This window comes from Nerophis lumbriciformis, linkage group LG17 (genome assembly GCF_033978685.3).
Source record: "Nerophis lumbriciformis linkage group LG17, RoL_Nlum_v2.1, whole genome shotgun sequence".
Classification (NCBI taxonomy): domain Eukaryota; kingdom Metazoa; phylum Chordata; class Actinopteri; order Syngnathiformes; family Syngnathidae; genus Nerophis; species Nerophis lumbriciformis.
In genome coordinates this window covers 23,932,995-24,005,083 of record NC_084564.2, presented here as the reverse complement: position 1 = coordinate 24,005,083, position 72,089 = coordinate 23,932,995, and the positions used below count along the sequence as shown (strand labels likewise).

Sequence of the window (72,089 nt, the reverse complement as noted above, 5' to 3'; positions counted from 1 at the left end):
AGTTGAGTTATGATAACTTAATGTTGGGTTATTCCCAACCAAACTATTAAATTGAATGATTTAACCCAAAAGTTGAGTTATGCTAACTCAATGTTGGTTAATTCATAAACCCAACTATTGAGTTTAATTGTCTAACACAAAAGCTGAGTGATACTCACTGTAATGTTCCCAACCCAACTATTGGGTTGCGCAATTTAGCGCTCCTTGCCCCAATAGTTGGTTAATAATGATAAAATTTACTGCTGGTTTGTCCTACTCCTTCCCAACTACTGATCAAAATTATTTTTATTCCATTAAAATATACTCAAAAGCAAGATATGAGTGACATTTCTTACAAGAATTGGCGTGTATGGTCATAGTAGTTCTATACAGCATGCTCAAATATGTTCATGTACATAAGATGTGTGATTGTAAATAATGTTAATGAGATTAATCCATGATCAAATTACCTTCAAGAAAAAAGTAATTTTTTATTAAAAAAAAAGCCTTTTACCCAAAAATGCGTTAATCATTGAAAAACAACCCAAAAATGGTTCATAATTTTGAAAACCCAGAAATTGAGTTAAAATAATACCCTTGTAACCTAAAAAATGGATTGCTCTTCATAAAAATAACTCCAACATTTAACCCAACACTAGCAATTCATAAATTGGGTTATCAAAATAACCCAGCATTTTTTACTGTGTAAAGTACAGTATATCCAAATCTCACTTTAGTACGCTGTTTAATTGTGATGAAGCAAACTTCTTGTGGGTCAGGTTGGTCATGTGACCACCAACATTTTATGAAAAAGCATGGGGACAACAAAGCTTTGACGTCGCATGTGTCCTACAGCAGTGTTTTTCAACCACTGTGCCGTGGCACAGAGATACAGTCTGGTGTGCCGTGGGAAATGATGTAATTTCACCTAATTGGGTTAAATATATTTTTTGCAAACCAGTAATCATAATCCGCAAATGTGCTGTTGTTGAGTGTCTGTGCTGTTTAGAGCTCGGCAGAGTAACCGTGTAATACTATTCCATATCAGTAGGTGGCAGCTGGTAGCTAATTGCTTTGTAGATATCGGGAACATGGTTTGTCGTGATCACAATATGCGGGAGGCAGCGTGTAAGTAAAAAGGTATCTAACACTTAAACCAAAAATAAACAAAAGGCGAGTGCCGCTAAGTGCCGCTAAGAAAAGGCCTTGAAGCTTAGAGATGGCTATGCAAAACAAAACCACAACTGAACTGGCTGCAAAGTAAACAAAAACAGAATGCTGGACGACAGCAAAGACTTACAGCGTGTGGAGCACACGGCGTCCACAAAGTACATCCGTACATGACATGACAATCAACAATGTCCCCACAAAGAAGGATAGCGTCCGCACAACTTAAATAGTCTTGATTGCGAAAACAAAGCAGGTGCGGGGAATAGCGTTCAAGGAAGACATGAAACTGCTACAGGAAAATACCAACAAAAGAAGAAATGCCACCAAAATAGGAGCACAAGACAAGAACTAAAACACTACACACAGGAAAACAGCAAAAAACTCCAAATAAGTCACGGCGTAATGTGACAGTACACCTACTTTGAGACATGGTAGGTTATGTTTTGAATTCATATCCAACAACTGCTAGAGCAACTTTTTACTGTCAATGTCGGCTACTGAGTTTCATTTTTTTTATGTTTTCTGCTGGTGGTGTGCCTCAGAATTTTTTCAATGAAAAAAATGTGCCTTGGCTGAGAAAAGGTTGAAAAACACTGTCCTACAGACTAGAAAGCAACAACTTTGCCCCAAGGTGCGGAAATAAAGGATCCCCTTGTGAGCTTCAATGCCGCTTATTGTCAATGTATTGCAAATTATAGCAAGAGCATGCTGACGGAAAACAATTACAGGCTGGAGAAAAAAAAGCCTGCTTGCTGGAGGGGAAGAATGTGCTTGGTCATGATGAAATGGCATGAGAGGAATCACTTAATTTTTTTTGTGCAAAATAGACTCACGTTGTGTCAATTGCTCACAAGCGAATCTGTTGTTATGATACACGTACCACATGGCAACTGCTTCTGTGGGCTTATGAGGACGTGAGAAATCGTCAAAATAAAGCAACTTTTTAGGCAATCTGCAGTTGTGCCTCTTCAGCCACCAGCCAAAACATATTTAAAACCCAACCATGTGTCGGACAGCTGCTTTTTTTCACAGCCCCGCTCAGTTTGTTTTGCTGGAGGAGTTGTACTGAGTGTTCTGCATTTATTGGTAACATATTTGAACTGTGCGTGACAGTTTTAACTAACACTTCAAGTCTGTTTCCTGTTTATTTTCGCAGGAAAACAAAGAGAATATGGCATCTAGATAGTCCCCCAACCCTCGTTAACAATCACCTTGCTATCTGAGAGGGACATATTTGCTTGTTTGTACAGCAATGCAATCACCTGTCGGAGGTCATGTTTAGTCTGGGCTGGTCAAAACACACCTGCACACGGAAACAGGTCGCCTAGCAACATTCCGTTAAAGCCGCTGACAGAAGAAACAAAGACACAATATTACTGCGGGTACAAACCCAGAAACAAGAGATGTGTGGACTATTATGGAGGAAAGGATTATAATGCTCAATTTTGATTGATACTGTGTAGTATGCACAAACAACACCACTTTTAATAAACATAATACAGGCTAATTAATGATTAAGAAATAATAAGGCACAAGGAGCAGCCCGAGCGGCCTTATCAGTCTTTTCAAACACAAGCAACACAATCAATATCGCTTATATTGTGCATTTATTCTTATGATTCACTCCCACGTGCCCCACTGTGTACCAACTCGCTTCCTCTAATGCATGCTGGGACTGTGGGAGTCATAAGGAACATTATTAATAGGGGCAGTGACTCCGGGTCACGAGGAGTCACCTGCATTGTAAACAGCAGGTGATAGGGTTGTCTTGATACCAAAATTCTGGTACCAAAATGTTTTTTTTGTTTGTTTTTTTTTAAATCAATCCAACAAAACAATACACAACAATACCATAATGATGCAATTCCAATTCCAAAACCAAACCCGACCCAGCAACATTCAGAATAGCAATAAACAGAGCAATTGAGAGGACAAACATGACACAAAACAATCCAAAAGCAGTCAGACAAAAATGTATATTATATTACCAGTATCAATATTAATAACAATTTCAACATAGCAGTGATTTAAAAATCCCTCATTGACATTATCATTACAGACATTTATAACAAATAAAAACATTAAAACAAGTTAAAAAAATGTATTTTGATACTTTTTAATACTTCTCTAAATAAAGGGGACCACAAAAAATTCCATTACTCGCCTTATTTTAACAAAAAAAATCTCACAAAGATACGTATCTTATTGCAATCGAAGAACAATTTGTCCTTAAATAAAATAGTGAACAAACTAGACAACTTGTCTTTTAGTAGTAGTGAAGTGAATTATATTTATATAGCGCTTTTTCTCTAGTGACTCAAAGTGCTTTACATAGTGAAACCCAATATCTAAGTTACATTTAAACCAGTGTGGGTGACACTGGGAGCAGGTGGGTAAAGTGTCTTGCCCAAGGACGCAACGGCAGTGACGAGGATGGCGGAAGCGGGGATCGAACCTGGAACCCTCAAGTGGCTGGCACGGCCACTCTACCAACCGAGCTATAACGCCCCCCTTACCTACTTATCTAGTAGTAAGTAAAAAAAGGCTCCTAATTTGTTTGCTGACGTATGCAGTAACATATTGTGTCATTCATCATTCTATTATTTTGTCAAAATTACAAGGGACAAGTGATAGAAAATGGATTATTAATCTACTTGTTAATTTACTGTTAATATCTGCTTAGTTTCTCTTTTAACATGCTCTATCTACACATCTGTTAAAATGTAATAATCACTTATTCTTCTGTTGTTTGGATACTTTACATAAGTTTAGGATGATACCACAAATCTGAATACAAAGTAGTTACATGGTCATAAATTGGTCATATTCAAAGTCCTCATGTGTCCAGGGACATATTTCCTGAGTTTATAAACAATATGTAAATTTAAAAAAAGGAAAAAAGATTTTGTGACGATAAAAAATATCAAAGTAATCATTGTAATATCGACTAAATACGCTCTTTTACTTGGTATCATTATAGTGGATGTCAGGTGTAGATCCACCCATGGCATTTTTTTACATTCAGGAGCACGAGCTTGTTAGCGGTTAGCTATTGTATCCTTTATGGTGTGTAGTGAAGCATGTTTAGCTATTCCTCGTCCTGCATAGATGTAAGAAACTTACTTTATTTGTTGCCATGGCGGCAAGGATTAGTCATTTAGAAGTAGCTAAAACACTGCCGACTGCGGATGGACATTAGTTGCTAGCTAGCTAGCCATGTTTTAAAGCTCCTCTTGATGATCGGCCTTTCAGTGTTATAATTTCACCTTTATCTTTAGTTTTTAAGCCAAAATGCGTTCATTCTCCCTTTTCTGTCCACACACTGTGTCTGCTTGTAAGTACTCTGTGCGTGTGCGTTGCCGAACATGCTCCTCTGCTCGTAAAACCAGCAATGTCACGACGTGACGATGGCGCGCCGTCATGCCCGTTAAAAAAAAAAAGGGGTATATTTCAGAGACAGTATAGTACCTTTTTTAATGAATTAGTACCACGGTTTACCGTACAACCCTAGTAGGTGGGAAGGATCAATAAGAGGTTAGACAATGTGAGAGCGTCAATTCAAATACATACAGAGCATCTTATAAGGTCTAACACAGTCTGTTAGTCTGGTCCAGGGTCAAACTGTCTGCGTCGTAAAATCTTTTTTAACTTTACAAGCATTTTTAACATTATACTAATAACATTGTAACATTAATAGCACATTTTACAAATGTAAAAAACTACATCAGTGTTGATTTTGTTGACCAAAAATGTCTTAGTTATTGTCAACAACCTATTTTCCCTCTGACTAAAACAGGTCTTGTTGTGAATTACATTTGTGAGATGCTCTGCAATAACCTTAATTAAAAGTGTTTTTAAGACAACTTCAAAGATACGTTATCCTTTATACTTTATATTTTAGTCGACAAAATTTACTGTAATTTTAGTCAAAAGTTGAGGAATTTAGTTGACTAAAATTTGACTAAAACTAAGTCAATTTAGATGACTAAAATATGAATAAAACTAAAATACATTTTCGTCAAAAGACTGACTAAAATTAAATTAAAAACTGCTGTCAAAATTTACACTATTGACATTAATTAAGATGAACATTTTTAGTCAACAAAATCAACGCTGTTTTGAGTAGCACAATTAGTTTTTTTTTAAATAGCACAACAAGGGGTTCTTAACCCAACTTTTCCACTGCAGAGGGCCCTGGGTCCCACTCAAATATTACTATTGAACTGATAATCTTAATCCATCCATCCATCCATTTTCTACCGCTTCTCAGATACAATCGGGCGGAAGGCGGGGTACACCCTGGACAAGTCTCCACCTCGTCGCAGGGCCAACACAGATAGACAGACAACATTCACACTCACATTCACACACTAGGGCCAATTAATATTGATTTTAATAGTTTCAATAATTATAGCTTACCTACTTTCAGGTTTACAAATTTGTCAAATAATATGAAACTATGTGCTAATCACAAATATCATTATTTATCTAACACATAAAACCTGGGCTTAAGTCAGGCTGATTAGAAAGATAAATGATAAATGATAAATGGGTTGAACTTGTATAGCACTTTTCTACCTTCAAGGTACTCAAAGCGCTTTGACACTACTTCCACATTTACCCATTCACACACACATTCACACACTGATGGAGGGAGCTGCCATGCAAGGCGCTAACCAGCACCCATCAGGAGCAAGGGTGAAGTGTCTTGCTCAGGACACAACGGACATGACGAGGTTGGTACTAGGTGGGGATTGAACCAGGGACCCTCGGGTCGCGCACGGCCATTCTTCCACTGCGCCACGCCATCCCAACTTAAGTACTAAACAAACATACTGCACAAGAAGGGACTTATAAAGTTAAAGTTAAAGTACCAATGATTGTCACACACACAATAGGTGTGGCGAAATTATTCTCTGCATTTGACCAATCACCCTTGATCACCCCTTGGGAGGTGAGGGGAGCAGTGGGCAGCAATGGTGGCCGCGCCCGGGAATAATTTTTGATGATTTAACCCCCAATTCCAACCCTTGATGCTGAGTGCCAAGCAGGGAGGTAATGAGTCCTATTTTTATAGTCTTTGGTATGACTCGGCCGGGGTTTGAACTCACAACCTACCGTTCTCAGGGCGGACACTCTAACCACAAGGCCTGACGAACAATTTATTTAATTACATTATGTTTTGCTAAATAAGTAACTAATGATGAATATGCTTCTTAACTAAAGTGTCAATAAAATCAAAGTGCAAATGTAAAAACAGCCTCACCACTCTAGTCATTATTTTTGCGCTTAAAAACTTCTCTACAACTTTAGCTCCAGACTTCTTCTGTTTGTTTGACATTGTTATTACTGCCACAAGTGGGGGGAAAGTGTATTACAACAGAGACCACGCAGCTGTGAAACAGATCCACTCGCAGTCCAACGACGAGCCTCGGCCATATGGTTAAGATTAGAAACGCTGCCTTAAGGCAGAGGAGTCAAACGTTTTCCCAGCATCCAGCCCATTGTACCATATAAATATGATCACGTATCCGTCCTGCATGTCGAATTCCAGCAAATAAGAACCATAACTCCCTCTAGCAATATCGCCCCATACGCATCTTACTGTATGCAATACAAACAACAACAGGCCATAGTGGTATTAATAGGATGTCTTGCACTAGGGTTGCGCGATATAGACGATATCAATTTGACCGACGATAGAGTTTTTAATATTATTGTGACAATAATGAATTGATTAACGTGCACCCTGACTTAAACAAGTTGAAAAACTTATTCGGGTGTTACATTTAGTGGTCAATTGTACGGAATATGTACTGTACTGTGCAATCTACTAATAAAAGTTTCAATCAATCAAATAATGCATGTTGATCACACATTCGAGCTGAATCTTGCAAATTTGACAGCGACAAGCAAACAGACTCTAAACGCACTGTAACGTTCTTGCCAGCGGCTAATGTGCCTCCACAATGCAAAGCCACTTCTAAATTAGCAATCCTCGCCTCCATGGCGGAAAATAAACTGTGTTTCTAACAAGTAAGTCACTGGAGGATGAGGACGAGCTGAACAGGCTACACGACCCACTGTAAGAGGATATGCTAAATTAAAGTTCTGGAATGCAGGCATGTGAGTACACTTAGAGGAAAAAAGAGCAAAAAGGGCTGCCACACAATTTTTAACATTTTGAAAATAAAGACAATATTTCCTGCAATTAGGTGCATTTGTACACTTAATTTACCTTGAGGATTATTCTAATCTACCAACCTCTTTTGGCTGTCTTTTTGACACTTACATGTCACATGTAATGTGACACAGAATATTTTGTTTTTTCTGGTAATTACTGACATTATTATTAGAGATGTCCGATAATATCGGCCGGCCGATAAATGCTTTAAAATATAAGATCGGAAATTATCGGTATCGGTTTCAAAAAGTAAAATTAATGACTTTTTAAAACGCCACTGTACGGAGCAGTACACGGACGTAGGGAGAAGTACAGAGCGCCAATAAACCTTAAAGGCACTGCCTTTGCGTGCTGGTCCAATAACATAATATCTACGGCTTTTCACACATGAGTGAATGCAAATGCATACTTGGTCAAGAGCCATACAGGTCACACTGAGGGTGGCCGTATTAACAACTTTAACACTGTTACAAATATGCGCCACACTGTGAACCCACACCAAACAAGAAGGACAAACACATTTCGGGAGAACATCCGCACCGTATCACAACATAAACACAACAGAACAAATACTCAGAACCCCTTGTAGCACTAACTCTTCCGGGACGCTACAATATACACCACCCCCCCTCCCAACTTAACCTCCTCATGCTCTCTCAGGGAGAGCATGTCCCAAATTCCAAGCTGCTGTTTTGAGGCATGTTAAAAAAAATATGCATTTTGTGACTTCAATAATAAATATGGCAGTGCCATGTTGGCATTTTTTTCAATAACTTGAGTTGATTTATTTTGGAAAAACTTGTTACATTGTTTAATCCATCCAGCGGGGCATCACAACAAAATTAGGCATAATAATGTGTTAATTCCACGACTGTATATATCGGTATCGGTTGATATCGGAATCGGTAATTAAAAGTTGGACAATATCGGAATGTCGAATATCGGCAAAAAAGCCATTATCGGACATCTTTAATTATTATCATTGAAAATGTAATGTACAATCATATGACATGCATGCAAAGAAATCAAAACACATTTCCCATTTGACAACTCTAACATATAGCCACGGCTCCTCGGGTAATAAACCGGTGTTGTGACCTCTGTTTACATCCGTCACGTCAAAAATATCAGGATGTGTCAGAAAATATGTCCCTGGACACATGAGGACTTTGAATATGACCAATGTATGATCCTGTAACTACTTGGTATCGGATCAATACCTAAATGTGTGGTATCATCCAAAACTAATGTAAAGTATCAAACAACAGAAGAATAAGTGATTATTACATTTCAACAGAAGTGTAGATAGAACATGTTGAAACAGAAAGTAAGCAGATATTAACAGTAAATTAACAAATAGATTAATAATTAATTTTTACAGCTTGTCCCTCATAATGTTGACAAAATAATAGAATGATAAATGACACAATATGTTACTGCATATGTCAGCAGACTAAATTAGGAGCCTTTGTTTGTTTACTTACTACTAAAAGACAAGTTGTCTTGTATGTTCACTATTTTATTTAAGGACAAAATTGTTCTTCGAATGCAGTAAAACACATATGTTTAATGTACCTTAAAATTTTTTGTTAAAATAAAGCCAATAATGCCATTTTTTGTGGTCCCCTTTATATAGGTACCGGTACCAAAATATTGATATCGGGACAACCCTAGTCTAAACTACATTTAAATCTCTATTTTGAAAAATAATAGATATCAATTATTTAATCGGTTATTGGTATCGTTCTTGAGAAGCAGGAAGTTATCTGTATCGGTATAAACTTGAAATAAAAAATACATCGTGCATGCCTAGTTTTTAGTGTCAAAATGTTTACTTTTTCCTGCTACTTTCTATTACTTACTATTCTATTTTCGTTTTTAGTGGGGGGGTTTTATAGTATTTTTAGAATGTGCGGTGGGCCAGTACAAAAATTGCTGCAGGCCACAAATGGCCGTACTTTGGACATCCCAGATTTCACATCTAGGCCTCCAGTTATGTCCTATTTAGTCCGACTTTAACAGATCCATCTCCGAGGTACTTGAACTCCTCCACTTGGGGCAGGGTCACCCTTTTCCGGGCGAGAACCATGGACTCGGACTTGGAGGTGCTGATTCTCATCCCAGTCGCTTCACACTCGGCTGCGAACCGATCCAGTGAGAGCTGAAGATCCTGGCCAGATGAAGCCATCGGGACCACATCATCTGCAAAAAGCAGAGACCTAATCCTGCAGCCACCCAACCGGATCCCCTCAACGCCTTGACTGCGCCGAGAACTTCTGTCCATAAAAGTTATGAACGGAATCGGTGACAAAGGCAGCCTTGGCGGAGTCCAACCCTCACTGGAAACGTGTCCGACTTACTGCGGGTAATGCGGACCAAGCTCTGACACTGATCATACAGTTGTAGCGGAACTTTAACAGATACCACTCAAAATACCAATAATTATGTTACCACATGACCACAGTTGGAGAAATATTATACAAAAACACACTTGCACACTACTATGCATTCAATCACCTCAATAGTGAACAAAACGGGCTATTTTCCAGCGCATTTAAAAATCAATAAACCTGCATCAGCCATTAAAACATATCTCTTTGTGGTACCCTCAAAATTAGAATAATTGTAAAAATATATTAAATAAAGTAAAATAAAGAAATTAAATACTTGAACTCAGAATTTGCAGAGCTCATGGAAAGCCGTGAGCCTGTGGTACCGCTCATAGTTGCTTGATTCGATTGGAAGTGGCGGACAAACCATTTCACCGGCTGAGACAGGTTAGCTAGCTCGGGGGTCTGCCGTCCTCCTCTCACGAGATCTAGTTTCTTTTGAAAAGTTAGTCTAGGAAACAGCCTAGCAAGTACCGTATTTTTCGGAGTATAAGTCGCACCGGAGTTTAAGTCGCACCAGCCGAACATGCATAATAAAGAAGGAAAAAAACATATATAAGTCGCACTGGAGTATAAGTCGCATTTTTGGGGGACATTTATTTGATAAAACCCAACACCAAGAATAGACATTTGAAAGGCAATTTAAAATAAATAAAGAATAGTGAACAACAGGCTGAATAAGTGTACGTTATATCACGCATAAATAACCAACTGAGAACGTGCCTGGTATGTTAACGTAACATATTATGGTAAGAGTCATTCAAATAACTATAACATATAGAACATGCTATACGTTTACCAAACAATCTGTCACTCCTAATCGCTAAATCCCATGAAATCTTATACGTCTAGTCTCTTACGTGAATGAGCTAAATAATATTATTTGATATTTTACGGTAATGTGTTAATAATTTCACACATAAGTCGCTCCAAACTATGAAAAAAACTGCGACTTATAGTCCGAAAAATACGGTATATCTGCAATCAAATCAACTTGTTCCCCTCCTTCGGCCATTGTGGGTTAAAAAAGCAGCTGTATTAAATTCATCCCGGGTGTGGCTCTGCTGATCTGCATAGCACCGCCGCGGCTCAAACCAGTGAGTATCCAATCACAGGACGCGTAAATGTCACGTTCAACGTGAGGCCAGCTAGAAGGCCTTACTGACAACAACTCGTGATCTGATTGCCAATTATCTATCAACTGTATGTGCCCGTTCACTTACAGTGCCTGGACGCCCGCATTGTTGATTCTGAAGGCCCCGGGCAGATTTGGTACATCATGGCAAAATAAGCTAGCTGAATTGTGATTGGATACAAACTAAAACTAAAAACAACAGCACTGGAAGGAGCATACTATGACATGAAGAGAATATGAATACTTTTAGGTATTAAGGGAAAGTAAATTAAAAATTACTTTTATCTTTAATTATGATTATGATTTCTGATTATGTTAGGCCAGCATAGAAGGCCTTGCTGGCCCTGCCTGATTTAGGTGTTCACTGTATTTTTTTGTAGGACATTATTTAAGAGGTTCCACTGCATTACTTTACCAACTGTGTCTAGAAGAAGGTTTTGGCAACACGGGCTAAAAGCTAAATGGGTCAGCAGCCAGTGACGGAGGGCAAGGAGGACGTCCAACCTGTAGACTGAGAACACAAGTGGAACACTTTCTTCCCAGAGGCCACATTCAGCCAGCACAAAAACCACAAGGGTGCCGAGTTCTGATTTGCTGACAAAAACACGCCCTTCTGACCACACCCCTTTAACGACATGCCTGCTCATGGAAGTCATCTGATCCCACATACTGTAGCTGACTTTCTATTCACCGTCTTCTCTATGTGTGTGTGTGACTCTAGAAAAGTATGCATCTGGTTTTGCCAAAATCATCTCAAAATCCACACATTTGACTAAGTTGCACCACTATATTGCATAATGACAACACTTCTAACAAATACTGTACATTGCCAGAGTGTGAAGCGTGATTAAAATAGCAAGACGTGTGAACAGCAGTACCAATGTATACATCAACCGCAGTCTTGCTATGTAAAGAATTTGTTTTAATGTTGACGCAGTGCAACTACAGAATTCTGTTCCTACGTCAGTTTACAGCAGGCCTTTAGAGGTCAACTAGAAAGACAGGTTCCAACAGAAGCAACATATACACTATACTGCCAAAAGTATTTGGCCACCTGCCTTGATTTACTGAACTGCAAGTCCATGATTTGCTCAAAACTTGGTGACAATAAGTATAGTAAGAAGTAAGTGCACTTTTTTAAAATGTCAGATAGGTATTAATACACTATATTGCCAAAAGTATTTGGCCACAGCTTTGACTCACATATAAACTTAAAGTGCCATCCCATTCCTAACCCATAGGGTTCAATATGATGTCGGTCCACCTTTTGCAGCTATTACAGCTTCAACTCTTCTGGGAAGGCTGTCCACAAGGTTGCGGAGTGTGTTTATAGGAATTTTCCACCATTCTTCCAAAAGCGCATTGGTGAGGTCACACACTGATGTTGGTCGAGAAGGCCTAGCTCTCAGTTTCCGTTTTAATTCATCCCAAAGGTGTTCTATCGGGTTCAGGTTAGGACTCTGTGCAGGCCCGTCAAGTTCATCCACACCAGACTCTGTCATCCATGTCTTTATGGACCTTGCTTTGTGCACTGGTGCACAGTCATGTTGGAAGAGAAAGGGGCCCGCTACAAACTGTTCTCACAAGGTTGGGAGCATGGAATCGTCCAAAATGTTTTGGTATCCTGGAGCATTCAAAGTTCCTTTCACTGGAACTAAAGGGCCAAGCCCAACTCCTGAAAAACAACTCCACACCATAATTCCTTGCACAATGCAGTCCGAAATGTACCGTTCTCCTGGCAACCTCCAAAGATGGAAAAGTCTCCACTGCTCTAAAGTCCAGTGGCGACGTGCTTTACACCACTGCATCCGACGCTTTGCATTTAACTTGGTGATGTATGGCTTAGATGCAGCTGCTTGGCCATGGAAACCCATTCCATGAAGCTCTCTGTGTACTGTACGTGGGCTAATTGGAAGGTCACATGAAGTTTGGAGCTCTGTAGCAACTGACTGTGCAGAAAGTCGCCGACCTCTTTGCACTATGCGCTTCAGCATCCGCTGACCCCTCTCTGTCAGTTTAGGTGGCCTACCACTTGGTGGCTGGGTTGCTGTTGTTCCCCAACTCTTCTATTTCTAGTAATAAAGCCGACAGTTGACTTTGGAATATTTAGGAGCGAGGAAATTTCACGACTGGATTTGTTGCACATTCTTTTACAAATGTTTGTAGAAACAGTCTCCATGCCTAAGGGCTTGATTTTATACACCAGGCCAAGTGATTAGGACACCCAATTCTGATCATTTGGATGGGTGGCCAAATACTTTTGGCAATATAATGTCTATTTAATACAGAGCATGATCCTTATAGTGACACTTTTGAAGTATGGCGGTACCTCAAAGTAGGAATAATGCTAGATTGTACAGTTTTGATCCTTTATGGTTCACTTGATATTTTAAATTTGAAATACCCAATGAACATTTAGTTGAAAACAAATGTCACTTTTCTAACAACTGAAACACAATAATGAGCTGTGTTTGTCCTCCCCTGTCTCAAACAGAGTGTCTCCAAGAAGGGCTATTGTGCGTGTTATCCACTCTTGAAATATTCACGGTAACTCTACACTTGTCCAACATAATAGAAGCCATACATCACATACAACAACGTAAAATTAAGGAACCGGACAGGAGGACACAAACAATAGCATTAGCTCCGATGCTAACATTACACTCACATTTCAACATCAACATCATGCGAGCTTAGCATATTCACTGAAGAAAAACTAAATTAGCTAACTTACTCAGGCCTAACTCAGGCCTGTCGATGAGTGATGGATAGTTGACAGAGCTTCAGACTGTATTTTAAGATGCGTACCAAAGCCTGTTTATTAAAGAAAATATTGAAAAAGGTGTCATCTAAGACATAATGGGTGTTCTTTTCAAAAGATACCACTTTTAAGGCACCTCTTTCACCCAAAAGTAGAACAAAACAATGAGGGAGATGGTAACGATTCCTCACATTTGGTGCTCATAAACAGGCTCCAGTGACATATATTATTGTTAAAACATAATTAGTAAGTCCATTTTGCAGCATTTGCATTTGAAAATTAGGAATTTTCTTTAGAAAATGAGGGGAAATAAACAGAAATTATGGTTGGCAACTCGGACTGTGAAGATTTGGGCACCTCACGATTCCGATTCGATTTGATTCGATTCTTTGGGGTAACGATATGACTCAGAATCGATTCTCGATTCAAAATCAATACTTTTTTAATAACATTGGGTGACAGTTCTATGATTAACTCCATTCCTGCATACAATAGGAAACAGCTCTGATCAATTTCTAAATTACTTAAAAGAAAACTGTTTTTTTTTTTTTAAATAAAATTCTACCCAAACATTTAATAAAGTAAGATACAAATAAGGCAACAAGACAAAATATAATTTCTCTCTTCTAAAGTAAATCTGTACAGCAGATATGATCATCTACATCAGGGGTCCCCAAACTTTTTGACTCTGGGGCCGCATTGGGTTAAAAAAATTTGGCCGGGGGCCAGGCTGTATATATATATATATATATATATATATATATATATATATATATATATATATACATTGTCTTTATAATCCGTTTTGTCATTTAACATCAATTAACATTGATGTTCATCAACATTTAACATTGTCACGTTATCGATGGGAAAATTCATTTTTAGACAACATGATTTGCCTGAGCGGCTAGGAGACACCGAGAGTAACAAGCGGTAGAAAATGGATTAGAAAGGAAAGATTAAAAAAAAAAAAAAAAAAAAAACTTTTTTTTAAACTTGGGACTTCCTGTGGGCCGGATCCGGCCCGCGGGCCGTAGTTTGGGGACCCCTGATCTACATCAACAATATGATTTGTCTGATTGGCTGAAAAAGACAGAATTGAAGAATATAAATAAAATAAATCTATTTAAATTTTTGTTATCGATTAAGAATCTTTTCAAATAAGAATCGTGATTTATTAAAACATTTTTTTTACATCCCTACCCTATTGGCTACTGGGGTGCAACTGTTATGTTACTAGCATGCTTTTATTCTGAGGGCCTGACTTTACTGGCAACAGGATGTGACTCACCGATTTCTCCGGAGTGTGGCAGAGTGGACAGAGCTGTGCGGCTCGTGCAGTAACCATCCATCCATCTTCTTCCGCTTATCCGAGGTCGGGTCGCGGGGGCAGCAGCCTAAGCAGGGAAGCCCAGACTTTCCTCTCCCCAGCCACTTCGACCAGCTCTTCCCGGGGGATCCCGAGGCGTTCCCAGGTCAGCCGGGAGACATAGTCTTCCCAACGTGTCCTGGGTCTTCCCCGTGGCCTCCTATCGGTTGGACGTGCCCTAAACACCTCCCTAGGGAGGCGTTCGGGTGGTATCCTGACCAGATGCCCGAACCACCTCATCTGGCTCCTCCCGATGTGAAGGAGCAGCGGCTTTACTTGAGCTCCCCCCGGATGGCAGAGCTTCTCACCCTATCTCTAAGGGAGAGCTCCTCCACCCGGCGTAGGAAACTCATTTCGGCTGCTTGTAACCGTGATCTTGTCCTTTCGGTCATAACCCAAAGCTCATGACCATAGGTGAGGATGGGAACGTAGATCGACTGGTAAATTGAGAGCTTTGCCTTCCGGCTCAGCTCCTTCACCACAACGGATCGATACAGCGTCCGCATTACTGAAGTCGCCGCACCGATCCGCGCGGGACACTTTAAATGATGTGGCGAACCAGATAAAATGATATGAAAGGCTACATTAAATGAAGTGGCGGACCATCTGAAATGACTGTCAAGCCATTTAAATGATGTGGCAGGCTATCTTAAATGAAATGGCGAGCCACACAAAATGATGTGGCGGACCACCTTAAATGATATGGCAGGCCATTTAAATGATGTGGCGGACCAGATAAAATGTTATGAAAGGCTACATAAAATGACGTGGCGGACCATATTAAATGACTGTCAAGCCATATAAATGATGTGGCAGGTCATTTAAATGACGTTGCGAGACACTTTCAATTATGTGGCGGACAACTTTAAATGACGTGGCATGCCATTTAAATGCTCCAGCGCCCCACGCAACCCCGAAGGGAATAAGCGGTAGAAAATGGATGGATGGATGGGGACACTTTAAATCAGTGTTTTCCAACCACTGTGCCGCGGCACACTAGTGTGCTGTGAGATACGGTCTGGTGTGCCGTGGGAGATTATGTAATTTCACCTATTTGGGTTAAAAATATTTTTTTGCGTTGTGTTGTTGTTGAGCTCGGCAGAGTAACCGTGTAATACTCTTCCATACCAGTAGGTGGCAGCCGGTAGCTAATTGCTTTGTAGAAGTTGCAAACAGCGGGAGGCAGTGTGCAGGTAAAAAGGTGTCTAATGTTTAAACCAAAAATAAACAAAAGAAGAGTGCCTCTAAGAAAAGGCATTGAAGGTTAGGGAAGGCTATGCAGAACGAAACTTCAACTGAACTGGCTACAAAGTAAACAAAAACAGAATGCTGGACGACAGCAAAGACTTACTGCGGAACAAAGACATGTACATCCGAACATGACATGACAATCAACAATATCCCCACAAAGAAGGATAAAAACAACTGAAATATTTCTTGATTGCTAAAACAAAGTAGATGCGGGGAATATCGCTCAAAGGAAGACATGAAACTGCTACAGGAAAATACCAAAAAAAAGAGAAAAAGCCACCAAAATAGGATCGCAAGACAAGAACAAAAACACTACACACAGGAAAACAGCAAAAAAGTCCAAATAAGTCAGGGTGTGATGTGACAGGTGGTGACAGTACACCTACTTTGAGACAAGAGCTATATTGATGCATGGTTGGTTATGCTTTAAAGTCATATCCAACAATTGCGAGAATGACTTTTTACTTTCAACTGAGTTTCCTTTTTTAATGATTTCTGCTGCTGGTGTGCCTCCGGATTTTTGTCAACGCAAAAATTGTGCCTTGGCTCAAAAAAGTTTGAAAAACACTGCTTTAAATGACGTGGCGGATCAGATAAAATTATATTATAGGCTACATTAAATGAAGTGGCAGACCATCTGAAATGACTGTAAAGCCATTTAAATGATATGGCAGGCTACCTTAAATGAAGTGACGAGCCACACAAAACAATGGGGCGGGCGGACCACATTAAATGATGTGGCGGACCAGATAAAATGATATGAAAGGCTACATTAAATGAAGTGGCGGACCATCTGAAGTGACTGTCAAGCCATTTAAATGATGTGGCAGGTCATTTAAATGATGTTGCGGTACACTTTCCATTATGTGGCGGACAACTTTAAATGATGTGGCATGCCACTTAAATGACGTGATGGGACACTTTGAATTATGTGGCGGACCACTTTAAATGGTGTGGCATGCCATTTCAGTGATGTAGCGGTACACTTTAAATGATGTGGCGTACCAGATAAAATGATATGAAAGTCTCCATAAAATTATGTGGCGGACCATCTGAAATGACTGTAAAGCCATTTAAATGATGTGGCAGTGGCTGGGGAGAGGAAAGTCTGGGCTTCCCTGCTTAGGCTGCTGCCCCCGCGACCCGACCTCGGATAAGCGGAAGAAGATGGATGGATGGATGGTCCTTTAAATGACGTTGCGGGACACTTTAAATTATGTGACGGACAACTTTAAATGATGTGGCATGCCATTTAAATGATGTGACAGGACACTTTGAATGATGTGGCAGACCAAATAAAATGATATGAAAGGCTACATTAAATGATGTGATCTGAAATGACTGTCAAGCCATTTAAATGACGTGGCAGGCTATCTTAAATGAAGTGGCGATACACACAAAATAATGTGGCATGCCATTTAAATGACATAGCGGGACATTTTAAATGACGTGGCGGACCACATAAAATGATATGGAGGGCCGCTTTAAACCTGATTTGGTCCCCACACCTTGATTCTGGCACCTGTGATGTAGGGTGTTTATGTCCTTGGACCACACCCTTCCTCATTACATACATGGACATCACCAGATATGTTTACATCCAATTAGCATTCAAGTCTATACAGCTTCAAAGACTTTGGAGGGGAGGAGAGGACTTACCTAATAATTGTGTGCACAATGTATTCTGTTCTACCTTTATGGAGACATATTCCCATGTGCTATTCCTCCCTCCCTTAATACCCCAGCATACATTGAAAGGTTGTATTTCTAATAAACATAATCGTTATATGATTCCTTCAATATTAGAGACAGAAGACTGCAAAGTCACTAATACACTCTGAAAGAAGGAAGGCCCCATTAAAGGACTCACCACACAGTAAGTACATTCTTAGAGGCATTTAGGCTGCTACGCTCCATAAAGACTTGAAATATTAATATGAAACTGGCGCAGGTTCATTATGCTAAGCGTTTGAAATGAAAGCATAAATCCCATTTAGCCTGTTCACCCCCGCTTCATTGTCTCCTACTGTGTGCTCATGGCAGCCTAATCCCTCACCGATAATTCATGCCGGCCATGGCTCTCTCTCTGCTGCAACAGTAGAGTGGATGAAGATGAAGCGCAGTGCCGCCATGTTGATTAGACATCAAGTGACACACACCACTGTGTTGTTGCACAAAAGAAAGAAATGATGCTCTCCACAGAGAAGAACTACAAAATCACCACTCGGCTAGCGTGCTACTTACGTCTGCATGATCCTCTCCTACCGTCCGACCAGCCTAATCTTCTTCTGCAGCTCCAGGCCAGGCTTACTCTGCAGAGCAGCAAATCATTGCAACACTTACTTCTATTTCTTACGCATTTAAAAACTCATTCCCAATAACAAGCACTGGGAATTGAAGACATCTGTTCCAGGGTCAAATTAGTGCCACATAAAAAACAGTGAAATTAGTGTAAAGGGCATTTTTCTGTAGCATGTTGACATAATTGACTGGCTAACAAGTGTAAAAAGAAGTTTGCCACTATAGAATGGAATTAAAATAAAATAAGATTAATTACATTTTGATGATGCGTGAAGACAGGTAGGTGAGCACTTTGCTGAGGGGGCGTAGACTTCATGCTTGTTCATTATTATTCATGTTATTGTGTAGCCCGCCGCATCATTTATGTGGCCCGCCACGTCAGTTTACGTGGACCGCCACATCATTTTATGTGGCCCGCCGCTTCGTTTTAAGTGGCCCGCCACATCATTTTAAGTGGTCGGGCACATTATTTTATGTGGCTCACCCATCACTTTATGAGGTCCGCCCCATTATTTATGTAGTCCGTCATTTTATTTCAAGTGGTCAGCTATTGATGTGGCTCGCCAGATTATTTTATGTGATCCACCATACTTTTCACATTGCCCGCTGCATCAATTTATGTGGCCCGCCACATCATTTTAGGTGGTCGGCCACATTATTTTATGTGGTCGGCCACATTATTTTATGTGGCTCACCCATCACTTTAAGTGGTCCACCCCATTTTTTATGTCGTCCGCCACATCATTTTATAAGGCTCACCACATCATTTTATGTGGGCCGTCATTTTTTTATTTTAACGTGGTCAGCCACATAATTTTACGTGGCTCACTCATCATTTTATGTGGTCCGGATATTATTTTTGGTGGCCTGCTACATCATTCAGTGTGGCTTGCCACATCGTTTTAGGAAATGTTCACCACATTATTTTATGTGTAATTTTTTTGGGGTCAGCCACATCATTTTACGTGGCTCACCACATCATTTTATATGGCCCGTCATTTTATTTCAAGTGGTCCGCCATATTATTTTATGTGGCCCGCCACATTTCACCACACTATTTATGTGGTCAGCCACATCATTTTATGTGGTCTGCCACATTATTTATGTGGGCTGTCATGTAATTTTTATGTGGTCAACCACATCATTTTACATGGTCCGTCATTTTATTTAAAGTGTTCCGCCACATCATTTTATGTGGTCCGCCACAATATTTTATGTGGCTCACCCATCCTTTTCTGTGGTCGGCACATTATTTTATGTGGCCCGCCACATTTCACCGCATTATTTATGTGGCCCGCCATGTCATTTTGATGTGGTCAACCACATCATTTTATGTGGTTCCTCATTTTATTTCAAGTGGTCCGCCACAATATTTTATGTGGCTCACCCATCCTTTTATGTAGTCCGCACATTATTTTATGTGGTCCGCCATTTCACCACATCATTTATGTGGGCCGCCATGTCATTTTTATGTGGTCAGCCAGATCATTTGATGTGGCTCACTCGTCATTTTATGTGGTCCGCACATCATTTAATGTGGTCCGGCATATTATTTTTTGTGGCCTGCTACATCATTCAGTGTGGCTTGCCATATTGTTTTAGGAATTTTTTCACCACATTTTTCGCCACATTATTTTATGTGTAATTTTTTTCATTTTACATGGCTCACCACATAATTTTGTATGGCCCGTCATTTTATTTCAAGTGGTCCGTCACATCATTTTATGTGGTCCGCCACAATATTTTCTGTGGTTCACCCATCCTTTTATGTGGTCCGCACATGATTTTATGTGGCCCGCCACATTTCACCACATTATTTATGTGGCCTGCCATGTCATTTTTATGTGGTCAACCACATAATTTTATGTGGTCCGCCACGTTATTTATGTGACCTGCCATATCCTTTTTATGTGGTCAACCACATCATTTTATGTGGTTCGTCATTTTATTTCACGTGGTCCGCCACATCATTTTATATGGCCCGTCATTTTATTTCAAGTGGTCCGCCACAATACTTTATGTGGCTCAGCCATCCTTTTATGTGGACCGCACATTATTTTATGTGGTCCGCCATATTATTTTACGTGGCCTGCCACATTTCACCACACTATTTATGTGGTCTGCCACATAATTTTATGTGGTCCGCCACATTATTTATGTGGCCTGTCATGTAATTTTTATGTGGTCAACCACATCATTTTATATGGCCCGTCGTTTTATTTAAAGTGGTCCGCCACAATATTTTATGTGGCTCACCCATCCTTTTCTGTGGTCCGCACATTATTTTATGTGGCCCGCCACATTTCACCGCATTATTTATGTGGCCCGCCATGTCATTTTGATGTGGTCAACCACATAATTTTATGTAGTTCGTCATTTTATTTCAAGTGGTCCGCCACAATATTTTATGTGACTCACCCATCCTTTTATGTAGTCCGCACATTATTTTATGTTAAAAGTTAAAGTCAAAAGTTAAAGTACCAATGATTGTCACACACACTAGGTGTGGCGAAATTATTCTCTGCATTTGACCCATCACCCTTGATCACCCCCTGGGAGGTGAGGGGAGCAGTGAGCAGCAGCGGTGGCCGCGCCCAGGAATCATTTTTGGTGATTTAACCCCCAATTCCAACCCTTGATGCTGAATGCCAAGCAGGGAGGTAATGGGTCCCATTTTTATAGTCTTTGGTATGACTCGGCCGGGGTTTGAACTCACAACCTACCGATCTCAGGGCGGACACTCTAACCACTTGGCCACTGAGTAGGTACTAGGCCACTGAGTAGGTGGTCCGCCATTTCACCACATCATTTATGTGGGCCGCCAAGTCATTTTTATGTGGTCAGCCAGTTCATTTGATGTGGCTCACTCGTCATTTTATGTGGTCCGCACATCATTTATTCAGTGTGGCTTGCCACATTGTTTTAGGAAGTGTTCACCACATTTTTCGCCACGTTATTTTATGTGTAATTTTTTTTGGTCAGCCACATCATTTTACGTGGCTCACCACATCATTTTGTATGGCCCGTCGTTTTATTTCAAGTGGTCCGTCACATCATTTTATGTGGTCCGCCACAATATTTTATGTGGTTCACCCATCCTTTTATGTGTTCCGCACATGATTTTATGTGGCCCGCCACATTTCACCACATTACTTATGTGGCCCGCCATGTCATTTTTATGTGGTCAACCACATCATTTTATGTGGTCCGCCACATTATTTATGTGGCCTGCCATGTCCTTTTTATGTGGTCAACCACATCATTTTATGTGGTTCGTCATTTTATTTCAAGTGGTCCACCACATCATTTTATGTGGTCTGCCACTTTATTTCCATTTGTATTATTTACTGCATTCATCAATATTCTTGTATTTTTTTGGTTATCAAAAATAAATACTTAGATAGGCTGACCATATTCTAAGTTATGGCTTAGTCTACCCCAGCTGCCCTGGGGTAGACTGTCAGTCTACCCCAGGGCAGCTGTGGCTATGAAAGTAGCTTACCACCACCAGGTGTGAACGATTGATGGGTTCTACATGTAAAGCGACTTTGGGTACTTAGAAAAGCGCTATATAAATCCCAGTTATTATATTCTGAAATCCCAAAAAGAGGACAGATATATGCGTGCCAAGGCGGGCAGCACGCCAAGGCCGGGACTAGGTGAAAATTTGCCAATGACTCGAACTTGCTACATAAATAATATATTTATTTAAATAAAGCATTTTTTCTCCTCTGTTGACAGCAGTGTTGGCGCTAGGAATTTTCAAAGTGGGGTCCCATGGACCCCATCAAGTCATAAAAATGGGATCCCACAGTACATTTTTGGGGTCCCACTTTTTTGTACGCGTTTTGAAAAAAAAAGATTAACGTATGCATTATCCTGTTATATCTCACATTCTATATTGTGTTTTGGAAAAAGGTTGTCATAAACATTACTTAATTCATTAAAATAAATAATAAAAAAAGAAAACACATTTGTATGCATATGTAAATGTATTCAGTTCTAAACATTAATTCACTTTCTTCTTTCCTTCATGGACCTAAACTTTACCACTGCTGGTACTTTTTTCTATGTTTCTCTTTAATAAGTTGTGGGTGTATTTATTTCAGTATAAAAGTGTAAAAAGTGTTTTGCTTCGGTCATGAAATGATGATAATGGTGTGTCAGGGCATACATACATTTTATATTTAACGCTTAAATCTCTGGAGTCTACATCAACTTCAGATCTATTCCATCCATCCATCCATCTTCTTCCGCTTATCCGAGGTCGGGTCGCGGGGGCAGCAGCCTAAGCAGGGAAGCCCAGACTTCCCTCTCCCCAGCCACTTCGTCCAGCTCCTCCCGGGGGATCCCGAGGCGTTCCCAGGCCAGCCGGGAGACATAGTCTTCCCAACGTGTCCTGGGTCTTCCTCGTGGCCTCCTACCGGTCGGACATGCCCTAAACACCTCCCTAGGGAGGCGCTCGGGTGGCATCCTGACCAGATGCCCGAACCACCTCATCTGGCTCCTCTCGATGTGGAGGAGCAGCGGCTTTACTTTGAGCTTTGACAGAGCTTCTCACCCTATCTCTAAGGGAGAGCCCCGCCACCCGGCGGAGGAAACTCATTTCGGCCGCTTGTACCCGTGATCTTGTCCTTTCGGTCATAACCCAAAGCTCATGACCATAGGTGAGGATGGGAACGTAGATCGACCGGTAAATTGAGAGCTTTGCCTTCCGGCTCAGCTCCTTCTTCACCACAACGGATCGATACAGCGTCCGCATTACTGAAGACGCCGCACCGATCCGCCTGTCGATCTCACGATCCACTCTTCCCTCACTCGTGAACAAGACTCCAAGGTACTCTCTGAGCACTCCCCACAGGACTTCCCGAGGGACACGGTCGAATGCCTTCTCCAAGTCTACAAAGCACATGTAGACTGGTTGGGCAAACTCCCATGCACCCTCAAGGACCCTGCCGAGAGTATAGAGCTGGTCCACAGTTCCACGACCAGGACAAAAACCACACTATTCCTCCTGAATCCGAGGTTCGACTATCCGGCGTAGCCTCCTCTCCAGTACACCTGAATAGACCTTACCGGGAAGGCTGAGGAGTGTGATCCCACGATAGTTAGAACACACCCTCCGGTTCCCCTTTTTAAAGAGAGGAACCACCACCCCGGTCTGCCAATCCAAAGGTACTGCCCCCGATGTCCACGCGATGCTGCAGAGTCTTGTCAACCAAGACAGCCCTACAGCATCCAGAGCCTTAAGGAACTCCGGGCGGATCTCATCCACCCCCGGGGCCTTGCCACCGAGGAGCTTTTTAACTACCTCAGCAACATCAGCCCCAGAAATAGGAGAGCCCACCACAGATTCCCCAGGCACTGCTTCCTCATAGGAAGACGTGTTGGTGGGATTGAGGAGGTCTTCGAAGTATTCCCTCCACCGATCCACAACCTCCGCAGTCGAGGTCAGCAGAACACCATCTGCACCATACACGGTGTTGGTAGTGCACTGCTTCCCCTTCCTGAGGCGGCGGATGGTGGTCCAGAATCGCTTCGAAGCCGTCCGGAAGTCGTTTTCCATGGCTTCCCCGAACTCCTCCCATGTCCGAGTTTTTACCTCCGCGACCGCTGAAGCCACACACCGCTTGGCCTGTCGGTACCTGTCCGCTGCCTCAGGAGTCCCATGAGCCAAAAGAACCCGATAGGACTCCTTCTTCAGCTTGACGGCATCCCTCACCGCCGGTGTCCACCAACGGGTTCTGGGATTACCGCCACGACAGGCACCAACTACCTTGCGGCCACAGCTCCAATCAGCCGCCTCGACAATAGAGGTGCGGAACATGGTCCACTCGGACTCAATGTCCAGCACCTCCCTCGTGACATGTTCAAAGTTCTTCCGGAGGTGGGAATTGAAACTCTCTCTGACAGGAGACTCTGCCAGACGTTCCCAGCAAACCCTCACAATGCGTTTGGGCCTGCCAGGTCTGTCCGGCATCCTCCCCCACCATCGCAGCCAACTCACCACCAGGTGGTGATCGGTAGAAAGCTCCGCCCCTCTCTTCACCCGAGTGTCCAAAACATGAGGCCGCAAATCCGATGACACAACTACAAAGTCGATCATAGAACTGCGGCCTAGGGTGTCCTGGTGCCAAGTGCACATATGGACACCCTTATGCTTGAACATGGTGTTCGTTATGGACAATCCGTGACGGGCACAAAAGTCCAATAACAAAACACCACTTGGGTTCAGATCCGGGCGGCCATTCTTCCCAATCACGCCTCTCCAGGTTTCACTGTCGTTGCCAATATGAGCGTTGAAGTCCCCCAGTAGAACGAGGGAATCACCCGGGGGAGCACTCTCAAGTACTCCCTCGAGTGAATCCAAAAAGGGTGGGTACTCTGAGCTGCTGTTTGGCGCGTAAGCGCAAACAGCAGTCAGGACCCGTCCCCCCACCTGAAGGCGGAGGGAAGCTACCCTCTCGTCCACCGGGTTGAACTCCAACATGCAGGCTCTGAGCCGGGGGGCAACAAGAATTGCCACCCCAGCCCGTCGCCTCTCACTGCTGGCAACGCCAGAGTGGAAGAGAGTCCAGGCCCTCTCGAGAGAACTGGTTCCAGAGCCCTTGCTGTGCGTCGAGGTGAGTCCGACTATATCCAACCGGAACTTCTCTACCTCGCGCACTAGCTCAGGCTCCTTCCCCCCCAGCGAGGTGACGTTCCACGTCCCAAGAGCTAGCTCTGTAGCCGAGGATCGGACCGCCAAGTGCCCTGCCTTCGGCTGCCGCCCAGCTCACATTGCACCCGACCTCTATGGCCCCTGCTATGGGTGGTGAGCCCATTGGAGGGGGGACCCACATTGCCTCTTCGGGCTGTGCCCATGGGGACAGGCCCGGCCACCAGGCGCTCGCCATCGTGCCCCAACTCCGGGCCTGGCTCCGGAGGGGGGCCGCGTCCGGGCGAGGGAAATCTGAGTCTCGGTTCTTGCATTTCCATAGAAGTCTTCGAGCTTCAGATCTATTTCTCATTTAAAAATGTTTTAGGTTGTTTTTGTATTGTTTTTTTGTTTGTTTGTTTTCCGCCATTTTTTGTCAAACAAAACTATGTTTTTAATGGCAAACACACAAAATATGCAAAATCTTCCACCAAAAATATTTTTCAAAGTGGAATAATTGATGTGACGTAATCGGAACCTTGGATAGGTCAATAATTCATAATAACATTGATTTTGATTCAATATTATGTTTTGAGCAATGACAGTTTGAAAGAAAAAAACAACACAGCTTTGCTTTATTAGTCAACATTGCAACTTTTTCTAAATTACATTTCACCTTTAAGCTTTTTTATTTCATTTTTGTTATGTTTTTGTTTATTTTAATAGTATTTTTAGAATGTGCCGTGGGCCTTTAAAACATTAGCGGTGGGCCGCAAATGGCCTCCAGGGCACACTTTTGACACCCCTGCTATAGATAATAAAAAATTAAATCTGATAAATCTATGGATAAAAAGCAGAGCCTGGCGACGCATGCGCGTTTATCATAACTCTCTCGCTCTCTCTGTCTCTGCCCCTCCCTCACGAATGCTGCTGCGTGCGCAAACTTTCAGAATTTGTTTTGTTTTTAACCCCTTCTTAACCCTGAACGTACATTGAAAATACACGCAACCCTAATTCAAAATGCCGGACATTTGAGGCATTTAAGAAACTCCGCCCGGACAGCCCCGCAAAAGAGGAAAAGAGGACGTATGGTCAGTCTAAAGACTTAGATATCTGCTTATCATTTTGACTGACAATTTCAAAGCAAGTTATTCATGAATTGGTTAGTAAAAAAATATAACAATCATAAAGAGTTGCCTCGGCTACTTCAAAATGTATATTCATATATATTCTAAGGCCGACCATAATTGCAATGTGGCTCTCAAAAAAAAACGAGTTTGACACCCCTGCTTTAGGGAGATACTAAACTGAAGCACTTTTTTTCCCAGTCAAACCTGAGAGAATCTAGCTGAGGGGTTGCTTGAAAAAGCAGAGGGGAGGGCCGCAGAGGTCAGACAGAGGGGTCAGACGCTCTAAGCTTGCCCCTGTGTTGGAGATGCCTGTGGGATGTAGGTGTTCATCCCGTGAGAACCGCCATACTGCGCAGCTCCCCTGGAATGGGGAGACACGTTGATCTATAAAGCCTGCGTAGCCGAGCGTCCGTAATCATGGCGGCTACCTGGTACATGCTTGTGATGCTTAGCTCTTAGCAACGCCGCGTAATGTAGGCACGGAATATGCGCTATGCACGACACGGTACATGCATGCGGTAATGGAGTCTTTGCAGGATGTGTGCAACCTCAAGCATGAAATGCAATTTATCGATTGGAATATAAATAGACGCCCCAGGAAGTTTGGATGCGGCCAATGGAAATCGACACACACACACACCACAAATATTACATCTAACGAGATATATTGGACCTTATTAGTGTGTGCAAGTGTACCTAATGTTATGGCCGGGTAATTGTCCACAAGCTGGAGGCATGTCCCCATGGCAACCACGAAAAGTTGTACTAAAGATTCTCAACACCAGCATCATTGTGAAGATGGAGGGAGTATACAGTAGCTCACAACACCTCACATTACAGCAAATATGTTGTATTGCAGCATATATTCTCAAAAGGACAATACTACAAAAATGAAATTTAAAGTAGTCAGAGTATAGCAAAGTAGATTTACCGATAGCACTAGAGTTGTCAACATACAGGAACTTCAGTAGTCGATACCAATACCTGTGAATTTCTATGATTTTCGATACTTATTCGATGCCATGATAAAAAAAAAATAAAAAAAAATCATTAACTTGTAAATTCACTTCTTCATTGAAAAAAAATTAAAAATGTCAAGGATTTAAGATTACTGTGCTTTTTGTGCAGAATTTAAATTGCAGTAGAAGCTGCCCAATATACATTGAATAAACAATAGCAGTAGCCTATAGCCTCTCAGTATATCAAAACAAACGATATTGTGATTATAAGTATGCTCATAAACAATAACAATAGTCAACTAGTTGATGTTAAAAAAAAGAACAGCAGTGGCGTGAAACCTTCAAGTACATAAATCAAACATTGGCGGCATCATGTAATGACATGAAAGGCAAAAACATATTTAAAGGCAAATATTTGTGTTTATAGTCGTTATTTATATCAACATTTCAGCTTTTTTCCATTATGTTATGCCTTTTTGCTTTACTTTCCCATATGTCTATGGATGTTCTCATTAATCCAGGTCATTGTCATCTCAGGGCATTCAAATCGATCGCAACCGGACTGTTTGCTTTGTCTTAGAAGACATTTCATCCAAGTAGGCTTCATCAGATCATGCTCTTAGACTTAGATTCTAGTCTAAGACGGCTCACAGTACAGATTCTGCACAGGGGGGACGGATGGTATGAAAGAGGAGTGAGGGAAGGTTGAAAAACATAGAAGGTGGTCTGCGACACCACTTGTCTCCCACATACAACACTGTCCTTTCAACCATTCCTAAAAGACTCTGCAATTTAGCCTCCAACAAATACCAGGAGTTGGAAACATTCTGGCCACAGATGCTCCTTTGCGCCATTTGTTTACAACTGAATGGAATGCTAACGTAGATGATTCCGACTATTTTGGACTGGTAGTAGTCGATCCGCAGCGATCATTCTGCCACACAATACCTCAATGCTAATGAGGGGAAATTACACTTCAACGACTGTCATTGGCTTTGACAGTTAGGTTTGCTTGTTTGCATCAAAACTGTTGTTTTTCTCACTACTATAGGGCGAAACCCTCCTTCTACAGGCACACCCTCCTGGTTTTAGAATATAAATATTTGGGGTTTTGGCACTAGCCGCTGGACTACATCTGACCAATCTAAGTCTAAGACTAGATCTGACCAATAAGCATGAAATGATGAGAGCAGAAACGTCTTCTAAGACAAACCAAACAGTCCAGCTGCGATCGATTGAATGGCCTGAGATTACTTTTACTTTTGTGCTATTTTTTGGGGGTTTATTTAACTTCTACAATATGGCAAGAGTGTCCCGTTTGGACATCATTGTCAGTAGTAGAGAACCCCAAAATGCAGAGGCAGAAGGCAGCGTGGAAGCTGCGTTCAACAAATGGCCCCTAGGTCATATTTTGCCTTTCTGATAAAATACAAACCCCAAAACCAGTGAAGTTCGCACGTTGAGTAAATATAGAATAAAAACAAAAGCTCATCTAAGATGGACTGATGCAAATTGGAAAAGTGTTCTGTGGTCTGACGAGTCCACATTTCAAATTGTTTTTGGAAACTGTGGATGTCGTGTCCTCCGGACCAAAGAGGAAAAGAATAATCCGGATTGTTCTAGGCGCAAAGTTCAAAAGTCAGCATCTGTGATGGTATGGGGAGGCATGAGTAACTGACACACCTGTGAAGGCACCATTAATGCTGAAAGGTACATACAGGTTTTGGAGCAACATACAGGTATGTTGCCATCCAAGCAACGTTATCATGGACGCCCCTGCTTATTTCAGCAAGACAATGCCAAGCCATGTGTTACAACAGCGTGATGTCATAGCAAAAGAGTGCGTGTACTAGACTGGCCTACCTGTAGTCCAGACCTGTCTCCCATTGAAAATGTGTGTCGCATTATGAAGCCTAAAATACCACAAAGGAGACCCCGGACTGTTGAACAACTTAAGCTGTACATCAAGCAAGAATGGGAAATAATTCCACTTGAAAAGCTTCAAAAATTGGTCTCCTCAGTTCCCAAACGTTTACTGAGTGTTGTTAAAAGGAAAGGCCATGTAACACAGTGGTAAAAATGCCCCCTGTGACAACTTTTTTGCAATGTGTTGCTGCCATTTAATTGTAAGTTAATGATTATTTGCAAAAAAAAAAAAATGTTTCTCAGTTCAAACATTAAATATCTTGTCTTTGCAGTCTATTCAATTAAATATAAGTTGAAAAGGATTTGCAAATCATTGCATTCTCTTTTTATTTACAAATTACATCACGTGCCAACTTCACTGGTTTGGGTAAAATAAGTCACCCATGTAGTGTTCTAAGTGTTGCCAAACGACAGAAGAGTGTCTCACTGAGGAAAAAGTGTAGTACAGAATTATATACTAACAACACTGAAAAAAGGCTGGTATCAATCAATCAATGATCAATCAATCAATGTTTATTTATATAGCCCTAAATCAAAAGTGTCTCAAAGGGCTGCACAAGCCACAACGACATCCGCGGTACAGAGCCTACATAAGGGCAAGGAAAACTCACCCCAGTGGGACGTCGGTGTGAATGACTATGAGAAACCTTGGAGAGGACTGCATATGTGGGTAACCCCCCCCCCCATTTAGGGGAGACCGAAAGCAATGCAAACATGAATTGTTTGCATGTTGGTATCAATTTGGGATTTAAGTATCAATTATTTTGACAACCTTAGCAGTCTTTAAAGAAACAGTTCATAACACACTTGACCAACAGGATTGCTGTATAAACGTTTCTTTCATTGTCATATGATCATTGTATATGAGCAAATACAGGAAGTGTAACCACTTTCGCTGAGTTCACTGCCTATAAATATCCAAAAATAATTATACATAATACATAATAATATATAATACATAATACATATACATTATACATAAAAATAATAATATTATTACACTGTTAAGTTCCAGGAAAAATAAGTCATAGCAGTTACTGTACATCTGTGTACAGTAAGTGTGTTAACTTCACTTTGAACTGACTCATTTCCGTCCTTCAGGCATTTCATAAAAAGTTATTTAATAATAATAAAATCAAAATAAATTAAAAAAAGGACTTGCCATCCTTTTTTTGTCCAGTGCATATACAGTAATTAGTAAAATATTGAGTATACTTCCTGTAGTAGCAACTACTTTAATGTATTTTCTCAAGGGACAGTAACTGTAACACCCCAGCACTCAATGTAGCCCAAGATTATGAAGTATCAACTATCTTGCTATTCATTTGTGTTGCCAGTTATTTAGACATTAATGTGTGTATGCTAACTATAGGGTTTTCAAAAGTATCAATACCAAGTCGATATCAACACGCAAAAATGACATTGATACCAGTTTATTTCAGTATCGTCGGTACCAAATTTTCCTCGGCCCGCCTTGGGAACACTTAGAACACCACTGGTTTACTTAATTCACAAGGAAGACAAAATGGGTCCGAGAGGTCTTTTTGCTGTATGCAGCGATTGCAATAAAAAAAAATTAAAATGGGAAAATAGAGCAAAGAGGCATAACATAATAAAAAAAAAGATGAAATGTTGATCTAATAACAATTATAAACACAAAGATGCATCTTTAACAATATGTTTTAGCCTTTTTATTGGCTTTTTCATCATAAATGACATGATGACCTCGCACTACCACTTTATTGAAAGAATATGACTATGTACTCAAGATTGTATTAATTGTTGTACAGTGGTACCTCAACTTTAGAGTACCCCCAACTTAAGAGTGTTTTCCAAGCACCAATTAAATTGATTTCTGTTCATTTCAATGGGAGTTGTTGATTTGAGACTCAAGTGTGTTTAAATAAAAGCTACATCACAGAACAAATTAAGCTTGAAAGTTGAGGTACTACACGGTGTATGCACTGGGCAGAAGATCTTTTCAATTAAAACTGAAATTTTTAAAATTTACCATAAAAAGTATTTTTTTTAAATAGCAAAGCCCAGGATTATGTATAGTTTGTTTACCAGCTACTTAATAGTAGTACTGATTAACGGTTGTTTTTATCTACTATAGTGGTAATCAAAGACTAGCTACAGTGATATACTTTTGTAATTATTGAGATGTGAGTGAGTAGCTATGACTTATTTGATGACTGTGTATTTTTTAGTTTCTTCCTAGCAGGCACAAGATAAAACAATTTTGAGAACTTGTGGAATGAGGTCCTGGCGTTAAGCAACTTAAACATAACGTTGGAACAACATGCTTTTTGACATTTATTCAATGTCCGGTTGTGACGTTGATTTGACGATTGAAATCTGGTATTTTCCCAACCAACAACGTGGATCCAACGTTAGACATCAACGTTGTCTCAATTTACAAATACAACTATTTTTGCAACGTTTTTTTTAAAGTCCGTTTTAAAGGACATGTATGTTAAACAACGTTGTATCAATGTCTTGTGCCTGCATGTGTTAAAATGTATATTTCCAAACTTACATCTGGTTAGGTCGGGGGTCAGCAACCCACGGCTCTCGAGCCGCATGCTGCTTTTTAGCACCGCCCTAGTGGCTCCCTGGAGCTTTTTCAAAAATGGAAAAAGATGGGGAAAAATATATTTGTTGTTTTAATAATGTTTCTGTAGGAGGACAAACATAACACAAACCTTCCTAATTGTTAGAAAGCCCACTGTTTAATATGTTTGTGTTTATGCTTCACTAATGACAGTATTTGGCCAGCGCCGTTTTGTCCTACTAATTTTGCCGGTCCTTGAACTCACCGTAGTTGGTTTACGTGTACAACTTTCTCCGTCGCAGCCACAAAAAGACGCGTTTCATGCCACTCCTTTGTCTCGTTTTGTCCACCAAACGTTTTATGCTGTGCGTGAATGCTATTGACTTGTGACTTGTGTGGAGTGCTAATAATCAGTGCTAACATGCTATTTAGGCTAGCTTTGTGTACATATTCATCTAATTTCCTTTACTTATGTCCTTTGTGTATTTAATTTATATTTGCATGTCTCATGACACATTATCTGTATGTAATATCGGCTGCATTTCTCATTGTGTGCCATGTTGTTCCAGACCACAGCAAACGTTACCCAGCTTGCAAAGATTGTAATAAATGCATTAGAAGAAGACAGTATGTCCTTTTCTTTATCTTGGACACACACATCTATACCTTTGGCAGTTTTAAGCCAGAATTTTCCAGGATTTATCTAACCCTCTGAGACACTTACTTAATGTGTTGCCTTCATTATAACACTTACATAATGCTTTTAACTTTTTGTGGCTCCAGACAGATTTGTTTTTTGTATTTTTGGTCCAATATGGCTCTTTCACCATGTTGGGTTGCCCACCTCTGTGTTAGGTGCTTCATGAAATATCCGCACATCTAAATTGTGTTGAACAACATTTGTGTGGAAATTGTAACTCTAGAAAGGCCTGAACTGTGACACATCTGATTTCACTTCCACAAAATAAAGACATACAATACCCTAAAAAACATTCCTCAGGTAATTTTTGCGAAAGCCGGTGATGATTTTGGACTCTAATCTGTACAGTCAGGGCCAAGATTATTTAACTGTTTAACCCGTGGAAGTGGACTTCTTCACTCACAGCCATTTAATGTAATGATTTCCTCCAAAATGTAACTAATGTACATAGTGTGTATATACCCCCCCCCCCCCCCCCATTTTTTGTATATATTGTTTTTCAAATCACCTGACATGTATACTCTGTGTATGTACATAATTTATCAATTTTTTACCGTAATTTTTTATATACATGTTACAGGTTATATATCTTTTAATATCGAATGTATCAAATGTGATGAATATTTAATGGACCACAATGGAAACAAGCCTTTTGGCTTTTTGTGCCATCTATTTGCCTTTTTAAAGCATTACATGGATTCAATTCTTTAAGATGTCAATAAACTTCTCAATCAATCACTCAATCAAAACTTAAATGTTTGCTGCTTTAGTTTTTACGTTTTACGTTTGTCGCTAGGCAAAATTCACGAGGCACTGGCATATGTTTTTCACTCAAATGAAATAATGTTTCCTTGGTAGTATTGTGTTTGAGGGCTTTGCTGCAAAAAAAACTAAAGAAAGGAATCAGCTGTAAAAGTCAAAGTCCAATAAAAAAAAAAAAAACACTATTTAGAAAAATACGCTATATTTATTAAATAAATGTCAAATATTTATATTATATTTTTGGAAATATTTGTAGCATTACACAATAGAAAATTGTATGAATATCAATCATATTGCCATGTTATGCAATAAAGTCAGTCAGTGACTCATTTTCATATATAATAGGGTGACCCCTAGTGGGCACTACAGAGTTTACATGTTTGAATCTGTAATGGAGCAAATGACCCACTAGGGAGTGCTATAATGAAGCAGATGTACTCACTATTTTTATCTTTAGAATAAAACTGAGGGAGTCCGTGGGTGAATAACTTAATTTGGCCAAAATAATTGGGGAAAATGTGTCCAAACGTATTGGGGCACTTTTCATGATTGTTAGTTGTACCAGTGAAAGGTTTAAACCAGGGGTGTCAAACTCATTTTAGATCGGGGGCCACATGGAAAGAAATCTACTCCCAAGTGGGCCGGGCTGGTAAAATCACAGCACGACAACTTAAAAATAAAGACAACTTCAGATTGTTTTCTTTGTTTAAAAATAGAACAAGCACATTCTGAAAATGTACAAATCACAATGTTGTTGGGGGTGTTTTTACACTTACATGTTGTGGTTAATAGTATCAATCCATCCATCCATTTTCTACCGCTTGTCCCTTTTGGGGTTGCGGGGAGTGCTAGAGCCTCTCTCAGCTGCATTCGGGCGGAAGGCGGGGTACACCCTGGACAAGTCGCCAACTCATCGCAGGGCCAACACAGATAGACGGACAGCATTCACACTCACACACTAGGGCCAATTTAGTGTTGTCAATCAACCTATTCCCAGGTGCATGTCTTTGGAGGTGGGAGGAAGCCGGAGTACCCAGAGGGAACCCACGCAGTCACGGGGAGAACATGCAAACTCCACACAGAAAGATCCCGAGCGCAGGATGTTTTTTATATTTTCTGAATAAATTATGTGATAATGTTCATCAGTCATTGGTGTTAATTTTCAATCCATCAAGATTAAAAAAATATATCAAAATCAAATTACAGGATGCTATTTATGTAGTTTGCTCATTTTCCTCGACTGGTGCACTAACATCATGTGGTTTATTTTTATTTATTTTTTACATATGTAGCATCATCTACAAAGATACAAAGAATTGCTCTTGCGACATCTAGTGGACACATTTAGAACAGAGGTTTCTTTCATTAAAAAATTTCGGCTCATTTTTATACTTAGCAAACTCATCCCGCGGGCCGGATAAGACCTGTACGTTTGACACCCCTGGTTTACACTTTCAAAGTGTTTATGCATGTCGTCGTAGTTACGGTAGACTAAGTAGACAGTATTTGGCTTCTTTTTACACTTGTGTGACACCAAGTTACAAACCAGAGAAGCAATTTTTTTAAGTTAAGAGTTTTTTCATTGTTACGTCAATATTAACTAGTTTCCATTTCCAAAAAATTGCTAGAAATCTAAACAAGTCAGAGGTCAACTAGGGAAGTCCGAGAATAGATAGTGTTTGACCTCAGAGCTTCCATTGTACTATATCTGTTGCATACACAGTGCAATACAATATATCGTATCAATACAACAAAACAAATCAGACCTTTAAGGTTAGGAGGATGACGTGTGATTGACCTTTGGACTGAGTCCCATGATCCGTTGTCCTGATCGGGACCTATAGCGTACAAAGGAAAGCAGGAATTTAGAGCATGTGTGTTTTAGTCTGAGCCATCAGCTGTTTATCTTGTTTATGTTCTGGTCGACCCACTGAGTCATAATTATGCAAAGTGTCAAAGTCTGACACTGCTGCCCATCGAGACATTTGACAAGTCAGCAAATTCCTGAGTGTAAAAGAGATCATTTATTCGTAGTAATTCATCAATAGTGCAAATAGAAGTTTGTACAGTTAATGTCAACACTGGCTTTTTCTTTGCAAGTTTACAAGCTTTAAATGATTCTACTTCTTTAAAATGAATTCCTTTGCCCACAAAACAGGTAGCAATTAAACAACCGCTGTCAAACTCAAGGCTCAGGGGCAAGATCGGGCCCGCCACATCATTTAATGTGGTTTGTCATCTCATTTAATGTGGCCCAACACATCTTTAAATTTGGCCCGTCACATCTTTTAATGTTGCTTCCAACATCATTTTATGTGGACTGCGAAAGGCTGGGTGTTAGAATAATTATATGTAATTTATAACACAACTCTTATGCTTAAAGGCACATAACTTGTTATCTTCCACTGCAAGTTAGGAGTTGCCTCGCTGCAGCTGTTTGTGTCTTTCAGCCTGCTAACAGCCAAGGACGGACCTCAAGTACCTCACCGCAGACACAGGGCGACATCACGAGGCTAAGCACATTTCCATTCTGAATAATCACGTATTGTGTCTACTGGAGCTGCTTGCATAATATGTGACCCCTCCCTTTAGAAGCAGCGACAGCGATGTAACTAGGGAACTCCTGAATATAATGGGGGGCGCGGTTGCTGTACCTCAGAGCGTGGGGGAAGACTAACTGAGTGTGCAGCTCCAGGCGTTCTCCTCATGAGCAAAATTGAAATCTGTCTCTGCTTGATTCCTTGCTTCTTGTCCTGCTTAAACCTGACACTGGGACTAAATAAAGTACTTTCTGGTTAAATGCAAATAAAAATAATAATAATGTGGCCCACCACGTCATTTAATGTGGTCCGTCACGTCTTCTAATGTTGCCCGCCACTTCATTTATCTGGCCTGCGATAGGCTGGGATTTATAAAGTACTGTCTGTTTAAATATATTTGATCTTTTGATTTGGACAGAAAAAATTACTGAATGCAATTGCATATTAAAAAAATAATGTGGCCTGTCACATCTTTTAAAGTGACTCACCACGTTATTTCAGATGACTGGGCACATCATTAATGGGGCCTGCAGAAGGCTTGAAATAATAAATCACTTTCTGGCTAAATGTATTTATTTTTTCAATTTTGAAAAATGTACCGCACACAATTGCATATGTTTTATACTTCAATATTATCGGATCATGCAACAAGATGTTTAAAGCATGTTTTAAACCATCTTCTCATCAGTTCAACTTACATTTTGTAAAGCAAGTTATCCATCAATATAAATTAAAGAGTTGCCTGAGCAAATTGTGTAACAAGGCTATTACACGTCTATATTCATATATAGTCACAGTCTGGCCTCAATAAAAATGAGTCTGACACAGAGAACTATACAAAACCCAAAACCAGTGAAGTTGGCCCGTTGTGTAAATCGTAAATAAAAACTAAATAAAATGATTTGCAAATTGTTTTCAACTTTTATTCAATTGAATAAACTGCAAAGACAAAATACTTAAGGTTCGAACTGGAAAACTTTGTTATTTTTTGCAAATATTAGCTCATTTGGAATTTGATGCATGCAACATGTTTCAAAAAACATGGCACAAGAGGCAAAAAAGACTGAGGAAGTTGAGGAATGCTCATCAAACACTTATTTGGAACATCCCACAGGTGAACAGGCTAATTGGGAACAGGTGGGTGCCATGATTGGGTATAAAAGCAGCTTTAATGAAATGCTCAGTCATTCACAAACAAGGATGGGGCGAGGGTCACCACTTTGTGAACAAATGCGTGAGCAAATTGTCCAACAGTTTAAAAACAACATTTCTCAACGAGCTATTGCAAGGAATTTAGGGATTTCACCATCTACAGTCAGAAATATCATCAAAAGGTTCAGAAAATCTGGAGAAATTACTGCATGTAAGCGATGATATTACGGATTTTCGATCCCTCAGGCGATACTGCATCAAAAAGCGACATCAGTGTGTAAAGGATATCACCACATGGGCTCAGAACACTTCAGAAAACCAGAAAAAAGCAACATCTGTGTGTAAAGGATATCACCACATGGGCTCAGGAATACTTTAGAAAACCACTGTCAGTAACTACAGTTCGTCGCTACATCTGTAAGTGCAAGTTAAAACTCTACTATGCGAAGGGAAAACAATTTATCAACAACACCCAGAAACGCTGCCGGCATCGCTGGGCCCTAGCTCATCTAAGATGGACTGATGCAAAGTGGAAAAGTGTTCTGTGGTCTGACGAGTCCACATTTCAAATTGTTTTTGGAAACTGTGGACATCGTATCCTCTGGACCAAAGAAGAAAAGAACCATCCGGATTGTTCTAGGCGCCAAGTTCAAAAGCCAGCATATGTGATGGTATGGGGGTGTATTAGTGCCCAAGGCATGGGTAACTTACACATCTGTGAAGGCACACTTAATGCTGAAAGGTACATACAGGTTCTGGAGCAACATATGTTGCCATCCATGCAACATTATCATGGATGCCCCTGCTTATTTCAGCAAGACAATGCCAAGACACGTATTACAACAGCGTGGCTTCATAGTAAAAGAGTGCGGGTACTAGACTGGCCGGCCTGTAGTCCAGACCTGTCTTCCATTGAAAATGTGTGGCGCATTATGAGGCGTAAGATACCACAACGCAGACTGTTGAACAACTTAAGCTGTACATCAAGCAAGAATGGAAAAATAATTCCACCTGAAAAGCTTCAAAAATTAGTCCCCTCAGTTCCCAAACATTTACAGTGTTATTAAAAGGAAAGGCCATGTAACACAGTGGTAAAAATGCCCAAGTGCCAACTTTTTTGCAATGTCTTGCTGCCAATAAACTCTAAGTTAATGATTATTTGCAAAAAAAAAAGTTTCTCCGTTCGAACATTAAATATCTTGTCTTTGCAGTCTGTTCAATTGAATATAAGTTGGAAAAGATTTGCAAATGATTATTTACAATTACACAATGTGCCAACTTCACTGGTTTTGTAGTAGCAAATGAATTGTATGTTCTAAAATTAATGTTTCATAGCATATTTTTTACATTAGAAATTAAAAAAGCAAACATGTTCCACTTCATATGTTGCATTTCAATGACCATAAATAACCACACCATGAAGTCAATCTTACACTGAGTTTAAATTTGTATTTTTTTTTAATCATTCACACAGCATTTCACAAAGTTTGATTGTTGTCAGTCATTAAAAAAACAAAAAAAAACATACATTATTGCGCTTTCTTCAACCACTACAGCAAGTCAAGATTAGCTTTATCTGGCACTGGCTGGCCTTTTTTTTTTTTTTTTTTTTTTTGCTTTTTACATACTATTTCAACTGCCTGGTAACAGTCACATTTCACTCGATAAAGTGCTTTTTTGTAAAATAAACTTTTTCCCCCCTAAACCAGGCTAACACAACACCTGTAACCACCATCAAAACAGTAGTTCTAATGTGTTCAAACACACATTTGAAGAGTCACACTTGTACACACACACATACGCAATGCTGCAGCTCACATATAGTGAGTGTGCCAAAACTTGTGCTTAGTACTAAACATGTTTTGAATGAATTGTCTGACTAATGAGGATTGAACACACCACTATATTCTAATCTAATACAAAAGATGTATTAAAAAGCTAACAATGATCAGTTTTCACTTCAGAATCAAATGTTTCATGGGTTATGTATTTTTCAATGACGCATAGTATAATTGTGAATTAACTAGTCTATGACTTTTTGTAATATTAGCGCTCATATTGTTTTGCATAATACAGGTGTGGCTCTAAGTGTGCACTATCCTTTTTTCATTCTAAATACTGTATATCGTAAATGCTCCAATTAGGGCCTTTATTCAATTAACGTCAGAATCTTGTATTGTCATCAGGTGTCCAAAAGTTGTGAAACTCATGCATGCTAAAACTTGCAATACTGATGTTTACAACTGCGATTCCAGTAAATACATTCTATAATTACAGCATCTACAGTAGTTACCTCTTTTAGTTACATTTTCTGCAATGCACTTTTGTACTGTTTTTGTCATGTTCAAAGTACCGGTAGAATAGAAAAACAAGTTGCCTCTATATTGAAGCTGTTATCATATACTGTATATCTGGTTTATGACACCAAAAGACTACCAAAGTCTGCGAGAAAATAAATATGATCGAAATTGTATCCATCTCACAGGAGATTCCCGGGCCATTTTGAGAGATAATGAGCAAGCCAGCCACAAGTGGAACACACAGATCCCTTTCCCACCAACAACAATGCAACTCATACAGAATTTGTGAGAGCCAACAACAATTACTGTGGGAAAAATTATGATCCGGAACCTTAATGTTTTTTATCCTAAATATAAGGGGGGGTGAGCTACAAGTTTTAGAAGCTCTGCTAAACAGATCCAACTTCAGCGATACACTAAGCATCATGTAGCAGTATTGCTAAGTGCTAAACAAGAAGTACAAACTGCAGAGATAAAAAAATGATAGCTTACTGTACAATGTCTGCTCTCACTGCGATGACGACTGACAGGATGTCCACATTTTCTAATTTATATTAATGATAATCATAATAAACACAAAGGGTTAAAAGGACACCATCTTCAGTTGTCGTGTCTTTGTCTCCATCTCCGGGTATAAATTGAATGTATCAGATAAACACATTTTAGATTCATTGCTAAATTCTCCTAATATCCAGATGAGCGGCATTTTGTGCTTATCAATGTGCGGCTAAAAAATAGTCTGCGTAAGAGCTTATAATAACAATATTGCTATTTGGTTATATTTCAGGTCGATATCACGATATGTAAATAGAGTGTTGTTGGTGGGTTTTGGATGGTTATTGGGGTTTTGTGGGCGGAATAGAGAGCTCCAACTGACTCAATTATTAGCAAACTTTTTTTTTTCTAAATTTACGACTTAGAATGCATAAAAAAAGAAAAACGTTTTGATGTCTTGTATAGGATTTGTGATTGATAGACAGCACATCTCTTTCTAGTGTTTGCACATTTCCAGTATGACTGATCGGCTGATATAGTCAGAGTGCACCGTGACGTCATCTGACCCAGAATCTACGGAAATTGCCGAAGAGTTTCGGAGCAGAATATTCTAAATGGCCATCTGATATTGTGGCATTTTGTGATGTTTTGACAGTATTTTCACATACTTTGCATATTGTGAATACGATAGGTTATCGTTTAATGGATACAATGAAACACAGTTAAGCATATAAAGTCAACTTGTTTTTACATTCTACTGGTTTTTTAAACAAGAACGAGGTATGCATAAAGGTGTATGACACGCACACAATTACATGAGACCCTGTTTGAGACTATGATGTGTGATCTGTCCACATCGATTCTACAGAGATCCCCATATGTAAAGTTTTTCCTCATGCTATGTGCATTATTGAAATTCTGTCCTGAAATGTTTAATATGCCTCTCTCATTTGAAAGATCGCAATAACTCAGCTTCGTGTGTAAAGTCAGTACTGAATGAACAAGTACCACATTCTCCTCGCTGTATTGTAGTTTCTCCTCTTTGACCTGACATATCACTAAATGCAGACAAAAAAACCTGTGAGAAGTCAGATTTTTTTGAAGAAGAGGACCACTTGTTTCCTCTCATATCACCAAGCCGCAAGACTTTGTATCCGCTACGCTCCATAAATGCAGAAAGGAGTGACAGTTTAACAGCGACTTCCTTTATGACGTCCATTAAGAGCTCAGAAAGACACATGGTGCTTCCATGCTTGCTCTCCGGTCATTAAGATGAGATTCATGCCCTGCTGGTCTGACTGACAGGCACCTGAACACCTTTCTGTCCCGTTGCTACGGACACAGGAAAATAAATATTAGTCACATGGGAAAATACATGTGCCAGTAGACTGACTCAGAGTAAATTAAAAACTGGACATTTTCAAGCTCACCCAGTCTATATTTCTCCTTCGCCTCTGCTCGCTCTTTGGCATCAAAGTACCAGACTGTGATGGCATAGCTGGCAGACAAACAACAATTTACGTTAGGAGTACCAATTCAAAGCATCTAAGGATATAGCAATATGATGACTTTTGGACCTTATAACAGATGAATTCATCACAGTACATTATAGCAATAAACAGATACCATTCAAAAATAACACTTGTATTAACATTGTTTCTGCTTTTGCCATGGTGACTAACAAAGTCAGTGGTCCATCCATCCATCCATTTTCTACCGTTTATTCCCTTCGGGGTCGCTGGAGCCTATCTCAGCTACAATCGGGCGGAAGGCGGGGTACACCCTGGACAAGTTGCCACCTCATCACAGGGCCAACACAGATAGACAGACAACATTCACACTCACATTCACACACTACGGTGTATAATATAAATCGATTGTGTTCATCTTGTCTTCCCAAGTAGATAGGTACACAATTATTGTGTTCAGAAAAAGGTTTAATGTGTCTTACGTGCTGACAGTTTCGGCTGACACTTCAGCCTTCAGAAAGCTTTCAGGTAAAAAACCTCTGTTACACAAAAAACTTTGTCTGAACACAAGAATTTTGCACACGGTCTACCATCTGTGACAAAGCTCATGTTTTGTTAGCATCAGCATCGGTGATGACGTTACGGTTTGTTACACATGTAGCACCTTTAATCTTTGCATGGCTTCTGTATTCATTCTTAAAACTGTTTCCTAAAAGTGAACTAGACTGTTACCCCTGATTTCCACAGGATGCAAAATGCCAGCGAAACGTAACCACCACGGAACGGCACCGTCATCTGCCGTCCAGCAATCCCCACCGCCGTTCTGTTGCGGCTCCGGTGTGCAGCAAAATAGAGGACTTTTACGTGATCTCGCAAATCCGCGTATAATCATGTGTGTCCATCAATACCCACAGGCGGGCGGCATTGACTTTACTTGTGAAAAAGACGACTGTTTTGTCATGTAGAACCTAAACTTAATTTTTTTTTAAGCAAGCAACAACACAACAGTAACACCATCCCTGGCAAGTGTTGTAGATACACACAACTCCTACAAACCACACCCTCTGCTTCCCCGGCCCCCGCATCAGCTGGCATTTGACACAAGACCCCATATTCGCACATAGCTACCCGGTATATGGGTGTATAGGATTCTTTCATTTTGGACCTTTTTATCTCAACAAGGTGAAATTACAAGTTGACTTAATGTTTTTGTCCCCGCCCATTAGGACGTTTCAAAGAGTAAAATATGATCCACCCTGTAGACAAACTGATTTATTTTAAACTGAATCATTTATTTTGTGTTATTTAGGTCAAAGATGTGTCACCGCCATGTCTGTGCCGTTCCGCAAAAGCTGGAAACGGACACATTAACTTGAATAGAAACGGAAAGAGTCCGCCGCCATGGCGATAATGTTCCGCAGCCGTATCGCATCCTGTGACAACCAGGAGTGATAAGACATGCGTCTAAATATGGACAAGACAACAGTGCATCTCTTTCGACCTCCCTCGTGTTGGATTTCTGTGCTTGATTTCTTTTTACACTTGTGCAACAATTAAAAAAGGCTTCATGATGACAGCTTGACCCTGGAACAGATTATTTCTTGGGGAATCCAAACAAAAGTGATTGTGTTTAGAGGTTGTACTGTATTGATTAGCACGGTCATACTATGTTTTTAATCTACATTTAACACACTTACTTAAGAACTATGTAAGATGTAATAACGGTGCTTTAGTCAAAATCTATCCATCCATCCATTTTCTACCCCTTGTCCCTCTCGGGGTCGCGATGGTGCTGGAGCCTATCCCACCCTGGACAAGTCGCCACCTCGTCCCAGGGCCAACACGGATAGACAGACAACATTCACACACTAAGGCCAATTTAGTGTTGCAAATCAACCTATCCCAAAGTGCATGTCTTTGGAGGGGGGATCGAACCTAGGACCTCCGTATTGTGAGGCACACGCACTAAGCCCTGTTCCACCATGCTGCCCGCTTTACAGATGCAAATGCACCCATCTACACCTGGCTCCCTCCAACTGCTTCTCTGACATTTTTGTAGTTTTCCAGGCAAGATTCTTGAGAAATACCGAAAAATAAGTTAGAATTATAGGCTACTTCAACTTAGCGATATATCGATATACTCGATATATCGCGGGTTTGTCTCTGTGCGATATAGAAAATGACTATATGGTGATATTCGAGTATATGTTCTCATGCAGTTGCTTTTAGCTGTGGGCATTAAACTGCATGCGTTTCTCCCTCTATCTTGTCTCTCCTTCTCACAGAGACTTAAAACAAGCGCACCTTCTTACACACGTCACGTGTGCAATGTCACACGCTCCCGCAAAGCAGAGAGGTAGCGACATGGTAAAGTTAGCTGTGATGCTAGCGAAGTGGTGCGGGTGGTAATACGAGAGAGAGAAGGTGCGAATCTGGTAACAAATGGAGGAAGAATTAATTTCTAAGAAAAACAGCACGGGATCCATCGTCTGGCGGTGGTTTGGCTTCAAGCCGGAATCTGTTGAACAATTATGCGGCAAAAGAGTTGCTACTAAAAGTAGCAGCACTGCTAATTTGTAGCATCATTTGAAAAGTCACCCGCTAGAGAGTGAAGAGTGCTTCAAACTCCGCATGTCAACATCTCCGTTCGGTGCCCCACCCACAAAATGCCGAAGCAACCATTTCCACATCAACACCGTATGACATATACTATTTGATATGCAGCTCATTTTTTTTTGACAGATATTGAAATATCTTGTGTGACATCATGCACAAAAGTGCACTTTATTTGTTTTTTATAATATTGTAGTGGCTTTCTGTACAAAAAGTACACTTTAATTTAGTGTTGTTTTCATATGTCATCTTAGTGACATCATGCACAAAAGTGCACTAATACCTTGTTTTAAAATGTCTTTGACAATCTTGCACTTTCTATTTTGGAAATGACATGAATGTTTGTGCCACTGCTTAATAAATGTTTAATAAATACCCTTTTGCTTAATTGACTTAGTTGTGACTTCCCTCTCTGCATGAAAGTTTAAAATGAGCATATATTAATGAAGTATGAACAAGAATGTTTTTAATGTAGACACATAGAATCATCATACTGCTGTGATTATATGCATCAAGTGTTCATTCAAGGCTAAGCCAAAATATCGCGATATAATATCGTGTATCGTGACATGGCCTAAAAATATCGAGATATTAATAAAAGGCCATATCGCCCAGCCCTACTTCAACAAAGGCAACTAAGAAAAAGTTTAACATCTAACTTTACGAGGCAGCGTCTGATCCAGAGAGCTTAAAGAGATTATTAGCTTTCTTTTGAATGCCTTTCAGTGCTAAAAAGCAACAAGTATACAGGCTATTATGTTATTATGTCGGGTTTACTCCCTATTTGAAATAACTTTGTACATACCTACAAGAATATAGCATTACACGTATGTTGCATGATAATCTTTGTAAATAAACAATTGGCTACAATGTAGTTACGCTACAGTGTAAAGTTCCAGCGCCAATTTATCAATCTGTTATTTCACTTACCGCTTCATTTTCTCCACCATTGCCATAAATAGTAGGAATTGATAACGCCATGAAGGCCTTGTTCAAACTGCAAGTCAATTCCGAATTGTTTGCCCATATGCAATATTGTGTGAACAGTGCTATGTCTCATTTTTCATATCCAACCCAGGCCTCTTTCGTACGTGGATATAAATCGGATATATATGCGATGCCTCCTCAATGTGAACGCTCCTGCACTTAAGTCGCATTCATCCGACCAGAACGTAATAAAAAAATAAATAAGCGTAATAATCATTCGCCAAAATAGACTGTTACAAAGTAAATAGCTGACAACCGAGCAGAAAATAGGTGAAAATAATATGGTTTTGGAACTCACGTGAAAGTTTTACCACTCCTGTCTCCAACTGTCACGCACAGACACACTCTTCATTGAGCAAAATATCCCGTAAAACTACCACAGCCAAAATACTTGTCCTCTTCCTTCTTAATCTTCTACGCGCAATAATTTGGTTTAGAATAAGTTGAGTTTGATTGCACAAAATCCTTGAAATTGCCAAAAATGCACCAGTACTGAGACCGTCTAGAGTGGAAGCCATGTTTACTTCTGTAAACACTGCAGTGCGTGCGACGTCATGAAGTCATGTCGGCATGCTGGTCGGGTTGCATTCACAGTAGAAATCACTTTTTGTTTTTCAATGTCAATGGCCACTAAAAATCAGAATTGGACAACTGACCCTGCAGTGTGAACGCAGCCTTTATGAAATTATATTGTATATTGTCAAGAGTTAAAATGGCTGTCTTCAAAGTGGTTTGCACACAGGAAGAGACTTTCCCACTGTAGGCACATTGCCATGAAACACCAAAGTTAAGCGGGTTGGTTCGTGTCATGAATTTAACCAAAAACAGAGCATTTTACATTATCCAGTTTACCGTGGACATATTTACGTTGGACCTACAACCACACTACAAGAATTGAAAATGGCAGGCTGGCACAAGGCGTCAACTTGAAAACATTTATTAATTACTACCGTAGGTATAGAGATATCCGCTGACGTAACGCATGATGGCAAATTTCAAAAAGCTTGTTTGGAAAAAGGTTCAATTGTTTTACAAATGTCTCTGCAATATTTCCATAGTTTGAATTGAATTTATGAGCACTCATGCGGATCCAAAATACAGAAAAAGTTGATTTTGAATATATTATGTGTCTTTGCACGCCCCATAAATCCTAAAAAATGTGAAATCAAACCTCGAAGGCATGGCGGAAATATTTATAAAACAATCTGGCCTTCTTCCAGCCGTTTGGAATTTGAGACTTTAGTGACATATTTTGCCTTCGTTACGTCAGCGGATATTTCCATATATGGTAGAGGTTTACTCGAAGAGCTTTGCACGAGTGCGCCATTTTTATTTAGTTGTAGTCAATAAGTTCCTAGCAGACTGAATTGTACATGCATATGCATGCTAAAATCCTCCGCTGTTGCCATTTCTAATAAAAAGTAGCGTATAGTTCTAAATTCTATGTGTCAGGAGACTCGATATGGAAGCGCTAAAAACTACAACATGGCTGAAGGGGCCTTGGCCTGGAGCATGACTTGGGTATATAAATAAGACCGCCAACAAAAAGGTGCATTCTATGGAGACAGTCAGAAAGCGGCTTGAAGATTGTCTGTAAAACCAAATCTATGTAAAATTTTGACCAAAGCACCATTGTTATATGTTAAGTGGACCACAAGGAAGTGTTTTAAATGTAGAAAAATATACAGTATATAATTTGAGCCGTTCAAGACAAGCTGATGTCTTCGACAGCACAGGGTTAATGTGCACAGTTTTCTTCTCTCCTGTGGGGCAGCATTGTTTATTCCTGTCTCTTGTCTGCGCCTCAGCTGCACAAGTCCTGCAATCGAACCTTCCTCCCCTCCGACTCCCTCTGCCGCGTCTCCCCACTCAGGAAACATATACTTCCTGCCTCAGACCCCCACCTCGCCCCCAGCCAGGAGAGAAAAGGTTGTGTTGTGTACATGCAGTGTATTCAACTATGACAACGTAAATTAACATCTATTTAGGTCACACTTGTTGGAAAATATGAATGAAAAATGTTTATGAATGTTGTCATTCATCCAGGTCATTGTCATCTCAGGGCATTCAATCAATCACAACTGGACTGTTTGGTTTGTCTTAGAAGACGTTTCGCCGCTCATCCAAGTAGGCTTCATCAGTTCGTGCTCATAGACTTAGATTGGTCAGATCTAGCCCAGCGGCTGGTGCCAAACCCCAAATATTTATACTCGAAAAAACAGGAGGGTGTGCCAGGACAAGGATGGTTTCGCCCTTTGTTCTCAAAGGAGTGTTGTTTCTCCCTGAGGTGCAGGCAGACAGCTGAGTCTTGGCCTGAAGAGTTTGCCCGTCTATGCTGTGCCATGCGTCGGCTTAGTGGTTGTTTTGTTTCCCCAATACATGAATCAGTGCATTCATCATTACACTGGTTAGCATACACCAGATTGTTTTTCTGGGTGTGGGGTGTGCGGTCTTTAGGATGCACCAGTCGCTGTCACAGGGTGCTGCCTGTGTTGAAGTGTACTGGGATGTTGTTTTGGTTAATAATTCTTCTGAGTTCCTCAGATAGACTTGATACATATGTAATGACAATATTTTTGCGTCTGTTACATTTTTCCTCCTTTTCCAATCTGTTCTTGTTATTTCTGGAACAGGATGCACTTTTCACAAACGACCAGCTGGAGTAACCACAGGTTTTGAGGGCTTCCCTCAAATGCCTATGCGCTCTTCTTTGGCCTGTGGGCTGGTAGGAACGTTATCAGCTCTGTGTTGTAAGGTTCTGATAATGCCCAGTATGTGTTCTAGTGGGTGGTGTGAGTCAAAAGGTAGGTGTTGGTCGGTATGTGCGGGTTTTCGCTAAACCCATTGAGGCCCCGGTTTACATTTGTGCTATTTGTTTACAACTGAATGGAATGCTTACGTGGGGGATGCCAACTATTTTGGACTGGTAGTAGTCGATCTACAGCGATCGTTTTGCCACACAATACCTCAATGCTAACGAGGGGAATTTACACTTCAACGACTGTCATTGACTTTGACAGTTAAGATTGCTTGTTTGCATAAAAACAGTTGTTTTTCTCACTATGATAGGGCGAAACCAGCCTTGTCTAGGCACACCGTCCTGGTTTTTGGAGTATACATATTTCGGGTTTTGGCACCAGCCCCTGGACTAGATCTGACCAATTTAAGTCTATGAGCACGAACCTACTCGGATGAACGGCAAAACGTCTTCTAAGACAAATCAAACAGTCCAGCTGCAATCAAGGCAAAAAAAAAATATATATGGGGTAAGCTCACCGAGTAGCAAAGGCTGGTTTGACTTCGTGTGGGTTCCGGCGGTCGGACCAGAAGATTAGCAGTCGATCAAACAAGGGTTCAATGTTTGCAACCACATTTTTGCCTTCAGGGTAGATCTGCAGCAACCCTCCTTGCATCTGTGATAACACAACAATGACACACACACGACACCTTTATTTAAGCTCCTATACACATAGCAGCAACAATAACATGTATTATCGTACCTTGACGTCCCAGTTCTTGTTCAGATAGTAGATACACGTAATGCAGCGTCCATCGCCATTAGGGTTATCCACATGACGGACATAACCGGCACCGTTACCTGGGTAACAAGCAACCATGGCCTGAAACAGAGGGATGAACAGGATTTGTTGCTGTGTTTGTAATCAGTAAAATTAAATACAAATAGGCTTTGAATGTACCAGGCATTGTGCAAGGGATGGACGGTAGGACGTTCAGCTAACATATAATTAATAAATGACAATGTTAATCAAATTGTTTGGGGTGCTCCAAAAAAATGGATTTACATCCGACTTGCAATTTTTTTAAATTCTGATTCTAAATCCATTCCAAGTTTTCGAGAATCAATTATCAGTAAATAATTATTGTTTTTTTTGCATTTTTTAAGAATACAATTTTGGAACAAAAATATTTAAAAACTATTATTGATATCATTATTGTTGATACTGTTGCTTTTATAAAATTTTGGTTTTCCTTTTTTAGTACTGTATTTAGTAAGGGTGTAACGGTACACAAAAATTTCGGTTCGGTACATACCTCGGTTTAGAGGTCATGGTTCGGTTAATTTTCGGTACAGTAAGAAAACAACAAAATATTATATATTTTTTGGGTTATTTATTTACCAAATTTGCAAAATCATCCACCAAAAATATTTTTCTTAGTGGAATATTTGATGTGAAGTAATCGGAACCTTAGATAGGTCAATAATTCATAATAACATTGATTTTGATTCAATATTATGTTTTGAGCAATGACAGTTTGAAAGAAAAAAAAACAGCTTTGTTTTATTAGTCAACATTGCAACTTTTTCTAAATTACATTTAACCTTTAAGCTTTTTTATTTCACTTTTGCTATGTTTCTGTTTATTTTAATAGTATTTTTAGAATGTGCCGTGGGCCTTTAAAACATTAGCTGTGGGCCGCAAATGGCCTCTGGGGCACACTTTTGACACCCCTGCTATAGATAATAAAAAATGTAATCTGATAAATCTATCGATAAAAAGCAAAGCCTGGCGACGCATGCGTGTTTATCATAACTATCTCGCTCTCTCTGCCCCTCCCTCACGAATGCTGCTGCGCGCACAATTTGTTTTGTTTTTAACCCCTTCTTAACCCTGAACGTACATTGAAAATACACGCAACCCTAATTAAAAAATGCTGGACATTTGAGGCATTTAAGAAACTCCGTCTGGAAAGCCCCGCAAAAGAGGACATGTCCGGGGAAAAGAGGACGTATGGTCAGTCTATCGTAGCCCCGTCACTGCTAGCATGCCATGTGTTGTGCCTTGGTGTGCATTGTTTACACAATGTGCGGTACGCTACTTAATATGTCCGTGTGGAAACCCATTCGGTACACCTCCGAACCGAACCCCCGTACCGAAACGGTTCAATACAAATGCACGTACCGTTACACCCCTGGTATTTAGTTAGTATTGCATTTGTATGTTTTCTCAGTTGCTTTGTAAGTTGATATCCTAAGTATTGTAAAGCTGGAATTGGGTTGAAGTTGCTCTATTTTCTTTTATTAGACTGACTAACAGTCTGTGATTTTTGTGGCTAATGTTTCTCGGCTAACACGGTACGCATAAGTCAGCAGCCAAGAGGTGTTTGGAAAAGGTTTTTATTATAATTTACATACCACATAGTACATTAAAAGAATCGATTCTGAATCGAGAATCGATTCTGAATCGAATCATCACCCCAAGAATCGGAATAGTAACATTTTTGATTACAGCTCATTGAGATACCCAGTGGTTTCCCACGGTACCAAAAGCACATAAATATGTGGAAGTTCAGCAGCTGGTCAACACTGTGATCTAAAGATTGAGTATCCACAATCACAACAATGGTCTCGCGCTGGTATTTCCCCCACTTGACGCCTGTGTGCTCAAAGCTGTGAGGTGGGTGGTGAAGTAAGTCAGAGCATATTTTATGCCAAAAGCCTCTGCAATGACATTAAACTGTGCTATTGAGGTGTAAGAGTGACATCAGGGCAGGGCTAAGTAAACATGATCATATGTCATAAGTTGCGTAAACAGCCTTCAAAACACGTCCACTGACTAGGCAGGAAACAGCTACAGGAGATTGCTATCGTGATTGACAGCAAGAAAAGATACTAGATAATGATAGCCAGCAGTAGTGCCGTCATTTTAAGGGCCGACAGTCAGGTGCCTGATTGTAGTGCGACGCTGTGGAACTACCGCCATAATTTGGGAGTAAAAAAAAAATTGAGTTCAGCAGTTGGAGCGATCTTTACCTCAACCCCACTGACTGTGTGAACATCTTGGGCATGCTGGTCATTAGCGTGACCTCCACAAGAATGCTTGCTGAGGAATGGAAAGCCATACCACAGCAGCGTGTGACCAGCTTGAGGGGACGTTGGCAGACTATGTATGGTTCTTCCACATGACCATTGGTTAAAACGTTACAATTGTAAAATTGTGAACATGCCTTCCTCGTCTACTGATAAGACAATAGCTAGCAGCAACAGCAGAATAAAGTATTTGGCGTTGGTGGGTGCTGTTAGAGGGTACAATTAACTATGTAGACAACCCCATTCTTCTCTACAATTGTTAAACCAAATAAATATTCTATCATCTTGACTATTTATAATATTCCAGGTGGCAATATTGGTTCATCCCCGCATCACCTCATCTGAGTTCCGTCACACTCATTCATGACTAACCGGTTCCGCACTGCCCCAGTATTGATTGTCTTACAACTGGAGTTTCCACCCTCAGGAAATCAAGAGCTTGCTCACACTGATTTCCACTGCCACCCGTCCCCGTGGTTCCTTCTGACTAATGACAGTGGCCTTACCCCACCTACATGGTTCGTCATTCACAGCTAAGTGACCTGGGAGTAAATCCTGACTATCGTGCTGCGAGGAAATAATGCTTCAAAAAAGCACAAGTCATGCTGAATTATCATGTTGTACTTGGTTCAAATGGTACATACACATATGCATTTTTTGTGTACTTTATGAATAATAAGGTAAACAGAACCAGTATGCTATGGAGTATAATTAGCACCTTCAGGAATTCCCTGGGCTTTTTTGTACGATTGTTGCGGCCAAAATGCCTGATTTTAACGCAGCTTTTTAACGAAGTTGTTGCAAAAGCTGCTGTTTTAAGTGTTATTTGTGGAGCTGCAACGATTAATCGATTAATTCGATTAGACGAAAGCTTTGATTTATACACTGTTGCTTTGATTAATCGTTCAATGAGTGTAGCTAAAAAATAGATTAAATTGTTATGGCAAGCAGAAAAATCTAACCTAGTTAAATTACACATTGAGGTTATTTAAAGTGTGTTTTGTACGGTAACTCAATCGATCAAACTAATCAATAGATTACCGATTACTAAAATAATCGATAGTTGCAGCCCTATTCATTTGTAACTGTCACACACTGTATGAGTGGTCACAATAAGTCATGTATTAGAGAGCCTTTGTACAAGTATTTAGTTCAGTTGTATCTGCACTTTACCAATAGGAGAAAAAAGGGGGAACCCATAAGAGCTATCTATAGCGTAGATTTTTTTATTGGTAAATGAGAGGCAATGAGATATTGTCATTGTTGACATCTCTGTCAACATAAACAAGGAAGTGGAGCACGTGGGTCATCTTTCCAGGGACAAATTTGATTGGATGGACAGTTTACGTGTGCGTTGCTCAGGGATACATTTGAATGGCAAAAACGACAACGATTGGCTAAAACGTGCAGGGAAATTGAAGGGATTAGAAAATGTTGCAAGGTTGAGATTGTGGGGATTGATTGAAATTGTGTGAATTGGTGCGATTGAAAAATCGCAATCTCCTGGAGATTCTGTATAATGAGGTTATGTTAAAAGGTTAGGTTAAGGAGGTTACTTTCACAACAGGGAAATGAGCTCACAACTAATTTGTTATTTTTTACAAAGCTAATGCATTTGCTGGGGAACCTTAATTCTTAAATGGATTAAAGATCGTAAAATATAGAGGCTCGTGAGTTAGGTTTATGCCATCATAAGCTAAATGTTTTTACTAGGGCTGTCAAAAATAATGAGTTTACTGCAAATCACAAAAATTTGCATTATCACGCAATTTATTTTGACCATACATGCTACTTTACCTTAACTCCGAATGGTTACCTGAAAAGCGGAGAAAGTTGTTTAACGGTCAGTGATCAGATCAATGTATACACCAGTGCAAAGATGAGTGAGGAGACTCTGGTTAGTATGGATGTGAATCTTTGGGCACCTATTCGATTAGATTTGATTCCTATTCCTGGAGTAAGGTTTCGATTCAGAATTGATTCAACACAATTCTTGATTCAACACGATTCTCGCAATGTATTATTTTGGTATAATAATTATAATTAAACTTTTTTTTAAAAAACAGGTTAGAAAAGATTATTCTGGTTGCATTAAAAAGACCTAAAATGAGAAAGAAAAAATATATATAAAAAAATAATAATACACACACAAAAACACACAGTATATATATATATATATATATATATATATATATATATATATATATATGGTTTTTTTTATCGATTTTTGAAAAATATGAATTGGTTTAGAATCGAGATGAATAGAATCGCAATTCAGATGTGAAACGATTTTATGTGCAACCCTATTGGTTAGCACTACTGTTCAATTAATGCAAAACTGTGATCCATAACCGCACTTCGATCAACACCTGACACAGTGATGCTGCTCATTTTCTTGAGAAGCAGTTAGCGTGCTGATTGCTAGCCATTTTGTATCCTAACGTGGACACAATTTATTTAAACACTTTGAACAAAAATTATATGAATCTTAGGACGCCAAAACAATATTTAATGTTTCTTATACCAAGAAAAGTATATTGTTTGTCTCTTATTTATGCATTTGTTTGTTTAAAAAATAAAACTTGGTTAGAAATGTTTTGTGTCTGTATAAGTACTTTTTGAGCACATTCAACAATATCCTTATAGTGATAACTGTGATACTTTTGATCACAATAATTGTCATATTAAAATTGTATATCCTTTCAATGTATACCATTTAAAGATGGCTTTTCTGTGATACAAAAGTGATGATTTTGACTGAGCACAAAGGACTGTAAATTAAAGTGACATTTTTTTTTCAAGTTTGCAACAATTTTAAACATTATCACAATTTCAGAATGGTCAAAACCATTAAAAATCAGTTCCCAGTGGCTTATTATATTTTTCGAAGTTTTTTTCTAAATTTTACCCATCACGCAATATCCCTAAAAAAAGCTTCAAAGTGCCTGATTTTAACCATCGTTATAAACACCAGTCCATTTTCCTGTGACGTCACATAGTGAAGCCAACACAAACAAACATGGCGGAAAGAACTGCAAGCTATAGCGACATTAACTCGGATTCAGACTCGGATTTCAGCGGCTTAAGCGATTCAACAGATTACGAATGTATTGAAACGGATGGTTGTAGTGTGGAGGCAGGTAGCGAAAACGAAATTGAAGAAGAAACTGAAGCTATTGAGCCATATCGGTTTGAACCGTATGCAAGCAAAACCGACGAAAACAACACGACAGCCAGCGACACGGGAGAAAGCGAGGACGAATTCGGCGATCGCCTTCTAACCAACAATTTGTATGTGTTTGTTTGGCATTAAAGGAAACTAACAACTATGAACTAGGTTTACAGCATATGAAATACATATGGCAACAACATGCACTTGAGAGTGCAGACAGCCCAATTTTTATCAATTAATATATTCTGTAGACATACCCTCACCCGCGCTCTTTTCCTGAAAGCTGATCTGTCCAGTTTTGGAGTTGATGTCAGCAGGCCAGGGAAGCTAGGGTCGATAGCTCGCTCGTCTGCGGGAACAAACTGCCGCCATTGCTTGCCGTGCTACCGAGGTCCTTTGTCCCTGAATTGCTCACACACTGCGGCAGATTCAATGGGGGTCTGGCGGCAGATTTCTTTGACTTTATCGTTGGAAATGCATCTGCTTTGAGTGTCGCAGGATATCCACACATTCTTGCCATCTCTGTCGTAGCATAGCTTTCGCCGGTAAAGTGTGCGGAACAAACGTCCAATTTCTTGCCACTTTCGCATCTTTGGGCCACTGGTGCAACTTGAATCCGTCCCTGTTCGTGTTGTTACACCCTCCGACAACACACCGACGAGGCATGATGTCTCCAAGATACAGAAAACAGTCGAAAAAAACGGAAAATAACAGAGCTGATTTGACTCGGTGTTTGAGAAAATGGCGGATTGCTTCCCGATGTGACGCCACTTTGTGACGTCATCGCTCCGAGAGCGAATATTAGAAAGGCGTTTAATTCGCCAAAATTCACCCATTTAGAGTTCGTAAATCGGTTAAAAAAATATATGGTCTTTTTTCTGCAACATCAAGGTATATATTGACGCTTACATAGGTCTGGTGATAATGTTCCCCTTTAACAACACTGTAATCAAGCACAATTAACATGCAGTTCGCCACCAGACAGCTCAGCCCTCGCCTGCAGCATAAACACACAGATACCCACATACAGTACATTAAATAATACATAATATACCAGCGCTTACATATATGTAAAATAAAAATATGGTATTTGATTTAAAGTAAACAAAAGTATTAGAGAAAACATGTAAATTAGTCCCTTATTTCATAAATGTCTGTGACAGGAGGCAGACACATACACCGAGTTACACGGCGTGACACAGCATGCCGCGATCCTATCTACGGCCCTCTGGTTTTGTCACATCTCTGCTGACATCAGTGCCCACAGTAAATTAAAGTCTAATTGGCATCCAGCAACCTGCATGCCCGACAGACACCAGCATTAATACCTAACATGTGCCACACTGCCTGACCCGACCTGGTGACAGTTGGGCAGGCAGAACAGGCTGTTCTGCACAAAAACTCCACCGTCGCAAGTATGTTTTGATAAGCAGCTTGATGGTATATTATGTGACGAATGATAATTGGATATGCAGTATAGGATGATGACAAGTAATGTCAAAGTGTATGGAAAATTCTGGCGTGACAATGAAATCCATGTTCAATTTTAAAATAAAATGTCGCTTGCAGCTGAGATAGGCTCCAGCACCCCCCATGACCCCGAAAGGGATAAGCGGTAGACAATGGCTGGATGGATGTTTATTATTGTGGTTTTTATTGGTGTAGAATTGCACTGCACCATACTGACAGGTGCCTTTGACATTTTGATTAATTTATTTAGCTACATGAGAGGGGCATGTAAGAAGGTATGGACCTCGTGTGGTTTATTTTAGTCATGCAAGTATAAAAAGTATACATTTTGGGGATGTCAGAGCCATAGTGAAGGCAGTTTTAGAGAATAGGCATGGGATTTTATGTAAATTAGATATGACTAATAGTTTTATGTAACAGCAAATTAAATAATGTCCTATCATGTCACTTTACCTTCCTACTTCACAAGACATCATGGCTCATTATTTGGCAAAAAAATATACTTTTATGAGTACTGCAACAGATAAATATTGGTACAATTCTGGCTGAATGTAAGGAAAACCTCCAGTTCTAGCTCTTTTTTCCCTATTCTCTAGATTATCTGAAAGAAATGAGTTCATAACAAAAAAAAAATGTTGGAGGTTATGCAACAGCTTTAAGTGTATAGTTACTACCCGCTGCAGTCTGCGTGATGGCACTACTGAGCACGTGGAAGGGCATCTGAGGATATGCTGCTGCGACAGACGCTCACATAACAGCTAAGATTGTGCTGCATGGCTGCCGCTAACTAGATAACTGAACACGCTGCAGAACTACGTACACTATAATTTGTACACTATTAGATCAACACAATCAACAAACTCCACCCTGCTTACGAATGAAAACCAGGGCATTTATTGTAGATATGAACCTTCTGCTGCTGCTGAGCTGTTACTCCTGTTACCTGGGAACAGCTATACCCTCCTCATCTTTTCTGAGCGCCATCTCAGCGCTGGGCCTGTTACCAAGGAAACAGCTTGAAAAAAAATGTGGTCCAAGTACCAAAAAAGGGGGTTGATTTAATAATTTAGCTGTGATGTAAAGAAGCCAAAAAATGAGGTGAGTTGCGGAAACATTAAAAGGTAGTTTAAAAATTAACTGTTGTTGAATACTCTGTGACCTTGTGTCCCGTCGTAACCCCCTCCTCTTTCCTATCACTTCCTCTCTTACTCACACAATCTCTATCTATTGCGAGACTGCCTCTTGCAATATTCTTTCCTGCCCTGCAAGGACATTGCGTACAGAACCTGGGAAACTTGGCAATGCACCGACGCTGTCGAAGGTTATCAGTTATGCAAAACAGATTCTGTAAAAACAAAACAACAAAAAAAGCAGGCTTTGCTACAAATCTTAAAACGAAGCGTGGCGTTCTGCCAACTATCTGTTTGATCAACTTGTTTTTCCGTCAGCAAATAAGCTGATGTTGCGGTATATATGTGACTGTACTGCAAGCTAGGTCTGGACGATTAGGGCAAAAATAATAATCCCAATTATTTTTGACTGATTTTGAAATCACAATTAAAAACACGATTATTCATAATTTGAAAACATGAGTATTTATTGTAGGACTAAAACTCAACTTAAAATGTAATTTAAAAGAAACAACCACACATAAATTGGGATCAAATAGACAAGTAAAATAATAATAGTAACAACAATAAATTAAAATAGCAATAACAATATCCATCCATCCATCCATTTTCTACCGTTTATCCCTTTCGGGATCGCGGGGGGTGGTGAAGCCTATCTCACCTACAATCGGGCGGAAGGTGGGGTACTCCATGGACAAGTCGCCACCTCATCGCAGGGCCAACACAGATAGACAGACAACATTCACACTCACATTCACACACTAGGGACAATTTAGTGTTGCCAACCAACCTATCCCCAGGTGCATGTTTTTAGAAGTAGGAGGAAGCCTTAGTACCCGGAGTGAACCCACGCAGTCACGGGGAGAACATGCAAACTCCACACAGAAAGATCCCGAGCGCAGGATCGAACCCAGGACCTTCGTATTGTGAGGCAGACGCATGAAAAAACAAAATTCACTATTACCAATTAAATGCTTTGAATTTAGTTTTTTACCGTTTACACTTATTTTTCCACCCTTGTGTGTGGTTTATGTGCCATAAATAAAATTTTTAAAAATGTTCGATAAATTAATATAAAAATTCTCACATTTATTGGTGCAATACATCATTGGACAAATTTGACTAGTATCTTAGGCAAACCATAATAATGTATCAGTAAGTGCTTTAAGTACATTATCCTTGTGTATGGTACTTTTTTAAATCTTTATTTTGTTGGCGCAGTCAGACCAGATGTTGCACACAGCACTGTTATTGGGAAGGGAGGAAGTTTGTGGTTGTTCCAAACTCCCAAGCATGACGTGTAAGGTGATGACTTGAGGCTGTAAAAAAAAAAAAAAAAAAAAAAAAGAGAGAGAGCCTCTCAAGTTGTTTACAACAACACAAGCAAATGAGATGTGTTGTGGGTTTATGGATTGTTCTTGTTAACCTTAGCTTCCTAGTTTAGTCAGTGTGTAAAGTGGCTGTGTCGACATTGCTTAGTACAGGACGGGGCGGATGAGTGCTTTGAGGATGAATGAGCGGTACTCGACACATTCTTTTTCCAAAGAAATGTTCCTTCTCCTCACAATGACAACATTTCAGTCACACACGGACTCGGTTTTATTGGCCAATTCTATGATTCTGTCCGCGGTTACGTTAACGCAGAAATCATACAGCCAAACTTGTTTTGTTGAATTTAGTGATTACTGGCTCGGCATACAAGTGCTGTGTTAAATAAAAAGTAACAACCATGATTAGATCCCAAACTTCTAAATAACATGGTCTTTTTTTACTTATACGTTTCACTGTTTCAAGCTCAGGAATTTGCATACATGTTACGCGGCCCATTGATCGTTTTTTTAGATGGTAATATTTTTGTGATCGTAAAAACACAAAATCAAAAATCGAGATTAAAATGTGTTTAACTGTCCAGCCTCACTGCTAACATAGTTATGCTAGTTTTGCTAATGTGTGTGTCCTCTTGTCCCACTTCTGAATGTTACGTCATATCTGATATTTGGCATCTATTACATTGGACAAATGCAGAGTTATATATAGGTAAAAAGTGGATAAAGTGCACAACAGCGCTAATTGGAGCCACACACTGCCTGGGACAGGTGCTTTCAAACACAGGTCATTAGGAGAGTTCCCAGCTCACTAAAAACATGTTTAAACTGTCTACATTTTAGACAACACACTTCCAATACACTATTGCGGGACCTCTGTGACTCAAAATTGTGGAAAAAACGTATATGGGACCTTGAAGATACTGAATAAATCATGTATATAAAAATGGAACTGTCATGTACTGCAAAATTCACTCTCCCCCTTTGCCTGGGGGGAGAGCGAAGGTCACCAACAGGAGGCTGGTGCTGTCTAAACATGGCCTCAGTCTTACATAAATGGCGAGACAGAGGGTAAGGGCAAGGTGCTATGACTGGGGTGAACAAGGTTTTCGGACCTTGTTCAGGACCATTGTCGACATCAACAAGTGAGAAGTTTGGAAATGACTTGAAATTATTTTCCTATGAGGCATGTTATTGACGATTGCGTGATATGCATTGATTGTGTACAGCCGGGGTCACCAACGCGGTGCCCGCGGGCACCAGGTAGCCCGAAAGGACCAGATGAGTAGCCCGCTGGCCTGTTCTAAAAATAGCTCAAATAGCAGCACTTACCAGTGAGCTGCCTCTATTTTTTAAATTGTATTTATTTACTAGCAAGCTGGTCTTGCTTTGCTCGACATTTTTAATTCTAAGAGAGACAAAACTCAAATAGAATTTGAAAATCCAAGAAAATATTTTAAAGACTTGGTCTTCACTAACTGACAAAGAAACAGATAACAGATTTGGTGTCCAGTTCAAAGTGTGACATGATTTATTTAAAAATTTGAGAGTTGACTTTTGTATTTTACATGAGTTATTATTTGTACAAACATGGTGCAAAGTAATTCATGATTTGTTAAAAAATGTTAGTGGCTAGCTAGTTAAAATGGGATATTGTGATTTCACAAGACTGTCTTAGAAGTGATAATTTGAAAATGTTCAATTTAAAAAATGTGCACTTAGAGAAAATATAAAAATAAAGTGTTGCATATTGATATTTATCTGTTTCTATATATATATATATTTATTGTGAGAAATCATTAAGATGATCAGTGTTTCCACAAAGATAAATATCACTAATTATTAATAATAACATAGAGTTAAAGGTAAATTGAGCAAATTGGCTATTTCTGGCAATTTATTTAAGTGTGTATCAAACTGGTAGCCCTTCGCATTAATCAGTACCCAAGAAGTAGTTCTTGGTTTCAAAAAGGTTGGTGACCCCTGGTATACAGTATGTGTTATATTATAACTAACACATTGAGCAGCAGACCATGACGCTTCATTTTTTAAAACAGGGGTAAAAGACATACAGCCTCTGGGACAAAACCAGCCAACTGGGGCGGGGTTCTAGTCGGCCCAGTGGATTAATATGCTGCATCATCCACTTGGGGGCACACTGTGTTAGTCAGAGAGAGGCACTGTTGTAATTAGGGTAGAAGAAGAAGCACAATTCTGGCACTTTGACTGAACAACACATGACAGTAAAGCACCTTTTGCTAATTAAGGCACAGACTCTTACTTTCTACTCGCCTACACACTGCATTAGCCAAAATGTCTGTCAGAAAACACAAACATTACGGTAATGTGAAACCTGTGTGATTGGTGTGTCATCAGCAAGTGGAAAATAATATTGCTTGGATTTACATGACGTCACGTCCAGCTCATTAAATATACGTTTAGCCTTTCTTGAAAAAAAAACGCCCTACGTGTGCGTTGTTTTCGGCTGTAAGAACCATTCAAATCGCGAAAAGGATAAATGTTTCTTCAGAGTTCCACGAGAGGTAATCAAGAAGGGCGGAAGAGTGCAAGATTAGACGAAAACTAATGAGAAGTGGCATGCACTCCAGTCAAAGGGTGGAGAGTCTGAGAACCATTGCATTAAAAGTTTGATATATTTCTAAAATACATTAATAGTTTGGTATTTCCCATTGAAGTATTATCAAAGGTAAATTTACGTCTTGACTCTTGTTCATTTTGTACACAAATGTGTCAGAGTACATATGCCAACAGGACAAAAATCAAATATGGTGATGATTCAGTAATTGTTAGTTTGTTAAATGGATATGCAGTCACGGGTTGCAGCTGTCGGATGCTATATCGTTGCGGTTTTAGTTTGTTTGGAGGACATGTCCTCGCAATACATGAAGTAAAATTAGGAAATGCAACCTTACCCGAGCAAAAACGTTGCATATTTATCCGTGAGAGTCTTGATACCAATTTCCTTTACCCAGTCACACACAAAGAAGTTCTAGAACCTGTTTCCATGTGTTCATCCGTCTGAAGCACAAGATAGTTTGATATGTCTGGGAACTCCATTGACGGGATAATCCTTGATATCACTCAACAACTCTTTTTTTTTTTAGAAAGTTGCCTAGTTGGATTTTTTTGCTCGTATCTGCTTTTTGCCCGTTGCGTACTCAGTTTATGGCTGCTTGCTGCACAACAACCAGCTTGGCTTGGTTGACCACCGTTTTTGCTCACTTCCGCGAAGAAATCACGTGACAGAATACAAGCAATATTATAAAATAATGTAATTTTCGGCATCACCATGTAATTAAGGTAAATTACAAAACGCTACACTTGTTCATTTTTTTATGGTAACATTCTGGCGACTGAGCTACTAGTCGTTTTTACCGCAAAATCTACGGCCATTTTTACAGTGAATTAATTACTGTTGATAAAAATAGTCCTTTTTTTTTTTTTTTTAAATACAATACTAGCAGCTTTTTACTTTTTTTTTTTTTTTTTTACAGTGCACAACTGAGACTAAACAGGATGCACTCTCTATATTTTTTATTTCCAAATACCTAAAAAAAAATTTGGGGTGAAAAGACTAAATAAATCGGGTTTTGTAAATGGATATATATCATTAAATATGAATATTTTCTCATGTACTTGTTTGCATGAAAACCAGGCAACATGGACTTATTTAAAAAGTACAGTGATTAGGTTATGATTGTACTGATGCGGCCCACTCGACAATTAATTATGTGGCCCCAGAACCAAAATGAGTTTGACACCCCTGCTTTAAAACATTAGCGAACATGGTACACTGTCAGAAGTAGGAGTGCAGTACACTGTCCCTCATGGCACAATTGACACTTACCATAGGGTAAATTAAATACTAAAAAAAAGGTACTTTAACTTTAGCTTTTTTAGCAAAACTACTGAACTTTATAGCTTCTGTATTTTTTATTAAAGCTTTATAATTAGTCTTTAAGGGACATTAATTGTTTCCTTCTGACAACATAGTAGAATGTTTGCATGTTCGAAGTGAAGGGGAAGAATTGCTTTTAAAGCCAAAAGAGATACAGTAGCTAAGCGATTTTTAGGGAGATATAGCTCCACATGCATTTTTCCTGTGGGTGCCAAAGTGATGAGGGCAGCTGTAGGGGCAGGCCTAAACGTAAGGCAGAATAAATAAAATCCTGCTTCATAGGGAAGGGGAGTAAATATAAGGGCTCACAAAGTCTCACCTTCGTCCGTCCGTTAATGACGCAGTCCCCCAGCTGTCCGTTGGCCGCGCTGTGCATGACAGCTTCATCAATATGGGTCATCAGCGTCCCGATGTTCTTACATCCAGTCTCATGTCCTTCCACCCAGGCAATCTGGTCGCCCCGGATGCTTCGAGAGGGAATGCCTTTTTGGCTCACCAGCTGTCCGCCCCGGAATTTCCCGCTTTGGTTTAAGACTTCGACCTCCTCCAAGACCCGCTCGCCCAGCGTACAGCCGAGGAAGTCGTCTTTCACAAATATGCCGTAGTACTTCATGCAGGGCACGATGTACTGCAGGGCGATGTGTTCCGCCGACCAGCCGGCCGCCTCTGGAGGGGACAAAGTCAGGATGCCGTTTTCCTCCAAGGGGGAGGTCTGACCGTGCAGGCCGGGGGTTGCCACCTGATATATGTTGTGTTGGATACTCGGGGGGAGCGCAGGGGTGAGGGGTGTCTGGGGAGCGACACAAGGACTGGAAATCACCTGGTTACCATAGCAACTTTTACTGCAGTCGGCAGTCACCCTGGAACATTTGTGAGCAATACTTCCATCGGCCAACCTCCTCCGCTTCAAGTCAGACTCCCCTATGGCAAAAACTGAATCTTCTGAACAGCTTAAATCTAGTGTCTCAGATCCCAAGTCCCGGTTCTCTCCACCTCTCCTTTTAAGTTGTCTGGCTCTAAGTTCATTGTTGGTCCTCCTCATCAAAACAGGGTCCCCATTCTCCACTAGACAGGCTCTGCTGCTCAGGGGGTACACGGGGGTCCCTGCTGTGCACTTTATCTGCGCTTGGTTTGGTGTATGAGCTAACGCACCTGGTGGGCTCCCCTCCATAGACGGAGATGCGACATCACCGTTGTAGAGCGGCGCGCCGGTTCTGCATTGTTTCGTCGGGGTCGTGAGTCCAGGGGGGTCGGCTAGACTTGCGAGAAAATCTTCAGTGTTCGGACCCCCGATTGCTGGCCCGCACAAACCATTGAGCCCCATGTCCGCCGGGTAAGTGTACACAATTTCTACCGGTGGACAGGCAAGCTGCTGTCCGCTGATCCTTTTATCCTGAGGCGCTGAAGCTGTGACTGATCTCGGCTTTAAAAGGTCCTCCAGCCCCCAACGCTCCATTTCATCTCATCATGCGCCGTAGGATGTGCACGTAGCCCACGTCCGCGCTTCATCTTCTTGCCGAGCCGCTGGGTGCCGTGACGGAAAGGAGCTCTGTTGCAACCACTTTCAGGTCCGACTTTTGTTTGTCCTTCACAAGCATCCCTCCACCTCCAAGCTGTCTGGTGGCGTGCACTATTGTAGAAACATTTTGAGGTTGAGTTGGGTGTCTGCGAAAAGGTAAATGAGACACTTTAGAGAGACTATTAATAGCACAAGGCAGGTCACTTGACAGAGAGCAGGGTAGAAAAAAATGCTGCGTTTTATTTACCTTAAAATGTAGTTGAGAGCTATCTGTCGTGCACAATTAGAAGCTTGATACAGCACACTAACAAACTGTCAGAAAAGCTTCTTAGACTTGTGAATTGGTTAAAATAGCTAATCTTTAAAAATATATTCTAGTTAGATGTATGAAGCAAAGCCTCTCATCAACTCAATAGCATCTTTTTTTAATCATCATTATTATTTTGGAAGAAGAAAATTCACGTTAGCAGCTAAGGATTCAGTGCAGAAAGAGTTCAATTGGAGGATGACTTACGGCAGCCCACAGCAATGCAAATCCACTCCTGAGCGTACGTGACAGGCTGCGTGTACGCGTGTTATTTCCGGGATTGTCTTCCCCCTCTGTGCGCGTCCCACGCAGCGTCTAAATGCATTTTAAAACACACACACTATAGGAGATGATGGAGGAAGGGGAGCCAGAGCCAGCCTGGCAAAGGGAAGATGCTCCTCCGACGGTCCTCCTCCTTCTTTCTGTATACTCTGTGTTGTGTCGACGTGAAGTGGACCCAATGCCGCCCTCTTCCCTGCCCCCCACTCCCCACTCCCACGTCCACTCCCTCCTGTCACTAACGTGCCTTCCGACCACGTGACCACATGCTACTTTAAAATAAGAGTGCTGCCTGAAAAAAAACACATCTCAGTACACGTAAAACTAACTAATTAAACAAGTTATCGTCATAATAATGTTGTATTCATTGTTTATATTACCAGTTACTTTAAAAAAAAAAGTGTCATGAGCACGTTAGCTAGGTTACAAACAAGGGAAGTATAATACTCACATTTCTTATGTGCTTTGCTTGACAATCCCATTTCGAAGTAGTCTTGTCCAATGTTGTAATTATAACAAACAACAAAAATCATCAATTGTTTATTAAAAAAAAAACAAAAAAACACGTAAATATCGAATGCTGGCTAGCGAAGTAAAGCGACGCTATTTGTCGCGAAATCATCACGTGGTCACAAATCACGTGACTCAGTCTTAACCGCCCGATTGGCCAATTAAAAATAGCCGATAAGAGCCACGCCCACTTGGCTGTTTGAACGACAAACTGGAGAACTCGAAAACGTCCATCCATCCATCCATTTCTACCACTGGTCCCTTTTGGGGTGTGTTGATATAATTATCACCTCTAAAGGCTTAGTGGCCACATGCGTGGACAGCCCCTTTTAGCTCTTATTTAGGGACGGTACAGCTCAGTTGGTAGAGTGGCCGTGCCAGCAACTTGAGGGTTCCAGATTCGATCCCCGCTTCTGCCATCCTAGTCACTGCCGTTGTGTCCTTGAGCAAGACACTTTACTAGGGGTGTGGGAAAAAATCGATTCGAATTCAAATTCTCACGATTTTTCAAAAATCTATTTAAAAAAAATATATATATATAATCAATCCAACAAAACATCCATCCATCCATCCATTTTCTACCGCTTATTCCCTTCGGGGTCGCGGGGGGCGCTGGAGCCTATCTCAGCTACAATCGGGCGGAAGGCGGGGTACACCCTGGACAAGTCGCCACCTCATCGCAGGGCCAACACAGATAGACAGACAACATTCACACTCACATTCACACACTAGGGCCAATTTAGTGTTCCCAATCAACTTATCCCCAGGTGCATGTCTTTGGAAGTGGGAGGAAGCCGGAGTACCCGGAGAGAACCCACGCAGTCACGGGGAGAACATGCAAACTCCACACAGAAAGATCCAGAGCACGGGATTGAACCCAAGACTACTCAGGACCTTCGTATTGTGAGGCAGATGCACTAACCCCTCTTCCACCGTGCTGCCCTCCAACAAAAAACAAAAAAAACAAAAAAAAAAACAATACACAGCAATACCATAACAACGCAATATAATTCCAAAACCAAACCCGACCCAGCAACACTGAACAGCAATAAACAGAGCAATTGAGGAGACACAAACACGACACAGAACAATCCAAAAGTAGTGAAACAAAAATGAATATTATCAACAACAGTATCAATATTAGTAACAATTTCAACATAGCAGAGATTAAAGATCCCTCATTGACATTATCATTAGACATTTATTTAAAAAAAAAAAAAAAAAAAAAAGAACAATAGTGTCACAGTGGCTTACACTTGCATCGCATCTCATAAGCTTGACAACACACTGTGTCCAATATTTTCACAAAGATAAAATAAGTCATATTTTTGGTTCATTTAATAGTTAAAACAAAGTTACATTATTGCAATCAGTTGATAAAACATTGTCCTTTACAATTATAAAAGCTTTTTACAAAAATCTACTACTCTGCTCGCATGTCAGCAGACTGGGGTAGATCCTGCTGAAATCCTATGTATTGAATGAATAGAGAATCGTTTTGAATCGGAAAAATATCGTTTTTGAATCGAGGATCGCGTTGAATCGAAAAAAAATCGATTTATAATCGAATCGTGACCCCAAGAATCGATATTGAATCGAATCGTGGGACACCCAAAGATTCGCAGTCCTACACTTTACCCACCTGCTCCCAGTGCCACCCACACTGGTTAAAAAATTTAACTTAGATATTGGGTTTCACAATGTAAAGCGCTTTGAGTCACTAGAGAACAGCGCTATATAAATATAATACACTTCACTTCACTTCATTTCCAAAATTGTGTACACTACTGAATTGGGGTCTTATGGCCGCTTATGTGGACACTTATACTGCCATCTAGTGGTGTCAGAAGAGTATAACATACAATGGAATTTGGAAAAAAAAAAGTTTGTTACTTATGGACTAAGTACATCATATCAAAAGATGATTCTTAGTTTTTATTCTAATTAGGGTCCAATAAGCCCAAATAGCAAAGAGAAATAGAAAAAAGCATGTAAACAAACAGCTTGGGCCTTAAGAGGATAATTCCATGAACTGGTAATGTAAGGTCTATCAGTAAAATGTCGTGTTTGATGATGATATAATGAAAGTGTGCGTCCAGATTCATGTGTAGATTGGCACGAGCCAAGCTTTTGCAATAGGGTTGTCCAAATTTAATGAATTAACGCATGTGATTAATCACACAAAATATCACAATAATCCCGTAAAAAAAGCCGATTGACCATTCAATTTATTTTGAGCGCACATGCTACTTTACCGTAACGGCAGACGATTGCCTGAAAGTCTCTTATTGAAGCACACCAAGTTTAACATAAACACAGAAAAAGTAAAACACCTTTTTGAGGCAGCCGCTAGCAAGACAGCAAGCAGTAGATGACAAACAACGCTGGCAGAATATACTTGCAACGATGTTGTGAACAAAAGTACCACCGATAATTTAAGCAGCGTTTTTGTAGCAACTGTGATTAATTCGTGATTAATCTGAATTCGAAGATTAATCTGATGGAGGAAAAATGGAGGATCCAGCATGGCAAATTGCAAAAGAGACGGTAAAATGTACACACGTGATACATTTTGAATAATTCATTTAAATTAATGCCGCTTACGACCTCTGGGGGCTGTCTTTATTTAGTTGAAGTGTGGATTATTCACAATAATGCAAGGTGGTGGTTGTCATTAATAACCGGCGGGAGGAGCAATCCGATTGATTATACGACAGGGGTCCCCAAACTTTTATATATATATATATATATATATCAGTGGCCTAGTGGTTACAGTGTCCGCCCTGAGATCGGTAGGTCGTGAGTTCAAACCCCGGCCGAGTCATACCAAAGACTATAAAAATGGGACCCATTACCTCCCTGCTTGGCACTCAGCATCAAGGGTTGGAATTGGGGGTTGAATCACCAAAAATGATTGCCGGGCGCGGCCACCGCTGCTGCTCACTGCTCCCCTCACCTCCCAGGGGGTGATCAAGGGTGATGGGTCAAATGCAGAGAATAATTTTGCCACACCTAGTGTGTGTGTGTGACTATCTTTGGTACTTTACCTTAATATATATATATATATATACTGTATATAATCTGTTTTATTGCAGATTACCCGACATTGCGGCGCGATCGTGATGTTATCGATAGGGAAAATGCATTTTTAGGCTCTCGAGCAACTTTTTGGCGCCGCCCGAGTGGCTCCCTGGAGCTTTTTCAAAAATGTATGAAAATGGAAAAAGATGAGAAAAAAAAAAAGTTTTTGTTTTGATATGGTTTCTGAAGGAGGACAAACATTACACAAACCTTCCTAATTGTTAGAAATCCCACTGTTTACATTAAACATGCTTCACTGATGAGAGGATTTGGCGCGCCCCATTTTGTCCTGATTTCGGAAGTCCTTGAATGCACCATAGTTTGTTTACATGTACAACTTTCCATGATGCTGCCACAGAAAGATGTGTTTTATGCCACTCCTCCTTTGTCTCTATTTGTCCATCAAACGTTTTATGCTGTGCGTGAATTCTCAAAGGTGAGCTTTGTTGATGTTATTGACTTGTGTGGAGTGCTAATCTGACATATTTGGTCCCTGCATGACTGATTGATGCTAACATGCTATTTATGCTAGCTGTATGTACATAATGCATCATTATGCCTCGTATTTTAGGTATATTTGAGGTCATTTTATTTGTAGTTTCCGTTTCCTTCAACTTGAACACACACATCTTTACCTTTGGCCATTCTAAGCCAGTAATTTCCAGGAGCTATCACACCCTCTGAAAAGCCTCAGTTTTAGTAATGTTTTCCAATGTTGTAAAATGTGTAGAATAAATATTACATTTCAACATTTCTTTCAACGATGATTTGCTTCAGCCTGCGACACATAGTCATTTTGATAGTAGGCTAATATAGCTATTATAGGCACTTACATCATGTGTTGCCTTAATTTGAACACTTATATAAGATTTCAATTTTTTTGCGGCTCCAGACAGATGATTTTTTTGTATTTTTGGTCCAACATGGCTCTTTCAACATTTTGGGTTGCCGACACCTGCGCTAGGAGACCCTGAGAGTAACAAGACGTAGAAAATGGATTGATGGATGGGCTAAAAAGGATAGATTAAGAAAATTATAATTAACTACGGCAAAAAGTTAAAAAAAAAAATATTTTAGAGATCGGCCGATAATATCGGCAGGCCGATATTATCGGCCGATAAATGCGTTAAAATGTAATATCGGAAATTATCGGTATCGTTTTTTTTATTATCGGTATCGTTTTTTTTGGTTTTTTTTATTAAATCAACATAAAAAACACAAGATACACTTACAATTAGTGCATCAACCCAAAAAACCTCCTCCCTCCCCCATTTACACTCATTCACACAAAAGGGTTGTTTCTTTCTGTTATTAATATTCTGGTTCCTACATTATATATCAATATATATCAATACAGTCTGCAAGGGATACAGTCCGTAAGCACACATGATTGTGCGTGCTGCTGGTCCACTAATAGTACTAACTTTTAACAGTTAATTTTACTAATTTTCATTAATTACTAGTTTCTATGTAACTGTTTTTGTATTGTTTTACTTTCTTTTTTATTCAAGAAAATGTTTTTAATTTATTTATCTTATTTTATTTTATTAATTTTTTTAAAAAGTACCTTATCTTCACCATACCTGGTTGTCCAAATTAGGCATAATAATGTGTTAAATCCACGACTGTATATATCGGTTGATATCGGTATCGGTTGATATCGGTATCGGTTGATATCGGTATCGGTAATTAAAGAGTTGGACAATATCGGAATATCGGCAAAAAGCCATTATCGGACATACCTAATATATATATATATATTAAGGCTGCAGCTAACGATTATTTTTCTATCGATTAATCTATAGATTATTTTTTTCGATTAATCGGTTAATCTATAGATTATTTTTCGATTAATCTATAGATTATTTTTCCTTTTACCGATTATTTTTTTTATTTAAAATGAAGATGAAAAAATAAATGTAGGCCAGTTTTTTCAAAAGGCATGGCTTTTATTTACAAAAAAAAAGTATGGCCACTCAGTCAACATTGACAACAACATGACAAAATATTCTGTAACAATGTAAACATTTAACAAAATTAAAAGTACCTTATTTGCTTTTAATGTGCAAATATAAAAGTAAACATCCAGTGCAAATCTTAATATTCTGCAATAGTATAAGCATTTCAAAAGTAAAAGTATTGCTTATTTTGCTTTAAAATGTGCAAAAATAAAGATAAACATCCAATTCAAAAAAGTGCAAAACGGAAATATTCTGTAACAACAGTGTAAACATTTCAACAAAAGTAAAAGTATTGCTTATTTGCTAAAATGTGCAAAAATAAAGATAAACATCCAATACAAAAAAGTGCAAAACGAAATATTCTGTAACAACAGTGTAAACATTTCAACAAAAGTAAAACTTTTGCTTATTTTGCTTAATAACACAACAATGATAGTATGATTAAAGTGAACGTTAATTGTTCGTTTGTACATAGTATACGTAATTGTTAATGTTGTAAAAGGTATTTGCGCAACTAATTAACGTTAGCGTTAAAGAGGAGCGCGTCTTTGTAAACACTGAACAGGCACGCCAAACGCTCCTCTCAGAGCGAAACGGTGCTTTAGTTTATGAATTTACAACGCAGATACAAATGACACATTCATGTTTTTGTGTAATGATGACAACGTATACTCACGCGGACGCTTGACTAGTTGATGGTGATGGCAAGAACGCTGCCGTTGTGCTGCTATGATAGGCCATTTCCGCTCGACACTGTGCATACAACAACATTATTAGCAGAGGTGGGTAGAGTAGCCAGAAATTGTACTCAAGTAAGAGTACTGTTACTTTAGAGATTTATTACTCAAGTAAAAGTAAGGAGTACCGGTAGTCACCCAAATATTTACTTGAGTAAAAGTAAAAAGTATGTTGTGAAAAAACTACTCAAGTACTGAGTAACATACACACACATATCATATATATATATATATATATATATATATATATATATATATATATATATATATATATATGTGTATATATATATATACACACACACACACACACACATATATATATATATATATATATATATATATATATATATATATATATATATATATATATATAATTTATTTTGCCGTTTTTGTTTACATGTTAAAGGTGTTTTAATAATTATACATGCATGTTTAACATATAGATTCCTTTCTTTCATGAAGACAAGAATATAAGTTGGTGTATTACCTGATTCTGATGACTTGCATTGATTGTAATCAGGAAGCAGTGCTGGTAACGTCCACGTTTTCAAATGGAGGAGAAAAAAAGTTCCTCCTTTCTGTCTAATACCACATGAAAGTGGTTGTTATTTGGCATCTTATTTGTCCACCTTCCATATTCGTTTTTATACCCTTTACAAGAAATACATTGGCGGCAAACTCCGTAGCTTGCTAGCTTGTTTGCGCTGGCTTTCGGAGACTCTTATTTTGAAAGCGCAGGCGCGGTGGAGCGGGACTTTTATTGTGAAGACAGGAACTGTGCAGTCAGTCGTTACGGTTGAAATAAAAAAAGGGTCTTTTTTCCTTCACACTTTTGATTGATTGATTGGAACTTTTATTAGTAGATTGCACAGTACAGTACATATTCCGTACAATTGACCACTAAATGGTAACACCCGAAGTTAGCTCGGAGCCAGTCAGGTCATGTGACCCCTGGCTCTGTTTGATTGGTCCAACGTCACCAGTGACTGCATCTGATTGGTGGAACGAAGTGAAACGTCACCAGTAAGGCAGGCACTTTGAAAGTCTGTCTGACAGACCAAAACAAACAAAGCGTGCATTAACAGATCGATAAAAATTAGTAGCGAGTAGCGAGCTGAATGTAGATAAAAGTAGCGGAGTAAAAGTAGCGTTTCTTCTTAGGCCATTTATTGAAATACTCCCACACTTTTGACGACTTTTGGCGTGCTTTTTTCCCCTCGCTCGCACCGCTCGCATCGTCTGCTTTGCGCTCCGCCATGACGGTAGTGTGACGTAAATATGCGACGCGTCGACGAACAAAAACGTCCTCGACGTATTTACGTAACCGATGACGTCGACTACGTCGACGCGTCGTTTCAGCCCTAATATATATATATATATATATATATATATACATTTTTTTAAATTTTTTACGCGGGACTACACACAAGCCGGATTTTGGACGCTGGCGGGCCGTAGTTTGGGGACTCCTGGGATAGATAAAAACAATTATAATACATTTTTTTTAATACAAATAAATATATATATATTTTTTTTTACTCGGGACTATCCGTGGGCCGGATTTTGGACGCTGGCGGGCCGTATCTGGCCCGCGGGCCATAGTTTGGGGACCCCTGTTACACGATTTGCATGACCGAGCGTACTGTTTGACTTTGACTATTATTTTGGGGCTTTGGCTTGGTTTTGATTATGGAGAGTGGTTGTCATCACTAATAACTGGTGATCATATGCAGTATGTAGCATGCGAGTGTCGACGTGCATGAGCAAGTGTACAGCAGGTTTTGAGTTGATGGATTATGTATTTCAATTATTTCTACCTTTTTCTAATACCCAAGGTGGCAGTTATCATGTTTCCAAAACTATTGCAGGATTTTACCAGAGTGATGTCAGCTACTATGAATATAAGCGTGTTGTACAGCACTGTGTCGTGTAAATAGTGCATTGCTGCCTTTATGACTCCTGCAAGGTGACAACATTCATACTCACAAACATGATGCAGAACATATTTAGATGTGCAGTGGGAGGACGTATGGGTAAACTCAGGTCTGGGGTCAGGAGGTGAGGACTATTGATTCATAAGGACGA

General features: G+C 40.0%; 1 protein-coding gene across 3 annotated transcripts; it reads right to left on the bottom strand.

Annotated features, from left to right (window-relative positions):
* Positions 1-18,020: 18,020 nt before the first annotated feature.
* Positions 18,021-64,389, bottom strand: egln2 (egl-9 family hypoxia-inducible factor 2). 3 transcript variants are annotated; one of them, XM_061972921.2, is made up of 8 exons: positions 64,167-64,389; positions 63,644-63,751; positions 61,930-63,275; positions 48,265-48,384; positions 48,041-48,177; positions 41,126-41,193; positions 34,975-41,027; positions 18,021-18,551 (listed from the first exon to the last, which is right to left on the bottom strand). In XM_061972921.2, exons 3-7 carry the CDS (start codon positions 63,064-63,066, stop codon positions 40,975-40,977), a joined length of 1,515 nt encoding a protein of 504 aa, XP_061828905.1. In that variant the 5' UTR covers positions 63,067-63,275; positions 63,644-63,751; positions 64,167-64,389; the 3' UTR covers positions 18,021-18,551; positions 34,975-40,974. The 3 variants fall into 3 exon arrangements, with proteins under 3 accessions (XP_061828905.1, XP_072771105.1, XP_061828904.1); XM_072915004.1 differs by lacking the exon at positions 64,167-64,389 and having other exon boundaries at positions 18,021-18,400; positions 18,484-18,551; positions 63,644-63,952; XM_061972920.2 differs by lacking the exon at positions 64,167-64,389 and having other exon boundaries at positions 63,644-63,952.
* Between the last annotated feature and the right edge of the window lie 7,700 nt (positions 64,390-72,089).

What these genes read in the sequence shown, in the direction of transcription:
- egln2 (XM_061972921.2), bottom strand. Translation starts at nt 63,066, where the DNA reads ATGGAGCGTTGGGGGCTGGAGGACCTTTTAAAGCCGAGATCAGTCACA. An exon ending in AAACCAGCCTTTGCTACTCG is followed by an intron (nt 41,194 to 48,040) that starts GTGAGCTTACCC and finishes TTTGTCTGCCAG; the next exon opens with CTATGCCATCACAGTCTGGT. An exon ending in GAAGGAGAAATATAGACTGG is followed by an intron (nt 41,028 to 41,125) that starts GTGAGCTTGAAA and finishes CTGTGTCCGTAG; the next exon opens with CAACGGGACAGAAAGGTGTT.